This window comes from Prosopis cineraria, unplaced genomic scaffold (genome assembly GCF_029017545.1).
Source record: "Prosopis cineraria cultivar Desert tree isolate PC_DT_omini unplaced genomic scaffold, ASM2901754v1 PC7, whole genome shotgun sequence".
Lineage (NCBI taxonomy): Eukaryota > Viridiplantae > Streptophyta > Magnoliopsida > Fabales > Fabaceae > Prosopis > Prosopis cineraria.
Window position 1 is genome coordinate 17,427,774 of NW_026555338.1, and position 60,948 is coordinate 17,488,721.

Genomic DNA, 60,948 nt, shown 5'->3' on the forward strand with positions numbered 1-60,948 from the left:
TTGATAATTTATAATTTAAATTTTTTTTATCATTTCTCATTGCTTTAGTATTATAGGCACTACCAAAAAAAAAATCATATATAGTGCCATCTATGTAGTGATTATTGAAAAAACTACTATATAGTTGAGACGCAATTCAAGAAAATAGACTACATAGCGGTTATTAAAATAACCACTATTTAGTTTTGAAACTATATAGTGGTTATTTCAAAGAACCACTATATATTTCTTTCTCTCTCTCTCTCTTTATGTGTCTCTTGAATATTTTTCCTAGAGACTATATAGTGGTTCTTTTAAAATAATTGCTATATAGTTTTGTTTCTTTTTTTTTTTTTGAAATTACATAGCTGTTCTTTCTAAATAACTACTATGTAGTGACTATATAGCAATTATTTAAAAGAACTGCTATATAGTTATTTCCCTCTAAAAAATTTTAAGACATACATAGTTTATATAACACACGAATTAATATGATGTCATTATCTTCAAACTATTGACTTTTTTTATCCAATAGCATGTATACTTTCTCTCTCTCATTATCATTTCACGCATTTATACTTCATCTTCAGGACACTCAACCTTCTCCCTCCTTCCCTCCCTCTCTCTCACGCAACTTCACTCCTCCAGTACTTCATACTCAACCCTATTTCTTACTCAAGCATCTTTCTTACTCCAAACTCTGAGTCTTCATCTTCAACACTCACATTATCAACTCTAGCTATGGTCTCTTGCATGACGTACGTCCCTTCTCCTTTGTTCTATGTGCACACGTGACGTCGAGCACCATCATCTAGTCTGTGTGGTACCTAATCTTGCCATCGTCACTCTCCCTCAACTCTATCATATAATCATCCCTAGTTATATTGTTAAATGGAAGGCTAGTGTTCCAGACTTGCAACCACGATTTGTAGTTTTTGGTTTCAAATATGTTGTTTTTTTTATTTGTGTGGTACTAGTTTGAGTTCGTCTCCTTTTATGAGGATGCTTTTTGAATTTTTCTAGATCTATAGTTTTTGTTTTTTATTTTGCATGTAAATTGTTAGATGGAAGACCTTAGCATCAATGTCATATTTGAATATTGTCTCTACTACTCGATCTAGTCTTCATTTTCTCTGTTTTTTCACTCTACTTTGTTCAAGAATTTAAGAGAAAAAAACCAAAAAAAAATATAATATGGCTGCTGCTAGAAATGTAACCCTTATGTTTTTTTAAAATAATTCTCATATATATATAGTGATTATTTGGTTATTTACAAATGACCGCTATATAGTTAGCAACTATTTAGCAGACTATATATTAACACGGAGAATGTATAGCGGTTAAAGATTGCTATATAAGTCAAAAATGACTGTTATATATAGCTTTTTTTATAGTAATGGGGATTGATTGATTATGTTTTTGTGTTATATATAAAGAGAAATGTAGATCTTATATTCCGAAGGTTATTTTGATTTATTCATTTATTTATTATTTTCTGTTTTGACAAAAGTTATTATTCACAATTGGGCCAAGAAGCTACAAATTGGAGACTTTTTATTCAATATTGCCATACATTAGCAAAGATAGTCCACGCATTGGCCAAAAGCTCAAGAATGACTCAACAATAAGCACAAGCCACAACATATATACAAAATACTTACAAAGCATATTATTAACTAGAGGCACAAAAAGTAATATTTTTTCTCAACACCAATAATATCGAAGCTTGTACCACGTGTCATGCCCCAAAAAATGGAGAGTGACCGGCATGGGTGCGAACTACATCACGCATTCCCATAAGCCTTAACATGAAAATTCCTTCCTTTTTAAAAATAATCAGATTATATAGAAATTCTAACACTATTAATATTAATTGTCATAACAAGACTTCAACATTTTTTTTAATTTTGAAAAAAAACCTTCCCTATAAATACGATCTTCTAAAAGTTCTACAATAAAATTTTTAGAAAACAATATCAATCAGGAACTTAGCTCCTTCCAGCCAGCAATAGTATATAGATCAAAATAAAATTCTAACAACAATCTATGTGGAGCAACTAATCTTTCTTCTAGATTTAAAATGTATGAGTACTAAATTATTTATATAAACAGGTAACAATATCAAGCACAATTTCCCACCCAGTATAACTGTGTTGCCCTTTTTTGAAGTCGGTGGTAGGATTAGCGTCAGCTAACGAATCTGAGATCTAAATAAATTTTTCAGTGAATATCGTCCCAACAACAAATAATTGATCATGAATAAATAGAAAAGTTTAAAATAATTATGTAACCAAAGAGGCAACTCCTTCCATAAAAAATTTCCATAAGCTCTGGAATGAAATGGCTCTATAAGATTTAAATAAAATCGTAAACCATTGAACTATCATAAAAATTATTATTATCACTTGATTCCAAGAAAGCATGTAAATGAAATAAATACTTATAAATAAGTTGTTAAGTGAGAACCAATGGAATATAAAATCACCAAATAATCAGATTATAATTATAGAGACTTATCAGAACAATTATCAAACGTGGATACATAATCCACGAGGATAAATAACCAAACGCGGCTTATGCCACAAAGACAAACGTGGACACACCAGTCCAAGAGGGTAAGTAACTAAACACAGCCAAAGCCACGAAACAAATGTGGATACATAGTCCACGAGGGTACTGTTAACCAAACGCGGCTCAAAGCTATGAAATCAAACGTGAGTACAATGCTCACGAATAACCATCCCTCCGTTCCACATGCATTGGCCATCACACGGGGCTAGCACCTCCTATAAGCACCCTGCTAGCTAGGTGGACCATGGCGCGCCAAGGGCTAACGAAACTGTCGTTAGCAACCAGTGTTCTGTATAAAATCCCTTTCAAATCCATTTTTCAACATGCGAGAAAATCACCACTTTCAAAATAAAACTTCCATTTTCCATGACAAACTCGCATGAATCATTTTTCCATAGCAACAATAAAAATTTTAGAACGAAATCCCACAATCAAAGTCCAAACTTGTATTTATTAAATAATTAACATTTCAAAAGTGATAAAGGTAATTTCATAAAATAAAGAAGTTTGATCAACAAATTATTCAATATTTACACTGTTGTTGTAAAAATGATTTGCATAAAACTGAAATATTTTATTAACAGAAAATTTTATTAGACAATCAGTTGGGACGGTATCCACTTACTTGAAATTCTCAGAACTAAAATTCACCTCTCACTGTTGATCAAATTTCTCCTCCTCCAAATATCCTATAAATCATATTAAAATTCCATTCAACCCTTAACCAGTACAATAATTTCTTTTTAACATTGCCACCACTAATTAACTATAATAAATCTGAAAATTTAAACCAAAGTTATATATAAAAATATATTTCTCATCAACATTTTGTCAAGGCACCAAATATGTATCCTTTCCAATCTCCTCATAACAACTCTAGCGTTTAAATATTTTCTCAACAAAGTATCTGTCTCGAAGAATTCCAATAATCATATATTATTAATTTCACAGTCAAATGTCCTTTGCACCTTTCAAGTTAAATTTATAGATTATTAACTTCTAAGCTAACTCTACTTCCCACAAGAATTTATGAAATTTTAAAGTCAAATTCAATTCTTCTGACAAGCATTTTAATAAGCATCTTATAGACACTAATCTCCCATCATCATATCTAACCTCTTCTCTTCCAACTTCATTTTACCAAATTCTTCAACATCAATCATTCCAATCAAGTTAATTTATTCCAAAAATTATGACCATATGAAGATTAGTATCAAGCTTTAAGATGGATTTTCAGCTCAACATTGGAATTTGTTATTCTCTGAGACACACGAGCAGTAGCCAAACACACCAAAATTCTATAGCTTCAACCATTAAAAATGCCCACACAGAAAATTATCAAGATGAAGGTGTAAAATTTCAGACATGAGTCAGCAACCATAAAGAAGAGAAAAAAGAAGAAAGCTAATCGAAATTAAGAAAGAAAATTCAGGCACCAACTGCAGCATACAGGACACGATTTTTTCCCCTAGCGTCAGCTCTATCTCTTCATCCATTCACACGTACAGAAATCTTCCAAGGAAATGAGATAAGATCAGGTTTCTAACTTAAAGCAACCACATGCACCAGCAGAGAAAGAAGGAGATAGCTTTAGGTATGAACAGTAGAGAGGAAGGAATGCCACCATGAATCAAGAAAAATAAACAATATGACAGGACGAGCAAGAGGAAATCTTAGCTCACCCAATCAATTACACACACACGAAACAGCAAGGAGAAAGGAAGAGAAGTCAAACATACTTGAGGTAGTGACAGAGGAGGATGAGTGATGGTAAAACAGAGGGAGAACTCACAGCTGCGGAGGAAGAACCAGTGACAGGCACACCAGCAACGGCAACAGCGACTCACATGAACAGCGCATAACCAGTGATTGAGAAGGTAAGAGGCAGAAGTCGGCAAGAGACAGAGCAAGGGTTTGGGATCAGCTTTATAACTTTCTCTCTCTGCTCTCCCAGAATGTTCGAAGAAAGCCAGGAAAAAAGAAGAAAAAAAAGTCTGATAAAGATGAAGTCAAATTTGTAATTTCATGCTGATCAGATTCAAACCTGAGACCCTTTTAATGGACTATCTAGATGGTTTCCACTACACTAACTTCTCTTCTTGTCAAACTTATCCTAAGAATTAATATAAGTACTATTAAAACATAAACTTATATATATATATATATATATTTTAAATTTTATATAAAATTCATAGGTCATTACATTCTTCCCCCCTTAAGAAATTTGGTCCTCCGAATTTAAATTTGTACTTGTCTCAATCCTCAAATAAGTGTGGATACTTTGCATGCATATCGCTTTCAACTTCCCATGCAGCTTCATAGGTTGCACCGTAACACTTTCATCAAAGTAATTTCTTTTGATCATAACTTCTTTACTCATCTATCCAAAATGACTGTATGAACTTCTTTATAAGATAAATCTAAGTATATCTAAATCCCTTGAGTCTCAATCACATGGGGAGGGTCATATAAGTATTCTTAATGTATTGATACATGAAACATTGGGTGGATGCTCGACAATTCAAATGGTAGTACTAAATGATAAGCAACTACACCAATCCTTTCTAAGATTTCATATGGATCAATATACCTAGGGCTCAGTTTATATTTCTTCCCAAATCTCGTCACTCTTTTCATAGGAGACACTTTAAGAAATACTTTATCCTCGATCATAAATTCTAACTCTCGATATTGGTTATCAACATATGAGTTTTGTTGAATCTGAGCTATTATTAATCTTTCTTTAATTATTTCCACTTTCTCAATGGCATCTTGCACCAAATCTGGTCCTAAAAGTTTAACATCACCAACATCAAATCATCCATTAGAAGATTTACATTATCTACAATCTGTCATAAAGTGCCTCATATGGAGCCATTTGTATACTAGCTTGATAACTGATATTGTAGGCAAACTCTACTAATGCTAAGTAACAATCCCAACTACCACTAAAATCTAAAATACAAGGCCTTAAAATATCTTCAAGTATCTGAATGGTTCTCTCACACTGGCCATATGTTTGTAGATAAAAAGCAGTATTAAGATCCAGTTGAGTGCCCAAAGCTTAATGATCTCCAGGATCGAGAAGTAAACTGAGAACCTCTATTAGACATTATAGATACTGGGACTCCATGCAATCGAACAATTTTATCAATATACAATTAAGCATACTTATCGACATTATAAGTCATCTTCATTAGAATGAAATGAGCTTATTTAGTCCCTCTATCAACAATAACATAAATAGAATCATATTCTCTTCCAGGCCAACTTCGAACTTAGTATTACTTCCTGCTATGACCGCTTCCCTTAACTTGCATAACTTTGGATTTGAAAATTGAACACTCTTAATCTGATCCATTTAAGAAGAACAAGCTTGTACATGAGTTAAAAATGCTACCTTATCAATAATTTCAAACTTCACTCCACTCTTGCTCAAACTTAATAATTTCTTGCACTAAAGGCCTCCTTACCAAAGTCATACATACTAAGCTACTCATCGACTTTCTACTTAACACATCAGCTATAACATTTGCCTGGCCAGGATGACAAAAGATTGAACAAGCATAATTCTTAAGCAACGCCATCCATCTCCTTTGTCTAAAATTAAGATCCTTTTCTCAAAAATGTATTTGAGACTCTAATGATCAGTATAAATCTCACATGTCTCTCTATAAAGATAGTGGCGCCAAATTTTTAATGCAAAAAAACAACCGCTGCTATTTTTAAATCATGAGTTAGATAGTTCTGCTTGTGCTTCTTAAGTTTCCTTGAAGCATAAGCAATAACTCGCCCATGTTGCATTAAGACACGGCCTAGACCTACATGAGAAGCATGACAATAAACTACATACCCTTTGCTATCTGATGGTAAACTCAAGACTAGTGCCAAAGTTAAACACTCCTTCAAATTTTTTTTAAAAAAACATATTCATACTTATCATCCCATTCAAACTATACATTCTTATAAGTCATTCTCATCAGTAGAGGGGCTATTTTTGAGAGGTTCCAAACAAAACAACGATAATATCCTATAAGACCCAAGAATTTGTGAATTTCTGTAACTGTCGTTGGCCATTTTTGCACTGCTTCTACTTTGCTTGGATCCACCTGAGTATCGTCTTTAAAACAACATGTCCCAAGAAGATCACTTTATCAAGCCAAAATTCACATTTAGAGAACTTGGCATAAAGTTGTGGCTCCCTCAACGTTTGTAAAATAAGCCGCAAGTGTTATTCATACTCCTCTGTGCTCTATGAATATATCAAAATATCATCAATGAAAATGATTATGAACTTATCAAGGAATGGTCTAAACACCCCATTTATCAACTTCATGAAAGTTGCTGGTGCATAAGTTAATCTAAATGACATTATAAGAAATTTATATTGACTATATTGAGTTCTAAATGCATTCTTACATCTATCCTCCTTGTTTTGCTTTTCCTAGTGATAACTCGAACACAAGTCTATTTTAAAAACACTACGCTCTTGCAACTGATCAAAAAGATCATTAATTCAAGGCAATGGGTACTTATTGTTCATTGTTATCTTATTAATATCCCAATAATCGATACAAAGTCTTAATGACCTATCCTTCTTCTCCACAAAGAGCACTGTGCTCCCCAAGGAAATATGGTAAGTCGAATAAATCTCTTATCTAATAATTCTTGCAATTGAGTTTTCAATTTTTTTTCAACTCAGAAGGTGTCATTCTATAAGGTGGAATAGAAATTTAGTAAGCACCTGGAACCAAATCAATGATGAAATCAATCTTTTGATCAAGTGATAATCCAGGTAATTCTTATGGAAAAACATCAGGAATTTCTAAAATGATTGGGATTTAATCCAAACTAACAGCAAACTTTTTAGTATTCTTTATCATAGCTAAGGACCTTTGACAACTCTTCATCAATAATTGTTAGGCTTTTAAAGCCAAAATAAAATTAGTAGGTCTTTCTATAAAACTCTCTTGCAATACAAAAAGAGTTTAACTTGAAATATCAAATTCAACCACCTTCAAGTGGCAATCAATAGTAGCATAACGAAAGTTAACCATTCCATGTCCTGAAGAAGACTGTCCTCACTTCCCATTTCCACTTCCAACCATACTCCTACCAGCTAAAGTAAGGGTGTCCCAAGCAAATGGGACTGAAGATGAAATAGAACGGGGAGGAGGTCAAACTGATATATGAGCAGACATTGTCTGGATGTAAGGGCAATTTCTCCTCTAATAGCCTGTTGCCCATACTCAAAGCATGCATTAAACACCCTATAGCACAGTCTCGAATAATATTTCCTACAACTAGCGCAAGGAACTTTAGTATAACTCGATTGATTTGAAATGGATTGGGCTTCGGGCTTAACATTACTAAAACTAGCTCTCATGTCAGGAGTACTTGCTGATGGAGAACCATAGAATTTAGGTCTAGATTGCATGACACGAAAGTGAGAATGACCTAAAATCAATAACTCTCGAAAGAAGAATCAAGAAATTTCTCATCAATCTCTCTCTCTTGCATTTATTAGAAATTACTTCCTCTACTTTATGCCAATTTGTAATTCTCAATGTACTATCGACAATCTGAACATAGGTAATATCACGACCCAATATAGGTGCTATATTATCATGTATGTCTACTAGAAATCCATAGACAAATCTACTAATCCATTCCCTTTTAATCAGTACAACATGAAAAGCAAAAGAAGATAACTCAATGAACTTCTGATCATATTCTACAATTGACATTCCTTTACTGCATTTTAGAGTTAAAACTCTTCAACTGTCATATATCTAGTACTTTAAGGTAAATATCAATTCAAAAATATAGTTTTGAATTCTTCCCAAGTCAAAGAAGGTACTCTAGTTGCATGCAGACTTGAGATTGTTTTTGCCCAAGTACTCGCTACTCCTTAAAGCTAAAATGCTGCAAATTCGACATATTGAACATCAGGACATCTCAAGGCCAGACACCTCTTCTCAATTTATTTAGGAAATTCAATTAGGTCCTCCCATTTATTAGTTTCTAAAAAAGAAGGGAGACTTAGCTTCATACATTATGACAATTTTACTACGGGCAGTTCAGCTTGCATAATATGTATAGAGGGTACAATCTATTCCTCAGATTGAGATTTTGAGCATTCAACCTCAAAAGAAATGTCTTGAAGGGACCTAAGGGTTCAGTCATCTTTAGTTCTAATCCTACTTTGACGCCGTCCTTTACCTCTCAAGGGCACATCATTTATCGAAGAAGTTCTACCAAAAGCCCTACTACTAGTAGAACTCTTAATAGATACTCAACGTCTGGGTGGCATATTTTACTATATAAGGAGACAAATGAAATATCTAGTTTAAAATACAATTCTACTCAGTAAAAGAAATTAATGACAAGAAACATGTAACATCTGAAGACTTCTTATAGAACCTTCAATGATGCCTCAATTATAATTATGCCTAAGTTCATAATGATAATTGAGACTCCACTGAAAAGTTCTTGCTCCACATAGCTATATAAAACCTAGGCTCTGATACCAAAACTATCACGCCCCAAAAAATGGAGAGTGACTGGCACGGGTGCGAACTACATCACGCATTCCCGTAAGCCTTAAAATGAAAATTCCTTCCTTTTTAAAAATAATCAGATTATATAGAAATTCTAACACTATTAATATTAATTGTCATAACAAGACTTCAACATTTTTTTTATTTTGAAAAAAACCTTCCCTGTAAATATGATCTCCCAAAAGTTCTACAACAAAATTTTTAGAAAACAATATCAATTAGGAACTTAGCTCCTTCCAGCCAGCAACAGTATATAGATCAAAATAAAATTCTAACAACAATTTATGTGGAGCAACTAATCTTTCTTGTAGATTTAAAATGTATAAGTACTAAAATATTTATATAAACAGGTAACAATATCAAGCAAAATTTCCTACCCAGTATAACTGTGTTGCCCTTTTTCGAAGTCGGTGGTAGGATCAGCGTCAGCTAACGAATCTGAGATCTAAATAAATTTTCTAGTGAATATCGTCCCAACAATAAATAATTGATCATGAATAAACAGAAAAGTTCAAAATAATTATGTAACCAAAGAGGCAACTCCTTCCATAAAAAATTTCCATAAGCTCTAGAATGAAATGGCTCTATAAGATTTAAATAAAATTGTAAATCATTGAACTATCATAAAAATTGTTATTATCACTTGATTCCAAGAAAGCATGTAAATGAAATAAATACTTATAAATAAGTTGCTAAGTGAGAACTAATGGAATATAAAATCACCAAATAATCAGATTATAATTATAGGGACTTATCAGAACAATTATCAAACGTGGACACATAATCCACAAACGTAAATAACCAAACGCGGCTTATGCCACGAGGACAAACGTGGACACACCAATCCACGAGAGTAAGTAACCAAACGCAGCCAAAGCCACGAAACAAACGTGGACACACAGTCCACGAGGGTATTGTTAACCAAACGCGGCTCAAAGCCATGAAATCAAACGTGAGTACAATGCTCACGAATAACCATCCCTCCGTTCCACATGCGTTGGCCATCGCACGGGGCTAGCACCTCTTATAAGCACCCTGCTAGCTAGGTGGACCATGGTACGTCAAGGGCTAACGAAACTGCCGTTAGCAACCAGTGTTCTGTATAAAGTCCCTTTCAAATCCATTTTTCAACATGCGAGAAAATCACCACTTTCAAAATAAAACTTCCATTTTCCATAACAAACTCGCATGAATCATTTTTCCATAGCAACAATAAAAATTTTAGAACGAAATCCCACAATCAAAGTCCAAACTTGTATTTATTGAATAATTAACATTTCAAAAGTGATAAAGGTAATTTCATAAAATAAAGAAGTTTGATCAACAAATTATCCAATATTTACACTGTTGTTGTAAAAATGATTTGCATAAAACTGAAATATTTTATTAACAGAAAATTTTATTAGACAATCAGTTGGGACGGTATCCACTTACCTGAAATTCTCAGAACTAAAATTCACCTCTCACTATTGATCAGATTTCTCCTCCTCCAAATATCCTATAAATCATATTAAAATTCCATTCAACCCTTAACCAGTACAATAATTTCTTTTTAACATTTCCACCACTAATCAACTATAATAAATCTAAAAATTTAAACTGAAGTTATATATAAAAATATATTTCTCATCAACATTTTGTCAAGGCACCAAATATGTATCCTTTCCAATCTCCTCATAACAACTCTAGCATTTAAATATTTTCTCAACAAAGTATCTGTCTCTAAAAATTCCAATAATCATATATTATTAATTTCATAGTCAAATGTCCTTTGCTGCTCAACATTGGAATTTCAGCTCAATATTTTCTAATTATATGAAGATTAGTATCAAGCTTTAAGATGGATTTTCAGCTCAACATTGGAATTTATTATTCTCTGAGACACACGAGCAGTAGCCAAACACACCAAAATTCTATAGCTTCAACCATTAAAAATGCCCGCACAGAAAATTATCAAGATGAAGGTGTAAAATTTCAGACATGAGTCAGCAACCATAAAGAAGAGAAAAAAGAAGAAAGCTAATCGAAATTAAGAAAGAAAATTCAAGCACCGACCGCAGCATACAGGACATGATTTTTTTTCCCCCAACGTCAACTCTATCTCTTCATCCATTCACATGTATAGAAATCTTCCAAGGAAATGAGATAAGATTAGGTTTCTAACTTAAAGGAACCACACACACCAGTAGAGAAAGAAGGAGATAGCTTCAGGTATGAACAGTAGAGAGGAAGGAATGCCACCATGAATTAAGAGAAATAAACAATATGACAGGACAAGCAAGAGGAAATCTTAGCTCACCAATTCAATTACACACACACGAAACAGCAAGGAGAAAGGAAGAGAAGTCAAACATACTTGAGGTAGTGATAGAGGAGGATGAGCGATGGTAAAATAGAGGGAGAACTCACAACCGCAGAGGAAGAACCAGTGACAGGCACACCGGCAACGGCAACAACGACTCACACGAACAGCGCATGACCAGTGATTGAGAAGGTAAGAGGCAGAAGTCGGCGAGAGACAGAGCAAGGGTTTGGGATCAGCTTTCTAACTTTCTCTCTCTGCTCTCCCAGAATGTTCGAAGAAGGCCAGGAAAAAAGAAGAAAAAGCTCTCCCAGAATGTTCGAAGAAGGCCAGGAAAAAAGAAGAAAAAAAGTTTGATAAAGATGAGGGCAGATTTGTAATTTCATAAAGTATAAAAATAAAAATAGTACTCCTTAGAGGCTGATCAGATTCGAACCTAGGACCCTTTTAATGGACTATCTAGATGGTTTTACTACACTAACTTCTCTTGTTGTCAAACTTATCCTAAGAATTAATATAAGTACTATTAAAACATAAACTTATATATATATATATATAATTTAAATTTTATATAAAATTCATAGGTCATTGCAACATGCATTCTAGGAACTAAAAATAAGTATACCTCCATGATCAACTATAAAGAAAATGACAAACTATTGCCCAAAATCCTGTAACAAATCCCAATGACATGCTCACAAAAAACCAATTGATCCCATTTTCGTTAGCTTCTTTGTTATTTTGGTCGTGGTTTGGGGTGTTGTGCAGATCATCACAATTGTTCAATAGTGAAGGACCAAATAGATCATTAGCCATAAAACAAGATTCTTCACAGCTTTGCAATTGAATGTCTATTGGAATTTTTCCCTTCAAATTGTTGCAAGACAAGTTTAACTTGTACAAGAAATTCAAATTGGAAATGCTTGATGGGATTTCACCACCAAGTTCATTATTTGAGAGGTCCATGGACTCCAAAGATCCTATATTGCTAATATTTTAAGGAATTTAACCACTCAAAAGATTTTTGGACAAGTTCAAAAAATGTAACCTCATTAGTGTTGTAACTTCTCTTAGTATCTCACTTGATAATTTGTTATCAAAAAGGTCTCTGCTTGTGATGAGACCCAAAATAATTCTATATATTATCTCTTCCTTTCAATTCAAGGAGCATATTAGTTATGGAATATTCACTTCCATTTCCTTGGCTCTTGATCAATGATTCTAAACTAGTGTTCTTTACAAGCATACCACTAAGTGGTTGATGCATTTTGGTACTTGTCCCATCAAATTGTTTTATGCAAGATCCAAGATATGTAGAGAATTCAAAGAACATACTTGATCAGGAATCTTACCATTGAATTTATTTGATCTCAAGGGAAAAGCTTACAAATTTAAAATATCTCCAACCCAAGGTGGAATGATTCCTAAAAATTGATTCTCTCTAAGATCCAAGAATGCCAATTTAGTATTATTCTTGAAACAAACAAAAAAAATTCCTAAGAGTGTTATTGCAAAGTTGTAATGAAGACAATGAAGGTAAAGGACCCTTGGATGTCAGCAAGTTCCCCTTGAGATGGTTGTTATCAAACTTGATAATCATTAAGTTTGCCCACATCTTCTAACAATCAGGCATTTCACCTAACAAATTATTTTATGCCAAATTGGGATATTCTAATCCCATTAGCTCTTCCTTTTTGTGGCATAAGAAGGATGCTAGATCTAGAAAATTGATTAATTGAGAGGTCTATGAAATGCACATTAGGTGATATGTGTGGTAAAGGACCGCTTAAGTGATTTCCACCTAGACAAATGCATGAGACATTGATGGGATTCTTCACATTATTGGAAAGCTCTCCATGGATATCATTGTTAAAGAAAAAAAAAAAAAAAAAAGAAGCATATGGAAATGCAGCCAAAACCCACATAAGGATGGAATCAAAGATGTTTTCTTGGCATGTACAATTGATCAAGAGATTTCAATGATCATATCCATGATGGAAACTAGGGACCTAAATGCCATGAGCCCATGTACAAGTTTTACAACTTCTAGAATGAAGGCTTCCAATTGGGACCCACTTTTAAGATGAGTTTGTTTTCTAATGCAACAAATGCTAATAGTTTAGTGAAATTATCAAGGTGATATTCATTAACAACTTGATGGAAAAGATTAGAATGGATAGAAAGTACTTCTAATTGAGAAAGTGATTGTACAACATCAAAGGGATTCCTGTCAAATTGATTTTCAAAAAGACGAAGATAATCCAAAGAGGTTAGATTTCATAAAGATATAGAAATTGCACCATGAATAGAATTGTAAGAAAGATCAAGTGCAATAAGATGTTTGAAAATCCTAATGTGGTGTGTCAAATGACACAAAGTTTTGAATCTCTTATAGATAAAGTCTCTAGTGTGTTTAGAGCACATCTCAAGAATATTTCTAGTATTTTAAGAACTTGTTGATTCCAATTTTTGTTAGAGAAAGAAAAACTTCTTTCTTTAACAATATAATAACAATAAGTATTATCTCTTAGGTGTATGAAATATTTAGTATAATGAATTTGCCTCACATCAAGTCAAAGAACTTTTAATGAAAACCCAAACTAATCTAAATTGAATTAGGCTGGAGTTGAAGTTGAGATTTGAAGTTCATGAATATAATGACTTGTTACACGATGGCAAACAACTAATGTTCAATTGCAGTACAATTTGTGTTACATTCAGACTAAGAGGCAAGCCTATTTAAAGGATCAAGAAGATGTTGCTTGAAATTAAGAAGGGCTTATTGCTCATTAGCAATGCAAAAGAACTTGATCAGATGCTATACAGAAAGGATTTATCATAGTAAGGTGAGTGAGCAAATAAGAAGGAACACAAATAGCACTATCACAATAAACCCATTATAAGTTTCTTCAATATAGTTGGCTAATTTTAGGGAATATATGCTCTTTTGTCACGCTCCAAAAAAAGAGGATGATCGGCACGGGTGCGAACTACATCACGCATTCCTGTAAGCCTCAAAATAAAAATTCATTTTGTTCTTTAAATAATCAGGTTATATGAAAATTCTAACATTGTTATTACTAATTGTCATAGCAAAGTTTCAATGTTTTTGTAGAAATGTTGGTAGAACCTCCACTATAAACAAGATCTCTCAAAAATTCTACAATATAAAAATTTTCACAATATATAATATCAATCAAGAGCTTAGCTCCTTCCAACCAGAAAATAGTATATAAATCAAAATAAAATCTTAACAACAATCTATGTGGAACAACTGATCTTTCTTCTAAATTTAAAATACATGAATCTTAAAATATTTACATCAAAAGGTAACAATACCAAGCAAAATTTCTACCCAGTATAACTGTATTGCTCTTTAGAGGTCAGGGGTAGAATCAATGTTAGTTAATGAATCTAAGACAAAAAGAAATTTTTCAGTGAATAGCATCCCCAATATAGAATTTAAAATTATTAAAATAATAAACTCAAATAATCATGTAAAATAATTGAAAAGATAAGAATTGAACATAATAACTTCTTAAATTTATCATAACCATAAAATGAGAGTGAGTTGGGAAAACTTTATTCTATCATGCTTAGAAAAAATAAATTACTCATACATAAATCAAAATAGTACACTTGTTAATTGAAATAAATTTTAAATGAGCGAGTTAATCAAAATTTAAAACTTTGAGGACTTAACAAAATAGGTAACAAATGTGGACACATAGTTTACAGGGGTAAATAACTAAAGGCAGCTTGTGCCACCAAAACAAATGTAGACACACAGTCTATGAGGGTAAGTAACCAAACACAGCTTGAGCTACAAAACAAATGTGGATACATAGTCTATGAGAGTAATGCTAACCAGATGTGGCTCAAAGCCATGAAAAACAAATGCAAGTATAAAACCCACGAATATCAAACATGAGAACAAAGCCCATGAAAATCAAACTAGCTAGTTATTGAAATATTCTCACTCCACTAAACACAATTAACTAATATAACACCTGGTAATTAGAGACTTAACTCAACAAGATGATTACCATGGTTTAATTCAAAAGTAAGGGATCCTAAGTTTTCTAAATAAAAATGAGCTTAGATCAATCAAAATATTTCATATCAAAGTGAAAATAAGTTATGAAAGCATAGGATACCTTAGAGGAGTGAAAGAAGTTGAAAACGGTTGAAAAACAAAACATGTGCTGTGATACAGGGTAATGCACCGTGGCTCATGCACGCTGTGCTGTCGTATGAAATTTCAACTGATTCTGCTATCATTTGATAGCAGAATTGGGGAACTTTTGACTCGTCCTAATTCTCCGTCCAATGTTCGAATGACGTGATCTAGGTGTCTATAGAAAGCTCTTTATATGAACTAGCTAATGGCATGAGTTCCACTTCCAAAACAAGTCACGCTAAGAAGTTGGACACCAAACACATTTTAACCACTTTTCAATACTTTTACATGAAATAGGTGTCCAAAACCCTCAATATGTGCCAAAAGCTTTTCCTAACACCTGAACCATGTCCAATGGACCTAGGACTACTAGTACAACACATCACAAGCATTAAAATATCAGTATAATAAAAAAATTCACTCCTTAATCTCATTTTATCAAAAACAAAGGGGGAGGCAATTTGTCATTGCATCTTGCCCAAATCATTTAAAACATGTTCAAATCATTTTTTCTACACTTGCACTAGTATTTTGGCCCTATAAACAAATATATATCAACATACACAAAGACTAAGGGCCCAAAATACATATCTAACATTTCCAACAACAAAATAGTGCAAGTATGATGGCATGCATCCTAGAATTGGCAAATCATATACTATTACACAATTAATTCTAAAATAGAAGCATATAGAAAGGAATGTATTAATTCCCAGCCTCTTTAGTCTTCTTCCTCTCAGTACCAGAGTTAGAGCTTGAAAATGTTAGATGAAAGGGGTGAGTCTAACCACTCAATAACTAAAGTTAAACTTACCCCATGCAATTATATATCAATTATAAACCAAATACATGCACAAGGAAATCAAGTATGTAAAACATACTGGCACATATCATATCTTGTCATTTATAAATAACTTCTTTAACTCTCATAACTAGGTAAATTGTCACCATATTTTCAGATATGTGACATGACCCATACTCATGTGACTTACCACCACTTAACACGTGTGACACGTCATATATTTACTTAGGCAATGATCAACCAACCTTATATCCTCCTTATTTTCTCAGACCAAAATCATAGACTATAACATTGATTAGGGCTCTGTCCATGTGACTAGACTACCCAAGCTCACCAATCGTGAGGTGTTACTCGGCCAAATATCACAAGACTCACTCTCAAACCATGGCTTCCCCCTATCTCAAATCCCTGCTGTGTCTCATACCCTAAGCTATTCTCCTCATTGAACTGGTGGAGATAGCTAGGTTTTAGTCTCTTAACAAACTATGGGATAGTCCCTCGACAAACTGTGGGATAAGGCTATACCCCCGTGCACTAGAAGGTAGCCTAAATACCATATGAATTTTCTCTACTCCCAATCCTTGGGCGAACTCCCGCCACTGATCATGCCATAATCAATACTTACTTATTTTCACATTTTCATTTTCATATACTCATTATTACAACAATCACGTTGGGCTCACGACCATGCGCTACCCAAGTATGTATTCTCATCATTTTCTCAAAATCCATTTCTCATTAACACACATCTATCTCACACAATCATCACATTTATTTTTTTAAAGACAAATGCATGTTCATATTCAAAAATATTCTAATTAGGCATTTACATTTCAATTCAAAATAACTGTATGCACATTCAATTTTCCATATGCTCATCGACTAACACATGCTTTTCATATTAAAAATTAACCCATGCATGCCACACTCATAATAGAAATCAATTTGCAATCAATTAATATATAACTACCCAAAGTAGAGTTTCCCTCAGTTACCTTAAACCTTTGAGAGGTCAAAGGTTTACCCCTCAATCTATTAGCTTTTAAGTTTGAATTTTCAATCCAATAAGTAACCAGGAGCTAAATGCTACAATCAACTAAGTTGAATTTCATCAACGTTACCATATCAAGCATTTAAATCCTCAATCTCCACTTCAAAATTGCCCAACATCTACTCTACATGAGTTGGAGCCTATCCATTAGGTTTAATAATTTTCTTTAGTCCCCAATAATATTAATGAACCATTAAATTCCCATTAATGGCAACACAGTCTTCCAACCACCCATAATAAATGATATTTTTGGATATTAATGGTGCCCAACAACCTAAGACATCAAAACTCATTATACCTTAGTTTATATACTCTATTCTACTCCCATTAACTCCATTTGAGTCAATAAATTTGGATTCATAACCTATATGGACCGAAATTCCATGTTCACTATCAAACCATAACCATAAACTCATACATGTGGAAGAAATGGGAAGATTAATAAATGTGATACTTACCTTGAGTGTTTGTAGCCTTCAAAATACTCCCAATGTCATCTACAAGCAAACCCTAGCAGAGCTTGGTGTGTCTCTCCATTTTCTCTTTTCTTTCTCTCTATTTCTGTCTCATTTCACATCTGATAAACTACAGAAAATGGAAATGCGCCGCGGCAGATGCACTATGTGCTGCAGTACATGGCATAAAAAGTCCTCCTCACATTTTAAGTGCCTCTGTACTGCGGCGAATGATCTCTACACTGTGGCGTGTGGCACAACAACATCACTCTTCATTTTTCTTCTCCTTTTGATGCCTAGGTGGCCCACCTTGACACCAAACCCACAATTAGGACTGAAATACCATCAAGTATGATTATTAGACCTCCCTAACCACATACCACTTCAATTTACTTCATTACCCTAATTAGGTTTAATTAATCAGGGGATTAAAACTCGAGATGTTATAGTTTTCAACCATAACGCGCTACGGGCTAATGAAACCCCTGTTAGCAGTAATGTTCTGCTTATAGTCCTCTTAAAATCACATTTTAAACCTGTGAGAAAAACAATCATTACTAAAATAAAATTTTTACTTTCAATGCCAAAATCGCATGGATTATTATAAGTATCAATTTAATACTTGTCAAGAAAAAATCTTGTAAATAATGTTCATTATTGCATTTATTGAAAAATCAAAATTTTCCAAAGCAAATCAAAATAATTTCATGAATTTTGAAAACAAGAATCTTAAAAAAATTTACATATACCTGCCATATCGCATTTATCTCATTGCAGTAATCTTATATTTCACATAATAAAATAATTTAATCAATAATATAACCAAATTGTCATAATAATTAAAAATGACTCATCGGAGTTTCAAATTCCTAAAGATAGTCTTCCTTTAATTCTTCTCAAGATCCTATTCTTTCATACACCCTTGGATAAACCAACAACATGTAAACAAGGAAGAGGAAGAGAATGTTGCGTCTACACAGTGAAGGAGAGGAAGATTGCTGCACAACCACGCCAACAATGAAAGAGAAAGGGACTGATCTAGAATGGAGGACGAGGAAGAGGCTGCATTTTGGTTGATTAAGGGCAGATGAGACAACAGCAATGGTAAGCACACCGGCGAGCTCACAGCCACAAGCGGCGAATGGCCAATTTATGGCTTCCCACAGTGAAGATTCTGGCATTCATAAAGTCACCGACGACTAGCATGACAGAGATGACGACAGAGGATGGAAGGCTCAACAAGGGTTTGAAGTTTCTAGTGAAATCCTCAGCTCTCTCCCCTTGTATATGCATACAAATCTGAAGAAAAGGAGAGAAGAGAAAATACAAAAAAAATCTAGTGGGTTGGGGTTGTTTTGGTAATTTTAGAAGCTAAAAGTAGGCATCTTTTTAAAAATTAAAACTCTTACTTTACAATCCTCACTCAAGTTTTCGTTGGACCAAACAAAGTGTCTGGTCTATTGGTGTGTTAATTAACACACACCAATTACGCAAGAACTTGATCATTAAGTATATAAAAGGTACACATAATTCTTCATTATTGACATAAAGCACTAGGTTTCATCATTTGCTAAGTGATAGGTCCAATTACGATAGGAAGGATTCATTGCACATAGTCAAATGTCTTTTGAATTTGTCCTCAAATTTTTCGACATAAATAAAAGACTCAAAAGTAGCCTTTCTTCCAAACATTTTTGATTGATACTTATACTATTCAATTTAAGAAAAATTAACAATTAAATTAAAGTAATATCATTACATGAAGATATCATTCTTATTTGGAAGCCCTACTTGATAAGTTTTTGTACCTTTCATAAAGCAGAAGCCGTAACCAGCCAGAAGAAATAAAAATAAAAGATACTTCATTCCTAACTTCACATGATCACATCCAAAGGTAGCCTTGAACCCAAATACTTTTGTTTGGTGTATGTATGATTTATTAAAACAAAGTTAGGCCAATATGATAAATCACTATTACAAAATTATTGATATATGATACCATTAAAAATGACGGTTTTAAGAAAATCCATCATTTAAAAGAGAGGCGGGTGATGGTTGTAAAATAAATAATGGGTGTTTTAAATACCCGTCATTTATCTTATTAACATATATGACGGGTGTTTTATCACCCGTTATATAAGGCTTCAAATTTTGCTTCTAAAAAAATTAAAAATTAATATTAACATAAATGACGATCTTTCTAAAGACTTGTCATTTATATTGACGACATTATATGACGAGTGTTTTAACACCCATCATATAATGTTTAATTTTTTAAAATAAAAAAAGAGACTTTATATGACGGGCATTTTAATTTTTTAAAATAAAAAAAATAAAAAAAGAGACTTCATATGACGGGCATTTCATATAAAGTCATCACAATATATGACAGGCATTTCAAATGCCTGTCATATAAAGTGTAATAAATGATGGGCATTTAGCATTTCAAATGCCTGTCATATAAAGTGTAATAAATGACGGGCATTTAAATGCCCGTCATTTATTCTTGTTTAAAGACTTTTCAGTTCCTTCCATTTCATATTCTCTCTCGCGTGCCCAATGAACTCTCGTCTCTTCTCTTCTCCACTTTCACACGAAATCACAAGTAAACCCATAAAGTGACTTCATTTCCATAGTCGACCATCAACCCCCACCTCTGTTGTGTTTCCGCCATCGTCCTCACTGTCATTCATTGTGCCCTAAGTTTGCCATTGCTTTTCGACCCATTTTCTTCCAAGGTACTTTTTTTTCATGCTTTCTAGCATTTCTTTCAATATCCTTTGCTTTTTGGTTGTGGGAATGATTTATTCATTGTTTTGTAGAGTTTTATTGTTTGAGTTTACGTAGTTAACTTTTTGTACATATTGTTGCTTGATTTTGGTAATGTGGGTTGTTGAAATTGACAATATATGATGTGTTCTTGGCTTGAAGATGCTAATGGAGGTTATGGGTAGCCTCAGAATAATTATGAGGATGAAAATGAGTGATCGAAATTTATATTCATGATGATTGTATTTTTTGAATATTTTTTTTAAAATTATATGTCTTATTTGATTTGGATAGTTTTATTGTTAGAAACTTCATATTGAAATGTACTAGTGTACCAAATTTTATTACAATTGGAGTTGATTTGAGTGATCAAAGTTGACGCATGGTTTCTCTAAAAATTATAACTATTTTGTTGAAATTTTTACAATTGCTATAATGAATGATATTATCTTGGCATGAGATTACTACTGTAAGGTATGAGTAACATTAGAATGATAAATGAGACAAAAAGCAATGATTAGAATTGATGTTTATGGCATTTTTCTTTTTTTTTTGTGATTTTTCAATGAATTTTTTTTTTAAATTGTGTATGGTTGAAAATGTCATTTTGTTGGATTTTGTTGCTGTTGAGATTGTGTATGATTGAATTTGGCTTATTGATATAAGATGTTAGGTTTAAAAAGTGAGCTTGAGCTTGAAAAATACTTGTTTTTATGATGCTATCCTGCCGAATTTTTTTTACATGTAGAGTAGTCAATTACTTTTTTAATCAATTTATCATTCATTTCTTCTCCATATTTGTTTTTTTATTTTTGTAGGTAAATGGCTTTTCAAAAACGTATTGATCCTAGTGGACCTAGCAATACTGATCCTAGCATTGATATGAATAACCAACAAATTCAACAAGAAGCAAATCAAATAACAAGGGGATTGACATTGATGAGCGAGGTGAATAGGAGAAGGGCTACTGGACAAAAATATGAGCTTGAATGGAATTACAAAGGTTAACCTATCAAGACTAACAGACATAAATTTATCAGCTACATAGAAGTTGTGGCAAAGGCAAATGTGCCCATTACAATCAGGAGTTAGAATGATGTTAGTCTAGTAACAAAGAATTATATTTGGGAGCAAGTAGATGTAAAATACTTTACTCATAATCATTATAATTAATTTTAATTACTTGATTACAAATCTAATTAATTTCTTTGTTTTATAGTCAGTGTTCGAAATTGATGCTAGTCGAATGAAATTTGTCATTCAACAAGTTGGAAAAGCAATGTGGACATTTCGGTATTTCGTTAGAATGAAATACATTAAAAAATTGGTTGGAAACATTAGTGCTGAAGTTCCCAAATTAATAAGGCCATTAGTCTCACAAGAACAATGGGATGAATTTATTGCCCAACGTTTCGAGGGGCAATTCCAAGTAAGAACTATAATTTTTTATTATCAATGTATATATTTTTGATCTGATTCTATGTGTTTTGCATAGGAATTGAGCAACTAAAAGAAAGAGTTGCATGAGAAAGATATATACCCTTACAAGAAAGGGCGTATAGGATATGTAGGAATTGAGTAGCAAATGGGGATTGTTGAAGTTTGTTTTGCTTCTTTTGGATTCATAGTCTCATGCTGGCTATTGTAAGTGAAAATGACAAACATTGGCTATTGATTTGATAATTAGTTCTCAATGTTTCTGCATAATTAATTATTGGATCTTTTCTCAATTGGTTAACACAAGTTGAAAAAAAAAAAAAAAGCTTTTGCTATGCATATTGAAGAGGTGAGAGTTTCGTGAGTCAAGGTGTTCTAGGAGGGTTTCTTATTTGGTTAGTGTAAGAAGTGGAGGCGTTGTCTAGCTTGTGCAACCAAAAGGTTTCTGATTATTGATATTAAGGCTAGCATCTGGTGACTGGTACAGCTTGGATAAATTTGTGTCACTGTTGTGACTCAATCAGTGCATATCTTTTTTGTTTTTGTTTTACTTTATTTTGGTCATTGCTTAATTTGTTTTTCTGTTGTGATTTAATTAGTGCATATTATTTTGGTCATTGCCAAAGTTGATATTCCTTTTCCCTTTTCTTTTGCAAATAATTCTTTGGCTCTCTAAGTATTAATGTTTACAGTTTTGACTGTATGTGTATAGCTGCTGTATTATTTCCTTTCGGTTTTGTGGAGAGGTGATTGAGGGAGATATATTTCTTCAAAACCTGCCAAGTATCATTACTACCCCTGTTTTCGGTACATAAATCACAGTATAGTCCTCATCCCCCCACTCGCCTCATCTTTTTGAGTCATTTGGGAAGTTTATAGTGTCTACTTTTTGAGTTATTTAAAAAAGAAAAATTTTGGCCTAGCATAGCAGCAAACTAAATAAAATGAACCAAATCGTTGAAATAAGACGCATAATATCAATTGAATCTTAGTGGAGTGGGGTTGGCGAATATATTCAGGAATAGTTGGTGAAACCAAAGTAGAAGGAAAAGACTGAGAAGAAATGGAAGATCATTCATGCTACAAGAATAGAGGGCTTCTATTTCTGTAAATAATGTTTATCTTTCTCTCAATTTCTTGGGCAAATTTTCTCATTACTATTCTTTTGACATAGAATTCTGCTTAGAATAGACAATATATCTTGAGTTTAAATGCCATTCTATCCTTTCAGACATAGATTTTGCTAAGGGGAGATAGAAGTGTTGTCGAACTACTTGAAAGTGAATTGCGGGAACAAGTCTTAGAAAATCATTGTTGGAGGGGGATCAGCTAAAAATCCCAATGCACAATAAAGAACGTTCTACAATTTTTTTGGCATCCTTCTGCTATTGGAAAAGATCTTCTCTCAATAGAAAAATTTGGTCTCGTATATGCAAGTCACTGAAGTCTTTTTCTAGGGGTTGGGACATTATAAATTTGTAATTCTAAAGGTACACTGATATTTCCTGGTAATAGTGCAGATGATCCTGAAGACTTTGTTTGTTCTTAGAATTTTTATGGAACTCTTGAAGGTTTACGGTGATGGAGAGTTCAAGTGGCACTATGGGCATGTTTCTGAGTTTCTCATGCAAAATGAGAATTCAAGACCTGTTTTACTGTTGTATTGTATCACATAATTATTTGTTATATTTTTCATATATTTTTGTCAATAGAGGCAATTGTTTTTTTTCTTTAAGGGATCTTCGACGCATTTGATGGGGATGGCTATGTCACCTGTGCACGCAATTTTGAATAATTCTTTTCTTATCCATTTATTTTTTCATATCGATGCATAATGTTTAATTTCATTTATTGTTTTACATAAATAGGAGGTTAATTTCATATTTACAAACAAAAATGAATTTTATTTGTTAAAAAACTTTTTTCAAAACCATAAAATAATTAGAATTGTTCTTGATGAAGATTTGATTGTAGACGATTTCTAATAACTAAATTATTTCAGAGTTCTTTTTATTAATATTCTTCCAAGATTATATTGCTGATCATCCATGCAATGCATATGGATGATTGTTGCCCTCTATCTTGCTAAGTAGTGCCCATGGTTAATATGTATACTGTATAGAGTTATTCTATGCATGTCTAAAAAATTAAAGAATTTCATATTTTAATTCTTTTGGCCGAAATTTCAAATTTTAATTGCTTCATTAGTACAATTATAGATATGTTTTTCAATATGTAGAAAATCTATGTCCTCTTCAATTATCATATTATTCAATTAAAATTAAAATTTATTTGCCCTAACATTTTTATTAACTTAAATAATTTTTTTGGCTGAACTTAACTTAAATAATGAAATTTTAAAACAAATCAAAATTGCCTCTTTCATTACAATTTTTTTTTCTATTTTTTAATTTAATATTATATTAACAAAATTCCTTTTACCTTTGTATGACCTCAAACCCATGCAACACACAGGATTAGAACATTTTCTTTAACGTCAAAAACTTTTGATATATGTCAAGCCTACATTTCATTTTGTTTAACATCAGAATATTTTTATTTAAATTGGTTTGTTTTTGTAAATTTTGTTATCCATATTACTTTTATCATTTTTCTTAATTAAAAAATTGTACAACACACAGGATTAAGTCTAGTTCAAGGACAAAATTTAGTAAAACAAAGGAAGTCCACTAAATGTGCGACATTATTATTTCCTGGAGACCAAACATGTAGCTCCTACCAATAAAAGGAGTATTTTCCATGACAATAATGTAAACTGTCACTATATTTAATTACTAGTGATACCGAGTGCTGTCTGCAAAAACTTATTAAGATTGCTCTACACAAAACCTTATTATGATAACTCATCACATGTTTCCTTTTTTTAAAGTGAAGTCTTCTATTAATATATAATAATATACAACAAAATTGAAAAAAGAAAGATATTTCTGGCTAAAAAAATTAAAAATTAAAAATTATTATTATTATTATTATTGACAGTATAAATTGATTAGACATTAGGGAGAGGTCATCAAGAAATGAAAATGATAAATATCAAACAAAATAGTTTATTTTTAGTCCACTCTAATGAAAACAAATGATTTACCTTCACGCAATGTTAATTAAAGTCATCTTTATTTTGAACCCAATGGTTCGGTCTATATCTGTATTTGTCCTTAAAGAATTTCTTTCCAAAAATTATTCAAAATTATAATTTTCACAAATATATTATATTGAGTAATTTACATGTTTTTATATCTTCAAGAAAGAAGAAGACCTAAGTTGAACAATAAAAATAAAAGATTCTTCATTCCCAACTTCACATCCAAAAGGTGGCCTTCGACCCAAATAACTTAATTTGTTAGGTCTGATATCATGCAATTCAATAGAATTTATCAAAATATCAAAACAAAGTAAGCCAAAACGATAAAAATATCATACTTTTCTGGAGACCGAATCTTTACCTCCATCTTAACCATCGTAAGTTTTAAAGTAAAGTCTTCTTACCTTTCCTAAGTCTTAATATTAATTACTATCATAACTTCATGCCAATTGTTCCTTATTTTGTTAGTAATCATTCATAGTTCGCATTTTTTACAGTACATTTATTTAGCATTTTATTTTTATAAGCGCACGTTTAATCTTCTAATTTTATATAAGATTTTACTTTGGTTCTTAGTTTTATAAAATATCTCTAGTCTTTTAACTCTAACATTATTAGTCTCAAATTATAATTTTTTGTGTCAATCATTATTATTTTAAAAACTTATACTTAATATGTCAACATTTAATAATATTTGGTCAATATTTTAAAGTTAATGTCGGCATTTTTTTGGTCAATGCAACTAATGATATTAGTATTAGAGAACTAAGATATTTTATAAAATTAAGATATCAAAATAACATCTCATGCAAAGTTAAAGTATCAAATGTACTTTTTTGTTCTTTTTTATTTTTTTATTTTTATTTTTATTTTTTGCTATTTTTTGGCTCGTCTAAAGCTGAATAGGCTTATCTTATTACAATGAAATTTTTGCCAACCTAATTGAATTTTTCCTAATTTCTTTTGGATCCAATTGTAAATATCACTGTCAATTAAGTGAAGCCCTAAAAATATTATTATTCCTTTATTTAAGCCCAAAAGTCGTCTGCCCCAAGAAAAGCCCAAAACATATTGAATGTCCGTTTCTGTAAACTATAGACCGAAAGTAGCTTTTTGTTCAACCATTTATTTAATTACTCCACAATTATATGTTCTTGATCCAGGCATCAATTTATAAAGATGATGAAGCAAAAAGTAAATGTGGCTAAATATGCAGACATGGGAAAGAAGAACATTATTGTAAAGCCTGAAAACTTTTCATACTATCATCACTATGACTGGGAGTAGAACTTTCTCAAAATACATTAGAGACGTAACTTTGTATAGACACAAATCCATCTGGAGATAAACAATAGCAACAAAATGCAATTACAGACACAAGTACACAAGTCGATCCACAATTTGTTTCTTCTTAACACCACCGACGTTACAGCTTATACCACATAAAATCAAGGGACTGAAAATACTTATACCTCCAAGATGTACTGTACAGCAAAGGACCAATTACTACCCAAAATCCTGAAACAAATCCCAATGACATACTCACATAAAACCAATTGATTCTATGTTCATGAGCTTCTTTCTCATTGTTGTCTTGTTCAGGGACATTATCAGTGCAATAGTTTTGCAGTGGAGGACCACATAAATAATTGCCCACAAAACTAGACACCTCAAAACTTTGCAACTGGGTGCCCGTTGGAATTTTCCCAGTCAAATTATTGTAGGACAAGTTCAACTTGTTCAAGAAATTCAATTTGGACATGCTTGGTGGGATTTCATAACCAAGTTGATTTTTTGAGAGATCCATTGTCTCCAACCATTTCATATTGCCAATACTTTGAGGAATATGGCCATGCAAAATATTGTTGGACAAGTTCAAAAAAATCAGCCCCATGAGGCTTGTGATTTCTCTTGGTATCTCTCCAGATGGTTTGTTGCTTGAAGGGTCAATACTTGTGACAAGTCCTACAAACCTATATTCATAATCTCTTCCTTTCAAATCAAGAAGCACATCAGATATAGAATAGAAAGTGTCATTTCTGAAGCTCCTCAAGTATATATATGAAGATTTGTTCTTTACCAACATAGCATTCAAGTGGTTGATGCATTTTGGTAGCTGTCCAGTCAAGTTGTTATGTGCAAGATTCAAAATTTGTAGAAATTTTGAAGAACATATTTGATTGGGAATCTCACCAAAAAAATTGTTTGATTCTAGGAGAAAACCTTCCAAATTCAACAGAATTTGTCCTACCCACAAAGGAATTATACCTGAAGATTGATTTTTTCTGAGATCCAAGAGAACCAATTTAGTATTATTCTTTAGACAAACAAGAAAATTTCTTGAAAGTAAGTTGTTCTGAAGTTGTAAGGAGCCCAACCATGGTAAGGATCCCAAGGATGTGGGCAAGTTTCCACTAAAAAAGTTGTCATCAAACTTCACAATGACTAGATTTTTCCACATCATCCAACAATCTGGTATTGCACCAGACAATTTATTTGATGCCAAATTGAGATGCACTAACTTCATTGGCTCTTCCATCTTTTGACATAGCAAGGAGTCTATGGATCCAGAAAACCAGTTACTTGAGAGGTCTAAGTAATACACATAAGGTGAAATGTGTGGTAAATGACCACTTAAGTGATTTGAGCGTAGATCAATGCTTGAGATATTGATGGGATTCTTCAATGTATCAGAAATCTCTCCATGGATATCATTGTTAGAGAAATCAAAATATGAAGCATGGGGAAATGCATCCCAAACCCATGGGGGAATATAATCAGAGATGTTGCTATTGGATATGGACAAATCCTCAAGACACTTGAGTGATTGCACCCATGATGGAAAGTAGGGACCTAAGTGCCATGAGTCCATGTACAAGACTTTCAACTTTTGAAAAGATGGAATCCAATTGGGACCCACTTTTAAAATGAGTTTGTTTCTTGATGCAAAAAATTCATGTAGCTTGGCAAAACTAGCAAGGTGTTCCTCGTGCACCTCTCCTTGAAAAAGATTGTTGCCAATGCCAAGTGATTGTAATGATACAAGGGATTGTATCGCATCAAAAGGATTCCCATTGAATTGATTGCCATCGAGATAAAGATGATTCAAAGAGGTAAAATTTCTTAATGATTCAGGAATTTCACCTTGAATAGAATTATCATAAGCATCAAGATAAGCAAGATTTTTGAAACTCCCAATTTGTTTTTCAAATGACCATATAGCTTTCAACTAGATAAATATAAACTCTCCAAGGTGTTTAAAGCACATCTTGAGATTATTCCCAATATTTCAGAAATTTGTTGATTGCATTTCATGTTTGAGAAAGAGACACTTCTTAAGTTACAAAGATTTCTTAAAGAGCTTGGAATTGGCCCTCCAAGATGATTATATGACGAATCAAGAGTAACCATAGAATTCAAGTTCCCAAACCCATATGAGATTGTTCCATGCAAATTGTTGTCACGAATGCTAAGAGACTTGAGATGGCTCAAACTATAAAACCAATCAGGGATAGAAGAATTAAACAAATTAGAAGATAAATCAAGATCTTCAATGAGAGTGAGATTTTGAATGCCATTTGGGATGAAACCTGGCAAAAAATTATCACTTAATTCAAGAGAAACCAAATTTTTAAGTTGAAAAATCCACTTTGGAATGGAAGAAGTTCCAAAATTAGAAGAACCTTGAAGACCAAGGATTGCCAAAGATGTAAAATTAGTCACAATGGTTGAATCAAAATGATGATGAAGAGTACACCACATCAAGTGCAACTCTGTCAATGAGGGAAATGATTGCAAAACATGCAACCAATCAAATGCATTAGATAGATTCACATAACTTAATTGTAGATATTTGAGGGATGAAAGGGATGAAAGCCATTGAAGATTTTCTGGAAACAATGATATCCTTTCCATGTCTTCATAATGAATACCCCAATCAAGATCAAGATAGAGTAGGCCAGAAAGATTCCCAATTTGGTGAGGAATGGGTCCAGTGAAAGAATTACCTCCAAAGTCAAGATGGATCAAATTGGAGATATCTGCTATTTGGTGAGGAATGCTTCCATTGAGAGAATTACTTTCAAGGTCAAGATAGATCAAACTGGAGAGCTTTGCTATTTGGTGAGGAATGCTTCCACTGAATCTCGCATAAGAGAGGTTTAGGTATGTCAAACTCTTCATTGAGCCAAGGAAACTTGGAATTTGCATGGGGCCAAAGTCATTGCCACTCTAGTCCAAGTATCTCAAATGTTTCAAATCAAGTATTGAAGGATGTATTTCACCTCCAAACCCTAACATATCATTAGCATAATAATAAGAAGGTGGAGAAGTTCTAAGGTGAAGTTGAAGAATATGGCCAGTTACATCATCGCAAACAATTGATGTCCAATTGTAGCAATTTGTGTCCTTGGACCAAGAGGCTAACCTGCTTGAAGGATCATGAAGACGATGCTTAAAATTAAGAAGGGCTTGTTGCTTACTCGAAATGCAAAGAGCTTGATCAGATGCTTTGCATATGTATAAATGATTTATTAGTAAGGTAAGCAACCGGAACAGAATAAAAACACAAGTATTGTTACAGAAACCCATCACAATATTCTGAGTGGTGACTGATTTTTATGAATATATACATCTCTTATAGATTTATTAGTATTTATAATGTTTGTAGGGGTCTCTATAGTATGCATGGAAGCTTTTTCTATCTCCATCATTTTCTTCCATCTAACCCCGAAAACTTTTTTGCAAAAATTCTAAATAAGAAAAGTAAAATATTATCTCCATTAGAATAATCTTCCCTTTGAACGAGTACCTTTGACCCAATAAATTTGTTTTCGGACATATATGATGACTTCAAGAAAATTTAAAAGTATAGTAATGCCATTAGTTAAGAGATACATGATTTAGTTTTGGAGACAAGATCTGGCGTATGCTTCCTGAACAGAATCTAATGAATTGCATTGTTGAGAGATTTATGAATAATATGACTTGTTACATATTTTATATTTTAAATTTATAATATATTTTTATTGATAAAAAATGTCTTGAATATTCTTCCAATGAATAAAAATAAACTAATATATATAATATAAATATTGAACATTTTCTATTGATTTCGACTTAATACTAATTGACGAAATGAACAATTCAATAAATTAATAATGTGTATATATACAATTTATATTTATTTTTGAATGGTTAAGAAACCTCAAAACTTTCCCTAAAACAAGCTAAACTCAGTTGAACACTTGGAGAAATTTTGGCACTAAAATAGATCGGAGTCCCCCGCACCTCCTCTTACCCGCCTCTTCTGACGAGATTGTTTTTAAATGTTTTACATATTTGAGAATGCTATATTTCTTATTCTAGGTAAAGTAGAAGAGGCATTTGGAGACATAGTATATTTTGAGAATGAGTAATAAATTTAATTTCAGACATAATTGTTAAAATTAATTAATTTTGTTAAATTATGTGAGTTACGTAAAAGTACACTTTTACACAGATTTTTTACTTGTAAATATTTCTTATCAGTTCATATATGAAGTGATGTCTACTATCATTTATAATAATAATAAAAAATCAACAATGCATAGACTTCCTGAATGGATCCTGTATACGAAGACTAAATAATACAGGAAATTTCATTAAAGAATTAAAAGAGTAAATTAAACTTAAATAAGGATTAACAATTTAAAAAAAAAATAAGAACCAAAGGTCCTTTAATAAATTAGTCTAATTAAACACATGCTATAAGAATTTTCAAGGAAAATTTATTAATTTAATTTATAAAGAAAAAAACTTATTAGGCTTAACATTATTTTTAGTGATTTTCTATTTTTATACACTAACCCACTAATAAGATTCGTTAATTTATAAAGATAAAGTGATGATATAACTAGCAGTCAAACATATATATATATATATATATATCACCACTTCCATTAGTTTTTAAAATAATAAAGTCATAAATTCTTTTATTTTATGCAAAATTTCCAAAAAAGAACAATGAATCTGTCCTCATAATCTTCTCTAATAAAGTCATCATTGGATCCAAAAAGTTAAATCCATAAATGTGTTTTGGACCTTAGAGATTTTTTTTTTTCAAATTATTCAAATGTCTATAAAGAAATTACATTAAATAATAAGTTTGAACTATACTTAATAAATTAATCCCTCGAGTAAGGTGTAGAGTGAGTCATTGATCAAGACATGACAAGAGTCATCGATATAACAATACTATTTGGCTGACCAATATTCAACAACCATCACACTTTTTTCTATGAAGAAATCTCATTTAAATAAAATGAAATTTATTATCTCATATTAAATAATCTAATGATTTCTCCTTGTCTCAATGCTGTATTTGTTTGGAAGCTAAGTCTTTCGATTTTTACTAGTCTTTGTGTAGTGTCGTTTCCTAGTTTATCACTCTCAATTTATAGGCAAATTTTTCCAAACAAGAAAAGTAAAAGATTACCCCTCTCACGATCTACAGTTCGAAAGGTTATTTTTGACTCCAAATAATATCTTAACTTTCTGTGCAATGTTTACAATATTCCAATAGATATTTTGATTATTCAAATAGAAAAAATAGAAACAATACTGTATAATTATGACATGCTTTTATCAATAAAAGAAAGTAAATAATTAATATAGTTTCAATAAAAGTAGAATAATTTTAAAATAAATATTTTAAGATAGGAATTAAAGATTTCAAGCTTGTTTGGTCTTATTCCCATTTTTTTGTTTTTAAAAACTATTTTATAAACTAATTTAAAAACAAAATAAAGAGAAAATATGTTTGATGATGTTAAGTTGAAAACAATTTTAAAAAATTTCTCAATAGTAGTGGTCACTAGTATTGATCATAGTTGAGGGTAATTTATAATAATCAAATCTCTTATACTTTGAAAATAAAGAATAAAATGAATATAGCTAAAAGCAAAAATAGTTTTGAAAATATTTAAATTCAAACAACTTACACAAATCAGTTTTTTTTTTGTGTTTTTAAAAACAGAAAATAATTTTTAAGAAGAGATAAAAAAACTGCTAATCATCTCACAAATTGAGCAATATTTCTCACTTGAATGACCTCATTTCATTTTATTAAATTTTGTTGGATATTATGTATCATATATATTCGAAACATTTTTTTTTTCAAACACATACATAATAACGACAAATCACTTCCCTTCACAATCTTCACTGATCAATATGAGTGTTACACATAGAATCTTCTTTTGGCAAATCTTCACATTTTTATTGGTATCTATAAAATAAATTTGTCTCCGATTAATATTTAACCTTATGTCGGTGTATAAATGTATGAGGCCTTTTATATATTTTTGAGTAAAAATTTAGTGTGCTCATTAATTATATATATATATATATATATTATAAAATAATTATATAATAATTTAAATGAATAATATATTTAAATGGTGTCACAAAATATATTTTCACACACCCGTTCACAACACCCCCATTCCATCGGACCAAGGGTCTCTTCACTTATTTCTCTTCATTTTCCATCACTTCTCTCATTTCAACCACACATATTATTTTATTAAATAAATTTTTTAAAATTATAAAATTAATAAATAGTTGAGATGAAGGAAGTGGAGGAAAATGGAGAGAAAGAAGTGAAGAGGTTACCCTCCCCATTCCATCTTGCCAATTTTTTGTTGAATGATGCTTTGTTTTGTGGAAATTTTGGTTCTGACGTTGGCGCCAGAAGTGTTATTGGTTGATTGGGCCGAACGGGTTTGATGCTGCAGGCTTGTTGGTCTATGTTCTTAAGGTTGTTGTTTTTTACGGTTTTTTTTTTTTTTGGGTGAGTTTTGCTTTTAGGTCATAACCTTTACGATTTTTTGACTGTTTTTTTAACTTCAGTTATTGATGTTGTAATTTTATTTTTTTTTTGATTAATAAAATTGACTCTGTTCTTTGGCCCAAAAAAAAAAAACACACACACACACACACATCTGCATACATGTTGTATTAGAGGAGTGCATAGAGACTCGATCGGTTGATGCCAGTCATCTAGTCTCGATCCCATTCTCATTGATGATGAAATAGGGACATTAAATAAAAAGAAAAAAATAATAATATCAAAAGTTTAAATAAACAGTATTTTAAAATATTATCAAAAAAATTTTACGCATATAATTACTTATAAATGCTTCATTTATTATTGTGAGAGATAACTATGATAGCTAAAAATAAAATAGCACACAATTTTTAATCTTAGGAAAATTAATTGAAAATTTTCTTCTCCAATCACTGTATTATAGACTCGTTGATCAAGAGGCAACAATAATTATGAAATTTTCTTTTCCATCCCCCTCCTGCCAAATGTCATTCCAATTTGTGAGCTATTTTTTCCACATAAAAAATAAAAATATTCCTTTCGGCCGTGTCAAGTAAATAAAATAAAATATTTTTTATTACCACTATGATATGCCCTCATCTCTTCGGTCTATTTTATTCTAAAGTCTTCACCTTTTCTCACGCAAAAAACGTCTTCACATTTTGTAAGTCTTCTTTTCTTTTCATCACCAAATGACATATGATTGTTAACATCAATTTTTGTTTTTTGGGTAAAACGCTTGATCTCCCTTTAATTTTGCCAAAATTACGAAAATAAAAATTCAATTTGTTTTCACAACCTTAATTAATTTAACCTATTTTTTATATTGTTAATAATGTTTTTATAAAATTATAAAATATTTTTTATAAATTATTTTTGTTTATTCTTTCTTATATTGAACTCATTTTCAAATTTCAAGGAAAAAATTAAGTAAATTGCGCGAAGTTTTTTATTGTCCCTTCAGTTATAAGTAGCTATAAATAACTTCCTTTCACGATATTTTTAGAATTTTCTACAGACAATTATTCAAATTTTCATGAATAACTTTGCGAGACATTATATTTTCATATATAGACAAATTGTCATTTTTCGAAGAAAATGAGTGAACTACACGAAATTTAATTAACTGAAAATTTTCTGTAGTCCCAATTGATCAAGACATGAGAAGAAACATGGTATTTTCTTCTCCATCCGTCTCTTTCCAAATGCCTTTTCAATTTATGAGCAATTTTTTCCACATAAGAAAAGTAAAAGATTCCTGATCGTAATGTTTACTTCAAATAAAATAAAAAAATCTACCAATACTATGATAATTCATAATCTCTTGTGTCTATTTTAAATTAAAGTCTTCACCTTTTTGTAAGTCTTCTTTTCTATTTGTTATCAAATAATGTGTGATTGTCAATGTCAATTTTTGAGTAAAACACATTGGCGTTCTTTCAGTTTTACTAAAATTACAAAAAACTTCAACTTGTGGCTGGTCCTAATATAAGGGATTATATTCGCTAAAGCGCCAGGTTTCAAGTTCGAGTCCCTATCAGTGGGAAAAAAAAGCTTTTGCAATAACTATACCTCCAATTAAATTTGACAATACTCGAATCTAACTCAATCAAATAGTTACATAAAAGATATTTAATGTAAATTTTAACATTGTAAGTAATATTTTGGTAAGAATTCTAAATAATTTTTATTAGTGGAAGTTTGCATTAAAAATTCTAAACAAAAATTTTAAATTAATTATCATAATATTTAATTATTTTTTAAAAAATATTACATTAAAAATTACTAAAAGTTAACGTAAACTATATTAATTAATTTATCCCTTATTATGTTAAATAATTAATCTTTTACCAATATATGTGAGATTAAGATATTTAGAAGCATGTTGAGAGGTCAAAATGAAAAATAACAAAATGAGTCACTGGAAAAATTTATGAAAAATGAGTCAATTGCATGAAGCTTTCTTTTCTTTTCCTTTTATTTTATTTCCATCTCTCAATATCTTAGAAAACATAAAGATATTGCTATAACAACACCACATGCACAAACTAGTCTTAAACCCTACTGTGTGGAACCGTCATTATCAACAATGGCCTTACAAATACTTTAGGGTGCTTTCGGCATTTTTATTTAACACAGTTGCATATTTCAAAACTTGCACCTTGAGAGCCCAAAATAAGCTGATTCACTTTCCTAACCAATCAAATCAAGCACCCCTTGGTTGGATGAAATTTTATGTTGACTATAAATGACTTCCCTTCACAATCTTCACTGCAAATGACTTCCCTAAGGATTTCTCCATATGTGTGTGGGACTTTATAGGATTTTCCACGAACAAATTAAAATTTTCATAAATAAATTTACTTAATAAGTATTTATATTTGATAATATAATGTTAGATGATTATAAATCATGAAAAGAAAAAATATAGTTGGCAAACTTTTTCTATATATCACTTTCCGCAAAAGATGATTGATATACACGAAATACTTGTGAAGGTTTCTTGGTCTATCCTCACTTAATTTGCAAATGTCTTTTTCAATTTAATGGAAATATTTTCCACAATAAAAATATTCCTCATCTAACAATTTTCATCTCAAATAAAATGAAATCACAGACACACACACACACACACACACACACACACACACACACACACACACACACACATAATTTTTTTCAACTTAAAATATTTTAAAAATAATAATAATTTAAATTAATAGTTTTTTTTCAAGATTATCATAAAAATATGTTTACATATATAATCTCTTTCTTGCTTTTGGTTTTTCTTGGCCAAATATAATCTCTGTAAATGATTAATTTAGTGTTATGTCAGAGATAATTATTATTGCTAAAAACAAAATAGTATTCAATATATATAGATATACAAGACATTTTGAGTCTGGACAAAGTGAATGGAATTTTCTTCTCTAATTATTTTTCCACATCAGAAAGGTAAAAGATTCCTAACAATAATGTTTACTTCAAATAAATTAAAGTCTTTCATCTCTTTTATTTATTTTAAAGTCTTTCATCACTTTTTTGTAAAGTTTTTTTTCCTATATGTCATCAAATGAATGTATAACTGTCAACATCAATTTTTTTTTTGGTAAAACACTTGATCTCCCTTTAATTTTTTCTAAATTTTGCAAAACTTCAAAATCTATTTTTTCCCAATCTTATTTTTAATCTATTTTTGTTATTTTTAATAATATTTTGGTAAAAATTATTAAATACCTTTTATGGATTGAATTTTATATATGTTAAAAAAGTTTAAAAAATTAATTTACCTTCATAATATATTCATCTACTATCTCTCTCTTTCCAACATAATGAATCTTAACTAAGAAATTGAGTATCATAAAAATTACATAAATATTTTAAAAATATTATGTTATAAATTAGTAAAACATAACGCAAATTATATTATACGTTAAATTCCTAATTCATTAAGTTTTCACATGCATGTTAGAAAGATTTTTTTAGGTATCCAACATGGATGTGTTTATGATAATTATGGGTAAACATAATTTTGGATTCCTACACTTTGTTCATATTTTGCTATTGATCCCTACACTTTGTTTTTGAGTGTTCTAGGTCCTACACTTTTGTTTTTTTAATGCTTTAGGTCCCTCTATGAATAAAGTGTACAAACTTTGAAGGGACCTAAAATATTAAAAAATAAAAATGTAGGGACTTAAAATACAAAAAAAAAGTGCAAGAACTAATAGCAAAACACAAATAAAGTGCAAGGACCCAAAATTATGTTTTTCTTTAGTAATTATAGTAGAAGCACATATTGTTGAGGCAAAAAGATAAAAAATTAACAGACCATTACTAATAATAATAAAATACTAATCTGATAGTGGCAAGTAAGGGTTCTAAATATTCTCTCCCATCACTTTTTTTACTCTCCTTCATAATTAACTGACTTTTTTAGCATATTTTTAAGGAAGCATGATAATTAAATCCCAAAAGAGAAAATTAATGACATTTAGGTTCTCAATATTTTTTTTAAAAAAATAAGTTGTAAATATTGATTTAAGTAGTTGGAAATTTAAAATTTTTAATTGTAAATACATTATTTAAATTCTAAATATGAGAATTACTTTGCAATTTGAATTTCTATTTATAACTATTTGAATTAATATTTACAATTTATTTTATAAAAAATTTTATTAAAGACTTAACTGTCATTAATTCATCATTTTGGAACATTATTGTCATTGTCCCTATTTTTAATCCACTTATTTCTTTTGCCCCTTGGTCTCTAAATACACCTATTTTGTTACCAAAAACTTTTTTTGATATCTTAATTTATTTTTTTCTTCTACTTCTAAATATATTCAATTGTTCTAAGCGACTATTATTGATTGTTTTGGTTTATTATTTAACAGCCCAAACTACAATTTTTATGAGTTGTTTCTTCATGCCCAAAACTTGTTCAATGATTCTATAGGGGAATATATATGTACATACACATAGTGAATTAGTTTTTATAGTTAGTCCAACTATGAATGACCAATTCAATATTATAAATTTCAAGAGATTATTTAATTATTGTATGATGAATTAATTAAAGGACTAAAATGTAACGAAATATATCTTTGAGAAATAAAACTATACATTATAGACTGAAATAAAATAAAAAATCAACATTTTTGTTTAAAAAATATTGACTTCGTGTTCCTCCAGTCCATCAATCGGTTGGGCGAACCATTCCAAAATCTTTTTGTAATCATATATTTACATGCATAGGTACTTTTGCAAACCATTTCACAATTTCATTTACAAACAAGGAATTTCCATTTTCACAACAAAATCACTTATTCATAAAATCATATAACATAAGTGATGACATCCATGAAAATTAGTCTTAAGATATGCTAATAACGCCTACCCCCAACAAGTGTTTACTGTCAGTGGATTTCACATAAGGAGTCATCTCTTGAACCCATGTCTATTCATAAAATTAACAATTAGTGTTAAACTTTATTAGTAATATATGATCAATTTTATTATTAAATATGTGAAGTTACAGTTATAAAACATTGATGAGGTAATAGTAAAATGTTGAACTAATAGCTGTAAATTACTGATGAAATAATTGTATATAATTAGTATTAAACTTGTAATGCATGATCTATTTAATTATTGGATATGTAAATTTATACAATTATAAAAAGTTAAAGTTATAGTTATAGATTAATGATGAAGAGGTCGTAAATTACATGATTGATGTAATTTATTTTTAATATGAGCATTATTGTTTTGCACCCCAACTTCAAATTACAATTAGGTTTCAAAGGACCTGAATGTAGTTTTTAAATTTTACAGAACTTATTTGTAAATAAGTCTGTTTCACGGGGTCCATGCATAAATTTCCCATTTATTTAATAAGTATTTATATTTGATAATGTTAGATGATTATAAATTGTGGAAAGAAAAAATATAGTTGGCAAACTTTTTCCACGAATCACTTTCCATTAAAGATGAGTGATATACATGAAATACGTGTGGAGGTTTCTTGGTCCATCCTCTCTTAATTTGCAAATATCTTTTTCAGTTTAATGGAAATCTTTTCCAGCTTGAAAAAAAAATCCTCATCTAACAATTTTCATCTCAAGTAAAATGAAAACACATATATGATTTTTTTATATTTTCAATTTAATGGGAGTTGTTTAAAGTATTTAAATCTAGAAATTATGGGTTTTGACATTTTTGATTGATGAGCTTAATTAATGTTCGAAAATGGACATTTAATTTGAATTTATGAAGGTAGTTGAGGCATTAATGGCAATGTGAAAATTTAATGAAGCTATATAATGCTAAAAAGAGTTAATAAACCTGATGAATAAGTCCAAAGTTGAGTAATAAGAGTGTTGGTTATTTTATAAGTAAAAATGTGTTCTTGACAATGTTAATGAGAATAACATTTATTAGTTATAGATTAAGCATTCGAGCACTATATTTGGCTTGTGAATCAAGCTTGGAAGCTAATTATTTAGAGATAAACTTTTGACCTCTCAAAAATTTAAGGTAACTAGGAAATAACTATCTTAGATAGTTGTTTGTTAATTGAATGTTTATTATGAAAATGTGCATCTTGACATGTATGATTTGATTGCGAATGTGAAGCATGTTAAGAGCCTTGATGATTGGTTGAATTGTGAATATACTGTGTTTTATTTGAACTTGAAATGTACAATTGATGTTAAAGTGATTTTCAAAACTATGAATATGTGATGGTTTTGAGATGAGAAGGATGATTTTTTTTTTCTTATTGTATGACTTGCATACCTCTAATGAGCTTTTATTTCAATTCTAAAAAAGAGTTAATAAACCTAATGAATAAGTCTAAGGTTGAGTAATAAGAGTGTTGGTTATTTTAGAAGTAAAAATGTGTTCTTGCCAATGTTAATGAGCTTAAAATTTATTAGTTGTAGATTAAGCATTCGAGCACTATATTTGGCTTGTGAATCAAGCTTGGAAGCTAATTATTTAGAGATAAACCTTTAATCTTTCAAAAATTTAGGGTAACTAGGGAAACTCTATCTTAGATAGTTGTCTGTTAATTGAATGTTTATTATGAAAATGTGCATCTTGACATATATGATTTGATTGTGAATGTGAAGCACGTCAAGAGCCTTGATGATTGGTTGAATTGTGAATATACTGTGTTTTATTTGAACTTGAAATGTACAACTGATGTTAAGTGATTTTCAAAACTATGAATATATGATGGTTTTGAGATGAGAAGGGTGATTTTTTTTCCTTATTTTATGACTTGCATACCTCTAATGAGCTTTTATTTCAATCCTAAATATGATATATATCTCAATTGCAACTATTAACACATGTATGTATAATTTAATTGGGAACTTTATCATTAATAAAAATCCATCATATATATCATATCTTGTATATGTATGAGAGTTATCAAATATATCTTCTTATACCATGAAAAAAATAATTTTAATATCAAATATGTATTAAAATTTGAAATATGCATATGCATAGAAGGAGGAAAATAAGTTACTCATTCTTATAAGTATTTATAGATCAACACTTGTGTCAATATGTAAACACAATAATAATTGAATATTTGATTGTAACACTTTGTGAATATATTTCTTTAAACAAGCATAATCATTTTTTGACATTTTCCTCCAATTCAATAAATGATAGAAAATGTGTCGATATGACTACATGCCATATTTTCATAATATTAACTCTATTGACTATAATTTTTAGGATTATAGAAAAGTAATCTCTTAAACCCAACAATTTTTTTGAACGATTAGCCTTTAGGGATGTGATAGTTAAAACAATTAAATTAATAATCAATATACTCATTCCACAAATTTTATATAATTTGTGAGGATCATAAGATTATCCTTTTACATAATAGTTATAATAAAGTTAAATACGACTTTTGATCATAAGATAACAAAATCAAATATGGCTTCTAGCCATATGATAACAAAATTAAATGACTTCTAGTCATATAATTTATTATGACCATAAAATGATCATTTATAAAATAGTAAAAATTTAAAGTGATATGACTTCAGACCATAATCAAAATAATATGGCTATTAATAATTTTATTGCAAGAGTATTAAAAAGAACTAAATACAAGAAAATAAAAACTATATTTATATATATATATATATATAATTTCATGATATGACTTCATTATCTATTTTATATTTATGAATAGCTTCAGGATCCACTTTAAATTTATATGGATATTTTCAAGATTCACTTTATCTTTTATGTGAATAATTTCAGGATCCACTTTATATTTTATATGTATCACTTCATGATCCATAATATGTTACAGATGGATAACTTAGGATCCATTTTTCTAAAAATTATATTTGTAGATTGCTAAACAAATTATATATATATATATAAAATAAATTAAAAAATAAGAAATTCAATGCACATAGGATAAAAAAATAATTGAATGTAAATATCTAAGATCCACTTTTAAATCTTGTGGATATATTCAAGATTCACTTTATATTTTATTTGAATAAATTAGTATCCATAATCATAGGTAAATAACTTTAAGATTTACTTCATATTCTATATTGATGAATCACGATAATATTAGTAGAAAACAAAGAATAGATGAATTGGGTCGATTTAAGATTTGTATAGAGAAAATATTATGAGAGAAAGAAAAGTAATGAAAATTAATTGTCCCTTCTTTCCTCTTCCTCCCTTCTCTCCCCATGCCCCTCCTGAGGAATTAAAATTGGGAAAACAAGTTGAGCTTGTGAGATAACTTGTTTAACTTGCCAAATTTAATGGGTTGAGTTGAACAAATTGATTCATTTTTTAAAACGATTTGGGGCCAAAATGAGCTAGCTCACAGGCTAAATAGGTTGGCCCATGAGCTAGCATATTTTTTTTAAAAATATTTTTTATTTTTTAATCACATTATATCTTTTTATAATTTACAATAATCATAATATTTTTTAAATATATAATTTATGACTCTCAAATATATTCTTTATATTTGAAAGGTAATGTAAATCTTTCTCACAATTTGCAAATGAAATTTTTATTATAGTTTGTAAATCAATGATTTATTAGTTTTTATAGAAATATTTTGATATATATTATTTGTTAATCTCATAAGATCTATTGATTGAAATCATAAATATTAATTCATTGAGAACAATAATATGGGTTTATATTTAAATTTTTTTTTTCAGTAAGAAAGATAACACACCTAGGTGAGAAGATAATTAAAAATAAAAATCTAGCAAAATGAATTTGCTTAGTTGATGTAACCTCCTCCTATATCTTCCCAATATAGGAGAAGATTAATCAAATTATCACACTAATTACAACAATTGGTAATAAAAAACTTTGTTTAAAAAGCTTGGGCTTAAGACTTATTTTGCAAAATTATCAAAATCATAATACAATTGAATAATGCATAGTGGACACAACCCATAAGCACTCATAACACCAATTATATGCATTTAAAACAAAGAAACAAGGTTTGACTTTAAGCCATACACCGTGGTGGACAGCACATGTGCTGTGGCATGTGGCATAGAACCACAAGCCTAGACCTTCACTGTGTCATGCACCACGGCATGAGACGCCATGCACCATGGTCAACCAGTTTGAATTTGCTGATGTCATTTGACAGCAAAGATGATGAGCTTTTGGCGTGTGTCGATTTAACATATGATGTCCGATCAGAGTAATTCAACCGCCCACACGAAATTTAGCTCATAAGCTAAGTAATGAGACAGGTTTGGACACGATCTAATAATCTAATCAAAATTTGGACATCTGTGTGCAAAAAGTCACTTATCAAAATTTAATACACCCAAGCACTCAAATTGATCCCATTATCTCATTAGACCACACAAGGCCTTGAATCAAGTTCAAAAGGATCTAACACACCTTATTGACCACAATATATCACATAGATACACATATACTAAAATTTGACCCCTCAATGACTAATTTTCACATTTCTCAACTTTTCACAATTTGTCACATTTTTGGCCCACTTGGCCTTTTCACCAAAAAAAATCATTACAAATCCATAGTTTAAATATATATCTCCACATTCACCACTCAATCATAGCTCATACAATTCATTTTACCATATATTTCCATTCATAGGCTAAGATTCATAAAATTCACTACATTCACAACATTTTTCAACTTTAAACATTCAAAGCATGCATGCAACCCTATAACAACTTATATATATATATATATATAATATCCACATCCAGTTAGTTTATTATACAAACTCAAAGCTTTCAAACAACCATAGCACTACTATGCCACTCCAAACTTTTTTTCCTTGCCCTGATCACTGCTTTGTCCTATAAAAATGTAATCACGGGGGTGAGATAATTATATCAATAATAGAATAACTCACTACTGACAATTATCACATGCAATTATGTGAAAGTATAGCATAATATACTATCAATCATAGCATATAACATATGTTTCATTTTAAATCACATAACATATATATGTCAATTCACTCTTTTTTCACTTATTTTTCACTTTCTACCACTTTTTCACATATACAACATATAGCATGATCATTATCGAATGAACCTCCAAATCACCCCAACTTAAAATTATAGGCTCGCCTTAGACTAATATACACTTTCGTTGGCCTTAAACTCACCTTTAATGATAGAATCACCTGGCCAAAGGTGTACTATCGAACTTTCTAATTATGGTTTTCCCTCAATACACATAATGGGGTATCGTTAACTCTAACACTGTATTAAACAACCACTAAGGAGTCCAAATCTTCAACACCACATCTCAATAGGTATTAAGGAGATAATTTTCAATATCACACCTTAAAAGGAACTAAAGAGATACAATTCTCCAATACTGTACCTGGTTGGGCATTAAGGAGAATATGCTATATGATCTTATTATCACACTCCACACGAGTGAACTCCCACCCCTATGATCATGGTTTTCGAACCAATCTTAGGTTCCCAATCACCACTTTACATGTTTTTCAATGCATAACACATATCTATATACATACATAACATATGAAATCACATATTTCAACACTTTTATTTAATCAAAAATTGTTTCATACAACATTCACAAAATGTCATAAATCATGCTTAGTTTAAAACTATTTCATATACTAAATAGTATACTCACACACAATTATAATAAATAGTCAAACAGAGAAAGTTATTCAATTATCTCAACCCTTTTGTCACTAAAAGATTATCCTGGATTTCAACTACCACTATAGCTCGTCACAAGCTTCTTTTCTCAACTTAAATGCACAATATGCCAATCTACACATAATTGGCACAATCAATCATTTAGTCCAAATTGACCAAAACTACTCAATTACTACTTATGGCTACATTAGCTATTTATTCTTTTTCACTTATCCAATTTAGGTTCATTACCACTTGATTACCATTTTACATCACTCTTAACAATTCATTTCGTCTAAACAAGATTTCCACCCTAAATTTTCATTGAATTAGGGCTAAATTGAGCCTACGGGTTCAAAGTTCTATCATTCAACTCTAAACCAATCGTAAAATTCTAATTTAACTCCCAAGAGCCTTTTTATTACTATTGGGTAAAAATCAAATCCCTTAAATTTCATTGATTTCAATTTCTCTATAACTCGTATTTAGAGAAATTTGGATAGAATGAAAGATAATGATTATACGTAGTTTACTCGATAAGTTATTAATTAGAAGTGCCTTTTAATGCTCCGAAATGGCTTGCCCTAGCACACCACAGCTTCCTCTTCTTCTCCTTCTTGCGTGTTTTTATTTTTTTCTCTTCTGAAATCACCCCAATTTCATGACTTATGGGGTCATTTTCTAGTCTATGTGCCATAGAGCATGTAGTACTAGTTGCAGTACGTGGCACAATGAGAAGAATTCTCACCATGTGAACATGTTTCGACCTAAAATGCTCTCCTTCCACCTATACCTGCTCATTCAACATTCCAAAGATACAATTCATTAATTTATCATCCAAATCTCTAATCCTTTACTAATTACCACTTTACCCTTGATTAAAAGCTAATCACATGATTAAGAAATTCAGGGTGTTATGGTTAAATTATATATTTATTTTATTTATTTACAAGTTCTTTAATTGTTAATTTCCTTAAAATGTGAAGTAAATATATATATTTATATTATATAAATTTTAAATTGCTAAAAAAATTTGGTAAATTTTTGCAAACCTGCCTATCAGAAAATGAGTTGGGTTAAATTTTTTTAATTTATTTTATCTAACGGGCTGGCTAAACCTGACTCCCAAAAATTCTAACCTATGGGTTCACCTGTAATCCATTTGCTAGTACTATAAGGAATAAGGGAAATGGTTTTTGAGTGCATCTACGCTAGAATGAGTACTGCCATTTTTTTTTTCCTTTCATTTAAGCCACTCGTTTCATTGTTGGTCAAAAAACAAAAAAGCTACTCGTTTCATTCAAGAAATAGTCATCATTATCTTCATCATCATGCAACTGCTGGTCACGCTCCCCCATGACTGGCATTTAAATTATATTTTTCAAATAAATTTGTATAAAATTTTAAATTAAAACAGGTCGTTCATATAATACGAAATAAATGTAGTTATTTTTGTTATTAGAATTATTTATTTATAATTCTTAAATATTCCCTTCATCTCAAATTATAAAACACTTTTAAATAAAATTTTATATAATATAATTAACAACCTTATCTTTCTAAAATAAAAATATAATCTTTTAAAAATATGTATCACTTAATATAGTAAAAAAGAAAGAATGAAAATTAATTTTAGAGAAAAAAAGATAATATTAAAATTAATATATTTAATGAAACCTTAGTTTACTCAAAATTTTTTATATTTTGAAATAAAAAACTTTTTTAAAAATGTCATATAATTTATGATGGAGATAGTAATTTTATTCTACACCTTTTCAACGTTGTTGTTTATTTTTTATTTTTTAAAAAGTATCATTAAACATCACTCCACACACTGTCATTGATATTCTTAGTTTTTTTTTTTGGTAAATTTATTAAATGTTTACTTCATATTCGACTTTTATTAATTCTACATAGTCTCTTTGGCTCGAGAGGATGGAAGATTTCAATGATTTTCCTGGCTCCTTCTCTCATCATATTTTCTCTATTCAAATCTTAAATCGACCCAATTCATGTATTCTTTGTTGGCCAAAAAAAAGGCAGGAGACCAATATTTAGGCTGAGGCAAAGCACTTTCACCACTCAACATCACAACCACTGATGTCATGTTCGGCCTATCATCTGCATGGCATTGCAAACAAAGAAGACCAATATGAATGCATCGAAATACCTCTGATTCAATATAAGATATCCCCAAATGTTCATCAACCAATTTCAATGGAATTCCCTCCTTCCACAATCTCCATGCCTACAACAATTCAAAACATCTTACTAATTGTAAATCGGAGTAAAGAATAAAATAAAATTAATTAGGTTCGTTGTTGCTAACACATCCAATAAGATTAATGCTTTGGTCTGATAAGAAGGTCTCCTATTTTTCATGCCACTCACTATTTCCAATAGTAATACTCTAAAGCTGGATATGTCAGATTTGACGGAGAATAGTCTATTAATTTTTCCTAGCATTTATTTTTAGTGAAAGGAAACAAGAGGGAATGGGTATGCAGGGTGTGGGGATGAAGGGGCAACGCAAGACCGTAGGGTCGTTCCCATGTGGGAGGGCTCAGAGTGGGGAAAAACAAGAAGAAGGCTGCTTCATTATCAAGAAGAAGATCCCTCTCTCCCTCTTTCTTTTGCTTCCTTCCCTGTTTGTGTTGCACCACCACTGATAAAGCAACCCTTTCCTTCCGCCACACTTTTTGTATTGTAATTGTATGTACCCTGCTAACATCTTGTAAGTGGAAGGTCCCCTTCCCACTTACAATGTTAGCTTATTCATGCTTGCCCTCTAATTATAAAAACAAAAAACAAGAACAAAACAATGTATCAACATATATGTCCTAACTAATTAAATTGATCATGGTTAAATTTTTTTACCCAATTAGGGAGTTCAAGTTGCAGATGAAGACACGAGGTTGATGGCAACGTACTTTGTTGGCATGGCGGAAGCTTGATGACTCTCTGTTTAGCTCTGTTCTTTGAATAGAAAACAGAGGTGGAAGATGGAGATGGAGAAATCATTCGAGCTCTTGCTCTTGCTCCTCATTGTCCTAGCTTCTGGTAATTGAGATCATGGAAAGACAACTTATTATGTATATCAGGAAAGGTCTCGTTGTCACTGATGATCATACAACTATTAAATTAGAAGAAGGGCCTAATCATTCGAGAATATAATGCTAACATTATTAGACGGAGATATGGGTAATATGTACGTATGGTGAAAGACCAGGACCTCGTTGTTAATTATCACAGAACTACTTAATTAAATTAGAAGGACCTGATCATTCACGATATTGTGCTATGGCTAGCTAATTGTATATAGCGAAGCCTTTTCATGAATGGCGGAGAGAAACATCAATGGAGTGGAGGAGAGGGAGAGTTTCTTTTGTTTTTTTTTTTTGGTTATAAAAAATGGTGAGATCTATTATATAATATTTTATAATAAAAAATATTAAAAAATTTAAATATAAGTCCCACATAACGAAAGAACAGGACATGTTAATGCCAGGGTATAAAGGCAGCAAATTTGTACTGTTGAACAGAATTTATTTGAGTTTAAAATGTTTGTTTAGTGATCTCTTGGATAAAGTTGTGGTACAGTAATCCTTAAACTTTTCCCCCTCTTGTTTGGTTTGTATGTGTGTGAGGATTCCAAATCCTATATCTCTTTTAGCTTCCTTCATTTTTTTTTACTATTATTTTTTTTACTAGTATTCTTTTTTGCCAACAATTTTTTACCAGTATTTATTCATATTAAACTGTCTAATTTAATTAGTTTTTAGCATATTTTTAATATATTTATATCATTTTTTGTGATCTCTTCATATTTCTATTCAATTACTAAAACTTCTTTTTTATATGTTAATTGATTCTCGCCTCCTACTTGTATAGTAATTCAATTGTCTTTTTATCTATACCATTTTATATCGCTTGTTTTAGTTAAATAACAGCCTAACTGATAATTTTGTGGATTTTCTGTTCAAGCCAAAAACTTGGTCCACGTCATCCTTTTTGAAGGAAAATGTATGCACATATTAAATTATTTATTATTTGTTAGTCTAACTATAAATTATACTAATTCAAATATAATCTGCCAAATATTATAACCATCAATTTTCACTCTTTTCCAAGTTAAAGAATTTTCAATCTCTGATCGCCTACCAATGCTTCACCCCCAGCCTTATCATTTGAACCAATCCCATATAACTAATTAAATGATTTATGATTTTATTTAAATTTTAAAAGCGTACACAATAATAATAAAAATAAAGAAGACTTGATTAGCTTACCGCTTATATTTTCCTCTAAAACTCAAAATTCATCATTTATATTTCATTTACTATGGACAAGCCATTAAGCCGCCATTGGAGCTGCTTTCTATGGACAAGTTATTTCTTTTATTATCTTTTGTTCCTTTTCTCTCCTTTTGCATAATGTTTTCAGGGATGGAGTTGCTAATGATGCTTTGCTTAAATGAATCATTTTTATATTTTTAAAATATATAAATATGAAATATTTTGCATTAAAGAAACTAATTAAGGAAGTTTAAATATTTTCCCAGATTTAGAAAATTAAAATTGAACATTTTTTATTATTTTTCACTGAATATAGATATAAGAAGACTAATAAATCCAAAACAAATGAAAGTCATTCTTGTTTTCATTCATTCCTAAACATACATATATAAATATACACGTACATGCATGTCATCCATACTAGCATAAGGCTTGAGCTGGATCAAACCTTTTAAAAATAAATAGTAGACTTTTCTATCTTAAAGGCATAAATTTGGAAAGGATAAATAGTAGCGTAGCTTCCATAACATAATTTGATACGTTTAAAAACAAAAGAGAAAACTACATATACGTACCAAGATCGTAGAAATAATATCATTCATCACTAGGCCTTGTTATTTAAAAGCCCAATCCTTTAAGGAATAAAATGATTAAAAAAAAAAAGCAATGACTTGACAGACAAATTATTATAAGGCTACGGTAAAGCTGTGCAAAGGGATTATATTTTAATCATATTTAAAATCATGTGTTTAGTATAGTTTATCGGGGGAACATAAAAAATTGCAACATTAAAAGTATTGTGTCATAATTTTCTCTCTTTAACACCAAAATGATTGAACTTTGTACTACATGCAATCAAGGAACTGAAAATAGTATACCTCCAGGATCTATATATTGTAGAGAAAAGGACCAACAACTATCAAAAATTCTGAAATAAATCCCAATAACATACTCACATAAAACCAATTGGCTCCATTTCTATGAATTTCTTTGTCATTGTGGCTATTGTTAGGGAAGTCATCCAGACATGCATTTGTTGGGTAGTGGAGGACGGCAAAGATCATTGCCAACAAAACTATTTGCTTCAAAGGTTTGCAATTGGGTGCTTGTTGGAATTTTCCCTTTCAAATCATTATAAGACAAGTTTAACTTGTTCAAAAAATTCAAATTGGAAATGGTCGGTGGAATTTTGCCACTAGGTTTATTTTTTGAGAAATCTATTGACTCCAATGATCCCATGTTGCTGATACTTTGAGGAATTTCACCATGCAAAAGGTTGTTGGCCAAGTTCAAAAATTGTAACCCCACAAGACTTGAAATTTGGCATAGCATCTCACCAGATAATTTGTTATCTGAAAGATCAAAGCTTGTGGTAAGGCCTGGAAAAGTATAGTCATCATGCCTTCCTATCAAAGTAAGGAGCACATCAGTTATGGAATATCTAGAGCGATTTACTTGGCTCTAGATGTACGTTTCTAAGCTATCGTTCTTTATCAGCATGGCAGCCAAGTTGTTGATGCATTTTGGTATTTTTCTTGTCAAGTTATTTTGTGCAAGATCAAGGATTTGTAGATAATTCAAAGAATATATTTGATTGGAAATCTTACTAATGAATTTGTTTGATCTAAGGAGAAAAACCTTTAAATTCAAGAAAACCTGTCCAACCCATAATGGAATAATTCTTGATAATTGATTCCCACTGAGATCCAAGAAAACCCATCTAGTATTGTTCTTCAAACAAATAGGAAACTTGCCTAAGAGTGTGTTATTGCGTAGTTGCAATGAACCAAGCCAAGGTAAGGATCCCAAAGACTGCGGCAAGTTCCCACTCAAATGGTTGTTATCAAACTTGACAAACACTAGATTTGGCCACATCTCCCAGCAATTTGGTATTTCACCTAACAAATTATTTAATGCCAAATTGAGGTGTATTAACCCTATTTGTTTTACTTTTCCTTGACATATGAAGTAGGCTATGGACCCAGAAAACCAATTACTTAGAGAGATCCAAGTGAACCACATTGGATGATATGTACGGAAGATGACTGCTTAAGTGGTTTGAGGCTAGATATATGTATGATATCTTGATGGGATTCTTCATTGTATGAGAAAGATCTCCATGGAGATCATTGTTAGAGAAATCAAAATAAGAAGCATGGGGAAATGCATACCAAACCCATGTGGGGATGGAATTGGAGATGTTATTGTTGGGTATGGACAACATTTCAAGACACTTGAGTGATTGCACCCATAATGGAAAGTAGGGACCTAAATGCCACCCGCTCATGGACAAGAGTTTTAACTTTTTAAAAGGACTCCAATTGGAACCTACTTCTAAAATGAGTTTGTTTCTTGATGCCAAAAAACAGTATAGCTTGGTGAAATTAGCAAGGTGATCTTCACTCACCTCTCCTTGAAAAAGATTATTGCTAATTCCAAGTGCTTGTATTGTTATAAGGGATTGTATCACCTTAAAAGGATTCCCACTGAATTGATTGTCATCAAGATAAAGACGATTCAAAGAGGTGAGATTTTTTAAAGATCTAGAAATTTCACTTTAAATAGAAATGTCAGAAAGATCAAGTTGAACTAGATTTTTAAAAATTCCAATTTGGTTTGTCAAATGACCATATAGTTTTGAACTAAATACAGACAAATTCTCCAGTGAGTGTAACGCACATCCTGAGATTATTTCTAATATTCTAGAAACTTGTTGATTGCATTTTATGTTTGAGAAAGAGATGCTTTTAAGCTATAAAGATTTCTTAAAGAGCTTGGAATTGGCCCTTCAAGCTGATTATTTGATAAATCAAGGGTAACCAAAGAAGTCAAGTTCCTAATTGCATATGAAATTGTTCCATGCAAGTTGTTCTCATGGAGACTAAAAGACTTGCGATGGTTCAAACTATATAACCAAACAAGGATAGAAGAATTAAACAAATTATATGATAAATCAAGATCTTCAATGAGAATGAGGTTTTGAATACCATTTGGAGTGGAACCTTGCAAATTATTATTGCTTAATTTAAGAGAAACCAAACTCTTTAGTTGAAAAATCCACTTTGAAATTGAAAAAACTCCTAAATCATAAGAATGAGAAAGATCAAGAATTGACAAAGATGTAAAGTTAGTCACCATAGATGGATCAAAATGATGATGAAGAGTACACCATGACAAGTGTAACTCTATCAATGAGGGAAATGATTGCAAAACATGCAACCAATCAAATGCATTAGATAGATTCACTAAACGTAATTGAAGATATTTGAGTGAAGAAAGGGATGAAAGCCATTGAAGATTTTCTGGAAACAATGATATCCCATCCATGTCATCAAAATGATAACTGCCATCAAGATCAAGATAGAGTAGGCTAGACAGATTTAATCTTTATTTTAATTCTTAGTTCATTAAGTTCTATTTGACTTGTATGTTTGAAAGATTTTTTAGCCAACATGTGGGAGTTTAAGATAATTAGAAGCACATATTGAGCGGTTAAGATGAACAATTTACATTAACAAAATATGCTCTTCAGCGAGAAGCGCGCAGAGTCGTAGCAGTGTTGTCTAATTCTCTTGTTCTTCATCTTCAACCTTTCGCCATCCCCGTGTGTACGTCATCCAGAGAGGCAAAGTGAATGGCGTCGAAGACACAAGTTGCAGAGGAAGACACTTTGTTGGCATGGCGGAAGCTCATCGTTCAGTGCCGCAAAGAGATGCTAGCTGCTGAAAATTAATCGTTTTGAGTTTTGAGTCTCTGTTTGGCTCTGTTTTTTGAATAGAAAACAGAGGTGGAAGATGGAGAAATCATTCGAGCATTTGCTCTTGCTCCTCATTGTCCTAGCTTCTGGTAATTAAGATCATAGAATTACAACTTATTATGTATATCAGGAAAGGTCTCGTTGTTACTGATGATCATACAACTATTAAATTAGAAGAATGATCTGATCATTCGAGAATATAATGCTAACATTATTAGACAGAGGTGTGGCTTATACGTATGCATTGTGAAAGACAAGGACCTCATTGTTAATTATCACAGAACAACTTAATTAAATTAGAAGGACCTGATCATTCATGAATACTGTACTGTGGCTAGCTAATTGTATACGGCGAAACCTTTTCATGAATGGAGGAAGCAGAGATCAATGGAGTGGAGGAGAGGAAGAGTATTTTTTTTTAATATTATAAAAAATTGTTAAAAATATCTCATATATAATATTTTATAATAAAAAGCATTAAAAAATTTAAATGTGAGATCTACATAGTAATAGAACAGGCAGTAAATTTGTAATGTTAAGGATAGAATTAACTTGAGTTTAAATCGTTTAGTAACCTTTCGATAAAGTTGTGATGCAATAACTCCTGAACCTTTTTTTTTTTTTTTTTGGTCGTTGGGTTTGTGTGTGAGGGTTCCAAATCCTATGTCTCTTTTAGTTTCCTTCATCGTTAATTAATAGATTGTTACATAAATCTTATGCTATACATAAATATTTTAGGATTAAAAGGTAAGAATGCTTTAGAACTTTTTTTTAGAGACATCTATCATTCCAAACTTTTTTAGAGCATTTTTATTTTAAAAATAAAAAAATATTTTTGCCCCATTATTAAATATTAGGAATGTTGACTGTTAAAGTAAAGTTTGACTAGAGTATGTTACTGTTTTGTCCTCATTCATTTTTGCATTTTTTAGAAGAATTCATTAGAGAACAAAATCAGTGACACTGAAGGAATAAGGCAAAATATAAAAATATTCTTAATCAAACTTTAATTTAACGATTAATATTTTCTTTCAATATTTAATGGTGGGATAAAAGTGTTCTCTTTTTGAAACTTCTAGAACAAAATGTGCTAAAACAATATTTAGGATGCTAGACGCCCCAAGATAAAAAGTTTTAGAAGATTTTTGCCCTTAACCCAATTTTTTACTAGTATTTTTTTTTGCCAACAATTTTTTGCTTGTATTTATTCATATTTAACTGACTTTAATTAGTTTTTACCATATTTTTAATGCACTTATTTCATTTTTCACGATCTCTTCATACACCTATTCGATCACTAAAACTTTTTTCCTTTTCTATGTTAGTTGATTATTGCCTGCTACTTGTATACTAATTCAATTGTCTTTTTATCAATACCATTTTGTATTGATTGTTTTAGTTAAATAATGGCCTAACTGATAACTATGTGGATTTTCTGTTCAAGCCCAAAACTTGGTCCACGTCATTCTTTTTGAAGGAAAATGTATACATATATTAAATTGTTTATTAATTGTTAGTTTAACTATAAATTATACTCATTCAAATATAATGTGTCCAATATTATAACTATCAATTTTCACTTTTTTCCAAGTTAAAGAATTTCAATCGCCTACCACCGCTTCACCCCCAGCCTTGTCTTTTTTTTTTTTTTTTCTTTTTTGAGAAAGGACAAATATATAATATATAATAGGAAATAAAAAGATTATAAGGCATAACAGTTTAGTTCTAAATAACCAGGCCAAAAGAAAAAGGAAAAGAAAACATCAGCATGGCAAATAAAGTAAAAGACTTTTTCAAAAAGCTGAAGAAAGACACCAATATCCTGAAGAACCACATCTCTATCTGTCTGAGTTTTTCCAAAAGACCTGGCAAAAAGTGAATTCTTTTTAAAACCCACTATTCCAATTTGAACCATTTGCAAGCGCCTTTCTCGTGAGAATAAATAGATCCAGTGAAGAGCAGCGCGAGCCACAAAGCAGAGATCAAAACTATGGCTTCGCAAACTCCAGGCAGAGGAGGGAAAGATTTGGACTGCCGATCCACAGTATCTAATGATGCAGAACCACTTGTTTTGACTCAGGAATTTCTTTTTCCTAATCCACAGCGTCCATCCATGCCGATATACATTTAAAGCAATTGGGGAGCTGAAGAAGTCATCACATCCGGTGTTAGCTTGTGATCTTGTTGGGATGACCGACGATAAAGCATCGCTATAATGAAGCCATGCATGTAGCCCCAGCCTTGTCATTTGAAACCAATCCCATGTAACTAATTAAATGAATTATGATTTTATTTAAATTTTAAAAGCATACACATTAATAATAAAAATAAAGAAGACTTGATTAGCTTACCATTTATATTTTTCTCTAAAACTCAAAACTCATCATTTATATTTCATTTTCTATGGACAAGCCATTAAGCCAATATTGGAGCTGCTTTCTCTTCTGCTCCATATAATATTTAATTTCTTGACAGGTACTTTTTTTTTTTGTTATCTTTTGTTTCTTTTTCCCCTTCTGCATAATGTTTCCATATGGGATGGAATTGCTAATGATGCTTTGCTTAAATGTATCATTTTTATATTTTTAAAATATACAAATATGGAATATTTCGAAAATTAAAGAAACTAAAGAAGTTCAAATATTTTTCACAGATTTAGAAAATTAAAACTGAACATTTTTATTATTTTTTACTGAATATAGATTTAAGAAGACTAATAATAACTCCAAAACAAATGAAAGTCATTCTTGTTTTCATTCATTCCTAAACATACATATATAAATACACATACATACATGTCATCCATACCCAAGTATTTTTATCATAAGGCTTGAGTTGGATCAAACCTTGTAAAAATAAGTAGTAGACTTTTCTATCAAAATGCATAAATTTGGAGAGGATAAGTATTAGCGTAACTTCCATAACATAATTTAATACGTTTAGAAAACAAAAGAAAAACCACACATACGTGCCAAAATCATAAAAATAATATTATTCATCACTAGTCCTTGTCATTTAAAAGCCCAATCCTTTAAGGGATAAAATGATAAAAGAAGTAATGACTTGACAGACAAATTATTCATGAACTTCATACCATAAATACAACAATAATTTACTCTCTAACACCAAAAATTATTGAAGTTTGTACCACATGCAATCTACGAACTGGAAATAAGTGTACCTCCAGGATCTATTGTATAGCAAAGGACCAACAACAATCCAAAATCCTGAAACAAATCCCAATGACATACTCACATAAAACCAATTGATTCCATTTCCATGAGTATCTTTGTCATTGTGGCCATTGTTAGGGATGTCATCCAGATCAATGCATTTGTTGAGTAGTGGAGGACCGCATAGATCATTGCCAACAAAACTATCTGCTTCAAAGGTTTGCAACTGGGTGCCTATTGGAATTTTTCCCTTCAAATCATTATAAGACAAGTTCAACTTGCTTAGGAAATTCAAATTGGAAATGGATGGTGGAACTTCACCGGAGAGTTTATTTTTTGAGAAATCCATTGACTCCAGTGATCCCATGTTGCCGATACTTTGAGGAATTTCACCATGCAAAAGGTTGTTGGACAAGTTCAAAAATTGTAACCCCATAAGACTTGTCATTTTGCATGGTATCTCACCAGATAATTTGTTGTCTGAAAAATCAATGCTTGTGATGAGGCCTGGAAAAGTATAGTCATCATGCCTTCCTTTCAAAGTAAGGAGGACATCAGTTATGGAATATCTAGAGCGATTCACTTGGCTCCAAATGTACGTTTCTAAGCTATTGTTCTTTATCAGCATGGCAGTCAAGTTGTTGATGCATTTTGGTATTTGTCTTGTCAAGTTATTTTGAGCAAGATCAAGGATTTGTATAGAATTCAAAGAACATATTTGATTGGGAATCTTACCAATGAAGTTGTTTGATCTAAGGAGAAAAACCTTTAAATTCAAGAAAACATGCCCAACCCACAATGGAATAATTCCTGATAAATGATTCTCACTGAGATCCAAGAAGACCAATCTAGTATTGTTCTTCAAACAAATAGGAAACTTCCCTAAGAGCGTGTTATTGCGAAGTCGTAATGAACCAAGCCAAGGTAAGGACCCCAAAGATTGAGGCAAGTTCCCGCTCAAATGGTTGTTGTCAAACTTGACAAACATTAGATTTGGCCACATCACCCAACAATCTGGTATTTCACCTGACAAATTATTTGACGCCAAATTGAGGTCTATTAACCTCATATGTTTTACTTTTCCTTGACACATGAAGGAGGTCATGGACCCAGAAAACCAATTATTTGAGAGGTCCAAGCCAACCACATTTGATGATATGTACGGAAGATGACCACTTAAGTGGTTTGAGGCTAGATATATGGATGAGACATTGAGAGGATTCTTCATTGTATAAGAAAGCTCTCCATGGATGTAATTGTTAGAGAAATTAAAATAAAAAGCATTGGGAAATGCATCCCAAACCCATTTGGGGATGGAATCGGAGATGTTATTGTTGGGTATGGACAACATTTCAAGACCTTTGAGTGAATGCACCCATGATGGAAATTGGGGACCTAAATTCCAAAAGGCCATCTCCAAAAATTTCAAATTTTTAAAAGGAGGACTCCAATTGGGACCCACTTTTAAATTGAGTTTGTTTCTTGATGCAGAAATTCCATATAGCTTGGTCAAATTGGCAAGGTGATCTTCATTTACCTCTCCTTGAAAAAGATTATTGCTAATTCCAAGTTCTTGTATTGTTACAAGGGATTGTATCACCTCAAAAGGATTCCCACTGAATTGATTGTCATCAAGATAAAGATGATTCAAAGAGGTGAGATTTCTTAAAGATTTAGGAATTTCACCTTGAATAGAATTGTCAGAAAGATCAAGATAAACTAGATTTTTAAAAATCCCAATTTGGTTTGTCAAATGACCATATAGTTTTGAACTAAATACAGACAAACTCTCCAGTGAGTGTGAAGCACATCCTGAAATTATTCCCAATATTTTAGAAACTTGTCGATTGCATTTTATGTTTGAGAAAGAGACGCTTCTTAAGCTACAAAGATTCCTTAAAGAGCTTGGAATTGGCCCTTCAAGCTGATTATTTGATAAAGCAACAGTAACTAAAGAAGTCAAGTTCCCAATTGCATATGAAATTGTTCCATGCAAGTTGTTCTTATGGAGATTAAGAGATTTGAGATGATTCAAACTATATAACCAAACAGGGATAGAAGAATTAAACAAATTATATGATAAATCAAGATCTTCAATGAGAGTGAGGTTTTGAATACCATTTGGGATGGAACCTTGCAAATTATTATTGCTTAATTTAAGAGAAACCAAATTCTTTAGTTGAAAAATCCACTTTGGAAAGGAAGAGGCTCCAAAATCATAAGAATTTGAAAGCTCAAGAATTGCCAAAGATGTAAAGTTAGTCACTATGGCTGGATCAAAATCATGATGAAGAGTACACCGTGTCAAGTGTAACTCTGTCAATGAGGCAATTGATTGCAAAACATGCAACCAATCAAATGCATTAGATAAATTCACATCACTTAATTGTAGATATTTGAGGGAAGAAAGGGATGAAAGCCATTGAAGATTTTCTGGAAACAATGATATCCCATCCATGTCATCATAATGATAACCCCCATCAAGATTAAGATAAAGTAGGCTAGAAAGATTCCCAATTTGATGAGGAATTGGTCCAGTGAAAGAATTACCTCCAAGGTCAAGATAGATCAAACTGGAGAGCTTTGCTATTTGATGAGGAATGCTTCCACTAAATCTTGCATAAGAGAGGTTAAGGTATGTCAAACTCTTCATTGAGCCAAGGAAGCTTGGAATTTGCATACCACCAAAGTCATTGCCACTCAAGTCCAAGTATCTCAAATGGTTCAAACCAAGTATTGAAGGATGTATTTCACCACCAAACCCTGCCATATGATTACCATAATAATAATAGGAAGGTGGTGAAGTTTTGAGATGAAGTTGAAGAATATGGCCAGTTACATCATCACAAACAATTGATGTCCAATTGCAACAATTTGTGTCCTTGGACCATGAGGCGAGCCTACTTGATGGATCAAGAAGATGATTCTTGAAATTAAGAAGGGCTTGCTGCTCACTTGAAATGCAAAGAACTTGATCAGATGCTTTGCATAGGCATAAATGATTTATTAGTAAGGTAAGCAACAAGAGCAAAATAAAAACACAATTATTGTTACAGGAATCCATGATAATTTTCTGAGTGGTGCCTGATTTTTATGACTATATACAACTCTTGACAGACTTGTCAGTATTTATAATGTTAGTAGGGGTCTCTATAGTGTGCATGGTAGCTTTAGTTTCCATGTCTATCATTTTCTTGCCACCTAATCCCCAAAACTTTATGCAAAACTTCTACATAAGGAGAGTAAAAAGGTTATGTCCATGAATTGGAATAGTCTTTTGTTTGAACAGCTACTTTTGACCCAATAATTAAATTCATTTTCGGACATATTTGATGCACTTCAAGAAAACTTAAAAGTAAAGTAATGCCATAGGGTGAGAGATATATGATTTACTACGAGAGACAATAGCTTTAGCTTCAATCTCTTGAAATTTAAAAACAAAATTATTGCACTATTAATGAAATATCGCTTTAATAATAAAGTAGATGTGGGCTTATGCACCTTGAACAGAGATTAATGAATAAATATGCCCGGTCCAAAAAAAGAGAGATTAATGAATAAATATAATTTGTTTCATCTTTTAAATTTTAAATTGATAATAGACTTTTATTGATAAAGAATTCAACGATCATTCTTCCAGTGAATAAAAATAAACTAACAAATACACTATAATTGATATAACCTGCCAAACATATATATCACCACTTCTGGTAATTTTTTACTCTCAAAATTATAAACTCTTTTGCCTTACGCAAGATTTCGACACAAGAACAATGAATCTGTCCTCATAATCTTCACTATGCAAAGTCTTCATTCGATCCTAAAAGCATGGTCTATACGCGTGTTTTGCACCTTGCAGAACTTTGCTTTTGGAAAGTTATTCAAATGTTTAAAGTCTTTCACTTTTACAATGAAGTGGTGTCACCGTCAACAACTAATATCCAATAATTACAACAACACTGACCAATGTTCAACAACCCTTGCATTGTTTTATATGAAAGAGTCTACTTCCTTCTCAGTCATTAAGAGCAGTTCAATCATTTTAATTTATGAAAATTAATTATAGATAAGTCTCGGGGCCTAGAAAGCATTATCAAATTATATTAGGCCTACAGAACAATTTTTTTTTTTTCTTTTGGAGCCTTATAAAATTTGGAATGTAGAAACATAGTTGTTGAACTTTTTCCACATGTGATGGATTGTCCATTGATGAAGACACTTATTACTACACCTTGTTTAAGGTAGGAAATCTGTAAGTATTTTTTTAACTATTTGAACTTGGTGACATGCCCTAACTCAATTAATTAAACTTTTTTTTGCATAAAAAACATGTTTTAGTACCTTCAACACGGATTCTAAAAGTTGGTCCCAAAAAAAAACACGGATTCTGCTGTAAGTGATATTATATTTTTATAGACGTGTGATGATCACTTTTTACAAGGAAATGAGTGAACTACATGAAACATGTGCGGAAGTTTCTTGATTCATCCTCTTTTAATTTCCAAAGGTCATTTCAAGTTAATAGAAAACTTTTTTTCCCACATTAGAAAAATAAGCGTTTCCTCATCTCACACTATTTTTCATCCCAAATAAAATGAGAACATATATATATATATATAATTTTTTCTTTTCAACTAAAATATTTTAAAAATAATAATAATTTAAATGAACAGAATTTCAATTTTAATATCATCAGAAAGATATTCGTATATAGTCTCTTGTTTTTTTCTTTTGGCCAATGTAATACCTTGTAAATCCATTTTGTTATAACAGAGATGACTATTATGAATAGGGAAAATGACAATAAAATCCCTCCAAATTATATAAATAATAATTTGATCCCTCAAAATATCATAATTTCAATGAAGTCCTTAGGGACCTCTGTGTCAATAAATTTTAAATTTACCTTTACTGAAAATAACAAACTCCAATTACAAGTATTGTTTAAGAAATCACAACTTTTGTTTTGTAAATTGTAAAAGTTGAATAAGAAATCAAAACTTGTCAAGTGTAATTTATGTTATTGAAAACCAAACCTCAATTACAACTTTTACTTAAAGAATAACAACTTTTGTCTTGTAAATTACAAAAGTTGAACAAAAAATTACAATTTTTCAAATGTAATTTCTATTATTAAAAAATAAGTTTTCAAAATAACAAATCCTATTCACAACTTTTGTTTAAAGAATCACAACTTCTATTCAAAAAATCGCAAGAATTGAATAAGAAATTACAACTTGTCAATAAAGGTAAAATAATCTTTTTAATTTAAAATTTATTGACAAAAGAGGCCCCTAGAGACTTCAGTGAAATTATGATATTTTGAGGGACCAAATTGTTATTTATATAATTCGAAGGGATTTTATTGTCCACTTTCCTTATAACTAAAAACAAAATAGTATTCCTCATAAGAAAACAAAATATTATTCAATATAGAGAGAGAGAGAGAGAGAGAGGACTTTTTCAAATCCTAGGCTAATTAAATGGAAACTTTATTCTTCAAGCCTTGTATAACAGTAATAACCAATCAAGACAATTCAAGAATCATGGAATTTTCATCTCCGTCGATCACTTGCCAAATGCCTTTTCAATTTATGGGCAAATTTTCCACATAAGAAAAGTAAAAGATTCTGTTAGATTTAGTATCTCAATTCATATATGATCAAATAGGATAGAATAAAGTAATATGTACGCACTTGAAGAATCCATGATCGCTTACTAGAGATACCTCGATCACCTTCAGTGTAGACAGACGCACAACCTATTAGACCCCTGAGTTTTCAGAGAATGCAGAGATAATGGAGTGGAAGAAAATGTATTGTGTGTCTTGTGGTTATCATCTGATCGACTTATAAGGATCAAATCAGTAATCGCTTTATTAAATAATTAAATAATTATATTTCATTATCTCTGACTCAGTCAGTTAAGAGATAGGGAATAACTGACGGTT

The 60,948-nt window shown here is 31.0% G+C and overlaps 2 protein-coding genes across 2 annotated transcripts; both read right to left on the reverse strand.

Moving 5' to 3' along the window:
• Positions 1 to 26,513: 26,513 nt before the first annotated feature.
• LOC129316532 (receptor-like protein EIX2) lies at positions 26,514 to 29,418 on the reverse strand. Its single transcript, XM_054960951.1, has 4 exons — positions 28,893 to 29,418; positions 28,554 to 28,799; positions 26,682 to 28,353; positions 26,514 to 26,547 (listed from the first exon to the last, which is right to left on the reverse strand). The coding sequence occupies exons 1-4, from the start codon at positions 29,416 to 29,418 to the stop codon at positions 26,514 to 26,516; spliced, it is 2,478 nt and encodes an 825-aa protein (XP_054816926.1).
• A 24,109-nt stretch (positions 29,419 to 53,527) lies between these two features.
• On the reverse strand, positions 53,528 to 58,076 carry LOC129316533 (receptor-like protein EIX2). Its single transcript, XM_054960952.1, has 3 exons — positions 55,320 to 58,076; positions 55,007 to 55,232; positions 53,528 to 54,065 (listed from the first exon to the last, which is right to left on the reverse strand). The coding sequence occupies exons 1-3, from the start codon at positions 58,060 to 58,062 to the stop codon at positions 53,528 to 53,530; spliced, it is 3,507 nt and encodes a 1,168-aa protein (XP_054816927.1). The 5' UTR covers positions 58,063 to 58,076.
• Positions 58,077 to 60,948: the final 2,872 nt, after the last annotated feature.

What these genes read in the sequence shown, in the direction of transcription:
- LOC129316532 (XM_054960951.1), bottom strand. Translation starts at nt 29,418, where the DNA reads ATGCAAATTCCAAGTTTCCTTGGCTCAATGAAGAGTTTGACATACCTA. An exon ending in AAGCTCTTTAAGAAATCTTT is followed by an intron (nt 28,354 to 28,553) that starts GTAACTTAAGAA and finishes ATTCTATTCAAG; the next exon opens with GTGAAATTCCTGAATCATTA. An exon ending in CTGTACAGTACATCTTGGAG is followed by an intron (nt 26,548 to 26,681) that starts GTATAAGTATTT and finishes GTTTATCTCCAG; the next exon opens with ATGGATTTGTGTCTATACAA.
- LOC129316533 (XM_054960952.1), bottom strand. Translation starts at nt 58,062, where the DNA reads ATGGATTCCTGTAACAATAATTGTGTTTTTATTTTGCTCTTGTTGCTT. An exon ending in CTCAAAAAATAAACTCTCCG is followed by an intron (nt 55,233 to 55,319) that starts GTGAAGTTCCAC and finishes AAATTCCAATAG; the next exon opens with GCACCCAGTTGCAAACCTTT. An exon ending in CTATACAATAGATCCTGGAG is followed by an intron (nt 54,066 to 55,006) that starts GTACACTTATTT and finishes TCAAATGACAAG; the next exon opens with GCTGGGGCTACATGCATGGC.